This window comes from Zea mays, chromosome 2, assembly GCF_902167145.1.
Source record: "Zea mays cultivar B73 chromosome 2, Zm-B73-REFERENCE-NAM-5.0, whole genome shotgun sequence".
NCBI classification, from domain to species: domain Eukaryota; kingdom Viridiplantae; phylum Streptophyta; class Magnoliopsida; order Poales; family Poaceae; genus Zea; species Zea mays.
This window is the reverse complement of record NC_050097.1, coordinates 215,808,837-215,880,282: the sequence shown is the minus strand read 5'-3', so window position 1 is coordinate 215,880,282 and position 71,446 is coordinate 215,808,837. Positions and strand designations below refer to the sequence as shown.

The following is a 71,446-nucleotide window of genomic DNA, read 5'->3' as shown; positions in this document are numbered from 1 at the left end:
CTGTTGTACGTTTGTGTTGGCTCCTCTCCCCTGATCATCACGAACCTTCCCAGCTCATCTTCCACCAACTCCATTTTGGTGATCATGGTGGTGTCGTTTTCCTCATGTGATATTTTGAGGGTGTCCTAGATTTGCTTTGCATTGTCCAAGCCGCTCACCTTGTTGTACTCGTCCCTGCACAAGGATGCTAGCAAAACAGTGGTAGCTTGTGCATTCTTATGAATTTGCTCATTGATAAACATAGGGTTATCGGTACTGTCGAAATGCATTCCATTATCAACTATCTCCCATATACTAGGATGGAGAGAAAATAAGTGACTACGCATTTTGTGACTCCAAAAAGTGTAGTCCTATCCATCAAAGTGTGGAGGTTTACTAAGAGGAATTGAACGCAAATGAGCATTGGAATTGAAAGGAATACGAGAAGAATCAAATGAATAATTTGAATTAACTGGTTTCTTTTTCTCGTCGTCGTCGTCTCTTGGTGAAGAAGAAGATTTGTTGCTGTCGTAGTAGACGATCTTCTTGATGCGCCTCTTCTTCTTCCCGTCCTTCTTCTTGTGACTCGAGCCAGAGTCAGTGGGCTTGTCATCTCTTGGCTCGTTGAAGATGGACTCATTCTCCTTATCGTTGACCACCATCCCCTTTCCCTTAGGATCCATCTCTTCGGATGATTAGTCCCTTACGTGAAGAGAACAACTCTGATACCAATTGAGAGCACCTAGAGGGGGGGGGGTGAATAGGTGATCCTGTAAAATTCAATACTAAATAGCCACAAGCTTGGTTATAAAGATGTTAGTGCAATAGAACCAAGTGGCTATAGAGCGAGCTCTTGCGAATCACAATAATCACAGAGAAAGACAACACAAGAGACACATTGGTTTATCCCGTGGTTCGACCAAGTATAACACTTGCCTACCTCCACATTGTGGCGTCCCAATGGACGAGGGTTACACTCAACCCCTTTCAAGTGATCCAATGATCAACTTGAATACCACAGTATTCTTCCTTATAGTTTTCTTCCCGTTTGCAAGGAATCTCCACAAGTTGGAGCCTCTCGTCCTTACAAGATTGATCTCAAAGAAAGCATGGAGTAAGGCTGGGAAGAGCAACGCACACTAGAATTAAATCCAGACCGCAAACACGCACACAAGTGAGAAGATGAGCACACAAAACACGCGTGGGGAGTTTACAACTCGAAAAGTGCTTCAATCTCAAGAACGATGAACGATTGCGTGAAAGTGAGGACTAGAAGTCTTGGAATGCTTAGAGTGTGCTTGAGTGACTCCTCCATGCGCCTAGGGGTCCCTTTTATAGCCCCAAGGCAGCTAGGAGCCGTTGGAGGCCAACAAGGAAGGCCAAAGTTGCCTTCTGTCGGGTGGTGCACCGGACAGTCCAGTGCACCACCGGATAGTCACTGTAGCATGTCCGGTGCGGATACCCTTCCTTATTTGGCGCAGATGACCGTTGCAGCGCCGTGGCAGTTGGCGCACCGGACACTGTCCGGTGCACACCGGACAGTCCGGTGCACACCGGACAGTCCGGTGCCCCCTGCCAACCGTTGGCGCGGGCCACGCGTCGCCCGTGGATTACGCGACCGACCGTTGTGCTGGCGGCTGTTGGCTCACCGGACAGTCCGGTGAATTATAGTCGTACGCCGCCAAACTTTCCGAGAGTGGCCTGTTCACCGGAGGTTGGCCTGGCGCACCGGACACTGTCCGGTGCACCACCGGACAGTCCGGTGTGCCAGACCGAGCTGGACTTTGGCTGTACTCAGCCAAGTCTTTTGCAATTCTTTCTTTTCCTGTTTCTAGCACTTAGACACAATATGTTAGTACTCAAAACAATGTACTAAGTCTAGAAACGTACCTTGTCATATGATTTACACTTTTTGCTTGTTTGGCACATAACAACTTAAAGATTATGTGTTGGCACTTAATCACCAAAACATTATAGAAATGGCCTAAAGGCACATTTCCCTTTCAGTAATGACTGTCTGTAACCTCCCCTCGTGGGAATATTCTGGGGATAAGTCAGGTACTCGAGGGCATAAATGTCTTTGACAAGGGACGGGCGACCACTCGAGTGCCTATAAATACACCCGTACATTGCCCACACAGGGGTAGATTAACAAAGCTCTTGCCATCCCACGACAAACTTTGCAAATACTCTTTCCGCTTTCCCGTTTGATCTACTTGCCCGGTAGAGCAAGAAGGCAATCAACACCAAGGGCAACTTGAACACGATACTGTTATGCAGTGGAATCCTTGTTCGTTGTTCAAATTCACCATTTCCCTTCTGAAAGGGAAATGGGGTCACACCTTTTCCCAAATGATTTTGGTGGTTGAATTGCTCAACACAAATAATTGGACTAACTAGTTTGCTCTAGATCATACATTCTACAAGTGCCAAAGGTTTAACACAAACCAATAAAAAGAACAAGTTAGGCTTCAAAACAAAGGAGCAAAAAGGAAACCGAAGTGTTCCCTGGTCTGGCGCACCGGACTATCCGGTGCACCACCGGACTATCCGGTGCACCACCGGACAATGTCCAGTGCACCAGGGTGAATCAACTCCAACTCCACAGCTTCGAGTTTCCCAGGCACAGCTCCGCTATAATTCACCGGACTGCCCGATGTGCCACCGGACTGTCCAGTGCATCAACGGAGCAATGACTATCTGCGCGCAACGGTCGACTCTGACGGATAAACAGTGCAGCACAGTACCACGACAGAAGTCAGAGCAGCAGGTCAGAGGGGCACCGAACTGTCCGGTGTGACATCGGACTGTCCGGTGCTACATGAGGACAAAGCCTCCAACGGTCGACTAGCTCCAAGCCCTAACAACAAGATGACGTGGCGGCACACCGGACTGTCCGGTGCGCCCATCGCCAGCACCCTTCTCCAATGGCTACAATTTGGTTGGTGGCTATAAATACCACCCCAACCGGCCACTTCAAATAGAGGAGCCCAAGCAACTTTCCAAGTCATATAGTTGACATATCCAAGCCCTCCCAACCACCTCTATTCATTGATCCATCCTATACACAAGATTTAGACTACTACAATCCACACAAGTGCCACAAAAGAGAGAGCAAGCAAAAGAAGGTCTCTTGTGAGAGTTTAGCTCTAGTGCCTTGTGAGATTCATTGAGAGAAAGTGTGTGCTACATCTTGCGTTCATTTGTGCGTGGAGTTTTGACTCCCATTGAACTTCCTCCAAAGTTTTGGAGGCTTGTAAAGCTAGCAAGAGACACCTAAGTGTGTGGTGATCCTTGCGGGGTCTTAAGTGATCCTTGAGAAGAAGAAGAGCTCGCCGATCTTGGGGATTGGTTGAGAGAGGGAAAGGGTTGAAAGAGACCCGTCCTTAGTGGACTCCTCAACGGGGACTAGGCCTTCGAGGGCCGAACCTCGGTAAAACAAATCACTCGTGTCTCTTGTGTTTATTGCCTGTGATTTGTTTGTCTTCCCTCATTCTAAGTTCTCTTGCACTATTCTTTGCTAATATTATTTAGTATTGCTTCAAGTTAAATTCTCATCTAGTGAAGCAACGCCTTGCAAGAAAGAACTTGTGTTATTGCTCTTCTTATCTAAGCCCTCTTGCTTTATTCTCCATTGACCTATTAGTTGTATTGATTTATCAATTCCGCATTATTTGAAAGCAATGCTCTTTACAAGCAAAGGACTTAGCTTTTATACTCCGATAATTGTGTATCTTGTTCTATCCACTAATCAAGGGATCTAGTTGGGGTGTAAAGTTATAATTTTCAGGTTTCGCCTATCCACCCCCCCTCTAGGCGACTTACAATTGGTATCAGAGCTAGGCACTTCATATTGAGTCTAACAACTCGAAGTGATGGCTCAAAGAAGATCCCAAAAGAACAAGAAGACCAAAGAGAACAAGGAGGTAACTCTTGAGATATTACTTTCTGATTGTTCTAATTATGATTCATGGTCTACTAGGGTGATAAATGCTTTTAGAACCGTAGATCCACAATTAGAACAAATTATAGACAAGAGTATCATACCCTCTAGTTATAATAAAGAAAATGCTTCCGAGGAAGATCAAAGATGTATACGCTTAAATTATCTAGCTTATGACATCTTAAGTAATTCTCTTAGCAATGAAGATTATCATGCCTTCATATCGAATTATAATGAATCTATTCATGATGCGCATGATATTTGGACTATAATTAAAATCAAAGTTGATGAGTCCAAACATGATAGTTCATTTTGTGCTTCTACTTCCTTTGGTATTTGTGAAACTAACCCCTTGAAGGAAGAGGAAGAAAATGAACGATGGAGACCAAACGATGAATCCACCTCTCCAAAATGTTTGTCTTCCCATTTCGATTCCCACATATGTTGTGTGGCTAATGAAAATGATAGCGGAAGCACAAATGAGGATGAGGAGGATGAACAAAGCTTCATGCAACTCTACGCTCATCTAAGCCTAGAAGATAAGGCGGTCATGCTCAAACTTCTAAAAAGAGCGAGAGAGCAAAGCGAAGCTCGTCAAATGCTAGAAGATGTTCTCTCCATGAAAATGCTACATTTTGACGAGTTGACCAAAGAACATGAGGAGCTAAAGTGCTCTCATGTTGATTTGGTCCAAAGGTATGAAACATTTCAATTGAGCAAGATAACTCTTTACATTGTATCGCTCAATTAGTAAATAGGAATGCCTTGCTTAAGGACCAAATGGAAAAGCTAAAAATTGAAAATCTAGCTTTTCAAGAAAAATATGATATGCTTCTATGTTTTCATAAAAATCTTATGGATGAACATATCATGTTAAATATTGTTCATGAGGTTATAATAGAAAACTTAAAAACTCAACAACCTCACTCATGCACATGTATTCAAATTGAAACTATTTTACCATGTGCTAATGCTTGTTGTCCGTCAATAAGCAAATCTTCCCTTGAGCTAGAATTTGCAGGAACAAAAGAAGATACATATCAAAAGCTCAAAGAAGAAACGAGAGGCTAAAAATGAGCTTGACACAGCTAAAGGGGAAGTGCATTGCTCAACCTTCTCAAGATAACCGTGATCACATGGTGAAGAAGCTTGAGATGGGAACAACCGTAGCATGCACTAAATCCCTTGAAGAAAATGTCAAAGACTTGAGGATTGCCAAGAGGAAGGAACAAAAGAAGAGAATCAATACCTCCTCCAAAAGCCTCAACCATGCCTCCATAAAAGGTAACATCCAAGGTAATAATCAAGTCACACTTCACACTAAGAGAAGTAAGAAGTGTAGTTAATGCTTTGAAAAGGGGCACTCGATTAAGTCATGTCCCTATATTAAAAATGACTTGATTATTAACAAGGATGATAAACTTTGTTTTAAATGCTCAAAGAAGGGACACCTAATTAAGTCTTGTCCCTATTTGAAACAAAAAAGCATAGTGTTAGAAAAGAAAATATTAACTAACCATGTAGCAAGCAAGAAACAAGGAAAGAAGAAATCTTCAAAACTTAAAGATCGCCTTTGCTACATATGCCGAAAGAAGGGACATCAATGCAAGGATTGTCCCATTGGTAACAACCCCACTTCTAGCTTGTCAATTATTTCACATGTAACTAGGCAACCCAAAATTGCAACTTGTGCTAGAAAGGTAATGAGTTTACCAAGCGCTAACACAAAGGACTTTTGGGTTCCTAGATCTTTGTTGACTAACCTTGATGGACCCATCAAGCGATGGGTACCAAAATATGCTTGACAAGATTTGCAGGAAAAGGAGATGGTATGAAGCTTTAGGGTGCTTGAGAGAGTCAATTCAATTTTTATTAACTCAAGCTATCAGTCTTCAATAATCTATATATATCCAAGATTGACCCAAAGTTGTTTTGAATTATTATGTCTAAAACTCATATCATCTCGGGGAAGGTATTGATGTTGTAGGAAATAAAGGATTATCCTGTGCGAAAAATCAAGACCTACAACATGGAGGAAAGCCAAAGGATGGTAACATTCATGCTTTTAAGTGCAAGTATCTTAAGTTATCATTTCTTATGTGTCTTGTGTACTCACATAGAAAAGGAAAAGCTCTTCAAATGTTTTTAAATTATGTCACCATTTTTTGAAGAAATTCCTCTCATATGGTAGATTGCATATTCATCATTTCTATTCTATGGCAATCTACATGCTTTAATTTATTGTAAGCACCTCATGGCATGCCTTACATTAATTATCCTTTTATAGCCATGTTCTAGATATAGAGATGAAAGGGAATTAGGCTTACACCTAGTCCCTAATTACTTTTGGTGGTTGAATTGCCCAACACAAATAATTGAACTAACTAGTTTGCCCAAGTGTATAGTTTATACAGGTGTAAAAGGTTCACACTCAGCCAATAAAAAGATCAAGTTTTGGATTCAACAAAGGAGCAAAGAGGCAACCGAAGGCACCTCTGGTCTGGGGGCACCGGACTGTCCGGTGTACACCGGACAGTGTCCGGTGCACCACCGGACAGTGTCCGGTGCACCAGAGGACTCCAACTCGAACTCGCCACCTTCGAGAATTTCCAGAGGCGACTCCGCTATAATTCACCGGACTGTCCGGTGTACACCGGACAGTGTCCGGTGCTCCAAGGGAGAGCCGCCCCAGGAACTCGCCAGCCTCGGGAATTCACTTCAGCCGCTCCGCTATAATTCACCGGGCTGTCCGCTGTACACCGGACTGTCCGGTGTAACAGCGGAGCAACGGCTATTTCGGCGCCAACGGTTACCTGCGTCGCATTAAATGCGCGTGCAGCGCGCGCAGATGTCAGGCACGCCCATAGTGGCGCACCGGACATCCAACAGTACATGTCCGGTGTGCACCGGACATCCAGGCGGGCCTAGAAGTCAGAAGCTCCAACGGTCAGAATCCAACGGCATTGGTGACATGGCTGGGGCACCGGACATGTCCGGTGTACACCGGACTGTCCGGTGCGCCATCGAACAGACAACCTCCACCAACGGTCAAGTTTGGTGGTTGGGGCTATAAATACCCCAACCACCCCCACATTCATTGCATCCAAGTTTTCCACTTCTCAACCACTTACAAGAGCTAGGCATTCAATTCTAGACACACCAAAGAGATCAAATCCTCTCCAATTCCACATAAGGCTTTAGTGATTAGCGAGAGAGATTTGTCGTGTTCTTTTGAGCTCTTGCGCTTGGATTGTTTCTTTTCTTTCTCACTTGTTCTTGTGATCAACACTCAATTGTAATCAAGGCAAGAGGCACCAATTGTGTGGTGGCCCTTGCGGGGAAGTTTTGTTCCCGGCTTTGATTTGAGAAGAGAAGCTCACTCGGTCGGAGGGACCATTTGAGAGAGGGAAGGGTTGAAAGAGACCCGGCCTTTGTGGCCTCCTCAACGGGGAGTAGGTTTGAGAGAACCGAACCTCGGTAAAACAAATCCGCGTGTCTCACTTCATTATTCGCTTGCGATTTGTTTTGCGCCCTCTCTCTCGCGGACTTTATTATATTTCTAACGCTAACCCGGCTTGTAGTTGTGATTATTTTTGAGAATTTCAGTTTCGCCCTATTCACCCCCCTCTAGGCGACTTTCAATTGGTATCAGAGGCTGGTACTTCATTAGAGCCTAACCGCTCGAAGTGATGTCGGGAGATCACGCCAAGAGGGAAATGGAGACCGGCGACAAGCCCACTACAAGCCAAGGGAGCACCTCATCGGAAGAGTCCCGCACCAAAAGGAAGGAGAAGAAGAAGGACTCCTCCAAACGGAAGGAGAAAAGATCTTCTTCCTCACACCACAAAGAGAAGAAGGAAAAATCTTCTTCCCACAAGTCACATCGGAAAGGCGACAAGCACAAAAGGATGAGGAAGGTGGTCTACTACGAGACCGACACTTCATCAACATCGACCTCCGACTCCGATGCGTCGTCCGTAACTTCTAAGCGCCAAGAGCGCAAGAAGTTTAGTAAGATCCCCTTACACTACTCTCGTACATCTAAACATACTCCATTACTTTCCGTTCCATTAGGCAAACCGCCAACCTTTGATGGCGAAGATTATGCTAGGTGGAGTGATTTAATGAAATTTCATCTAACCTCACTCCACAAAAGTATATGGAATGTTGTTGAGTTTGGAGCACAGGTGCCATCCATAGGGGATGAAGATTATGATACGGACGAAGTGGCCCAAATCGAGCACTTCAACTCTCAAGCTACAACCATACTCCTCGCTTCTCTAAGCAAGGAGGAATACAACAAGGTGCAAGGGTTGAAGAATGCAAAGGAGATTTGGGACCTACTCAAGACCGCGCACGAAGGTGATGAACTAACAAAGATCACCAAGCGGGAAACGATCGAGGGGGAGCTCGGTCGCTTTCGACTTCGCCAAGGGGAAGAGCCACAAGACATGTACAACCGGCTCCAGACCTTGGTGAACCAAGTGCGCAACCTCGGGAGCAAGAAGTGGGATGACCACGAGGTGGTTAAGGTTATTCTTAGATCACTCATTTTCCTTAACCCCACTCAAGTTCAATTAATTCGTGGTAATCCTAGATATACTCAAATGACCCCCGAGGAAGTTATCGGGAATTTTGTGAGCTTTGAATGTATGATCAAGGGCTCCAAGAAGATCAACGAGCTTGATGAACCCTCCACGTCCGAAGCACAACCGGTGGCATTTAAGGCGACGGAGGAGAAGAAGGATGAGTCTACACCGAGTAGACAACCAATTGACGCCTCCAAGCTCGACAATGAGGAGATGGCTTTAATCATCAAAAGCTTTTGCCAAATCCTCAAGCAACGGAAGGGGAAGGATTACAAATCCCGTTCCAAGAAAGTTTGCTACAAGTGTGGTAAGCCCGGTCACTTTATCGCTAAATGTCCATTATCAAGTGACAGTGACAGGGATAACGACAAGAAGGGAAAGAGGAAAGAAAAGAAGAGGTACCACAAGAAGAGGGGCGGCGATGCCCACGTTTGCCGGGAGTGGGACTCCGACGAGAGCTCCACCGAGTCCTCCTCCGACGAGGACGCCGCCAACATCGCCGTCACCAAGGGACTCCTCTTCCCCAACGTCGGCCACAAGTGCCTCATGGCAAAGGACGGCAAAAAGAAGAAGGTTAAATCTAAATCCTCCACTAAATATGAATCCTCTAGTGATGATAATGCTAGTGATGAGGAGAATAATTTGCGTACCCTTTTTGCCGATCTTAACATGCAACAAAAGGAAAAATTAAATGAATTAATTAGTGCCATCCATGAGAAGGATGATCTCTTGGACTCCCAAGAGGACTTCCTAATCAAGGAAAATAAAAAGCATGTTAAGGTTAAAAATGCTTATGCTCAACAAGTTGAAAAATATGAAAAATTGTCTAGTGAGCTAAGCACTTGCCATGAGACTATAGACAACCTTAGAAATGAAAATGCTAGATTAATTGCTAAGGTTGATTCTCATGTTTGTGTTGCTTCAATTCCCAATCTTAGAAATGATAATGATGATTTGCTTGCTAAGATTAAGGAACTGAATGATTCTCTTGCTAGCCTTAGAGTAGAAAATGAAAATTTGATTGCTAAGGCTAAAGATTTTGATGTTTGCAATACTACTATTTCCAACCTTAGAACTAAGAATGATATGTTGCATGCTAAGGTTGTAGAATTAAAATCTTGCAAACCCTCTACATCTACCGTTGAGCACACTTCTATTTGTACTAGATGTAGAGATGTTGATATCAATGCTATTCATGGTCACATGGCTTTAATTAAACAACAAAATGATCATATAGCAATATTAGATGCTAAAATTGCCGAGCATAACTTAGAAAATGAAAAGTTTAAATTTACTAGAAGTATGCTCTATAATGGGAGACGCCCTGGCATCAAGGATGGCATTGGCTTCCAAAGGGGAGACAATGTCAAACTTAACGCCCCTCCTAAAAACTTGTCTAACTTTGTTAAGGGCAAGGCTCCCATGCCTCAGGATAACGAGGGTTACATTTTGTACCCTGCCGGTTATCCTGAGAGCAAAATTAAGAAAGTTCATTCTAGGAAGTCTCACTCTGGCCCTAACCATGCTTTTATGTATAAGGGTGAGACATCAAGCTCTAGGCAACCAACCCGTGCTAAGTTGCCTAGTAAGAAAACTCCTAATGCATCAAATGATCATGACATTTCATTTAAGACTTTTGATGCATCTTATGTGCTTACTAACAAATCTGGCAAAGTAGTTGCCAAGTTTGTTGGGGGCAAACACAAGGGCTCCAAGACTTGTGTTTGGGTACCCAAAGTTCTTGTTTCTAATGCCAAAGGACCCAAAACCGTTTGGGTACCTAAAGTCAAGAACTAAAATTGTTTTGTAGGTTTATGCATCTGGGGGCTCAAGTTGGATACTCGACAGCGGGTGCACAAACCACATGACAGGGGAGAAGAAGATGTTCTCCTCATATGAGAAAAATCAAGATCCCCAACGAGCTATCACATTCGGGGATGGAAATCAAGGTTTGGTCAAAGGATTGGGTAAAATTGCTATATCACCTGACCATACTATTTCCAATGTTTTTCTTGTAGATTCTTTAGATTACAATTTGCTTTCCGTATCCCAATTATGTCAAATGGGCTACAACTGTCTATTTACTGATGTAGGTGTTACTGTCTTTAGAAGAAGTGATGATTCAATAGCATTTAAGGGAGTGTTAGAGGGTCAGCTATACTTGGTAGATTTTGATAGAGCTGAACTCGACACTTGCTTGGTTGCTAAGACTAACTTGGGTTGGCTCTGGCACCGCCGACTAGCCCATGTTGGAATGAAGAATCTTCATAAGCTTCTAAAGGGAGAACACATTTTAGGACTAACCAATGTTTATTTTGAGAAAAACAGGATTTGTAGCGCATGCCAAGCCAGGAAGCAAGTTGGCACTCATCATCCACACAAGAACATCATGACTAGTGACAGGCCACTGGAGCTCCTACACATGGACCTATTCGGCCCGATCGCTTACATAAGCATCGGCGGGAGTAAGTACTGTCTAGTTATTGTGGATGATTATTCTCGCTTCACTTGGGTGTTCTTTTTGCAGGAAAAATCCCATACCCAAGAGACCTTAAAGGGATTCTTGAGACGGGCTCAAAATGAGTTCGACTTAAGGATCAAGAAAATTCGAAGCGACAATGGGACGGAGTTCAAGAACTCACAAATAGAAGACTTTCTTGAGGAAGAAGGCATCAAGCATGAGTTTTCTTCTCCCTACACTCCACAACAAAATGGTGTAGTGGAGAGGAAGAATCGAACTCTATTAGACATGGCAAGAACCATGCTTGATGAGTACAAGACACCGGATCGGTTTTGGGCCGAGGCGGTCAACACCGCCTGCTACGCCATCAACCGGTTATATCTACACCGAATCCTCAAGAAGACATCCTATGAACTCCTAACCGGTAAAAAGCCCAATATTTCATATTTTAGAGTTTTTGGTAGCAAATGCTTCATTCTTGTTAAGAAAGGTAGAAAATCTAAATTTGCTCCTAAAACCGTAGAAGGCTTTTTACTAGGATATGACTCAAACACAAGGGCATATAGAGTCTTTAACAAGTCCTCAGGACTTGTTGAAGTTTCTTGTGACGTTGTGTTTGATGAGACTAATGGCTCTCAAATAGAGCAAGTTGATCTTGATGAGATAGGTGAAGAACAGGCTCCGTGCATAGCGCTAAAGAACATGTCCATTGGGGATGTGTGTCCTAAGGAATCCAAAGAGCCTCCAAATACACAAGATCAACCATCCTCCTCAACACAAGCATCTCCACCAACCCAAAATGAGGACGAGGCTCAAGTTGATAAAGGTAAAGATCAAAGAGATGAGCCACCTCAAGATGACGGCAATGATCAAGGGGGAGATGCAAATGATGAAGACAAGGAGGATGAACAACTCAGGCCGCCACACCCAAGAGTCCACCAAGCAATACAACGAGATCACCCCGTCGACACCATCCTCTGCGACATTCATAAGGGGGTAACTACTAGATCTCGTGTTGCACATTTTTGTGAACATTACTCGTTTGTTTCCTCTATTGAGCCACACAGGGTAGAGGAAGCACTACAAGATTCGGATTGGGTGATGGCGATGCAAGAGGAGCTCAACAACTTCACTAGGAATGAGGTATGGCATTTAGTTCCACGTCCTAACCAAAATGTTGTAGGAACCAAATGGGTCTTCCGCAACAAACAAGACGAGCATGGTGTGGTGACAAGGAACAAAGCTCGACTCGTGGCCAAGGGGTATTCACAAGTCGAAGGTTTGGATTTCAGTGAAACCTATGCACCTGTAGCTAGGCTTGAGTCAATTCGCATATTATTAGCCTATGCTACTTACCATGGCTTCAAGCTTTATCAAATGGACGTGAAGAGTGCCTTCCTCAATGGACCAATTAAGGAGGAGGTCTATGTTGAGCAACCTCCCGGCTTTGAAGATAGTGAGTACCCTAACCATGTCTATAGGCTCTCTAAGGCGCTTTATGGGCTCAAGCAAGCCCCAAGAGCATGGTATGAATGCCTTAGAGATTTCCTTATTGCAAATGGCTTCAAAGTCGGAAAGGCCGATCCTACTTTATTCACTAAAACTCTTGACAATGATTTGTTTGTATGCCAAATTTATGTTGATGATATCATATTTGGGTCTACTAACGAATCTACATGTGAAGAATTTAGTAGGATCATGACTCAAAAATTCAAGATGTCTATGATGGGGGAGTTGAAGTATTTTCTAGGATTCCAAGTCAAGCAACTCCAAGAAGGCACCTTCATTAGTCAAACGAAGTATACTCAAGACATTCTAACCAAGTTTGGAATGAAGGATGCCAAGCCCATCAAGACACCCATGGGAACTAATGGGCATCTCGACCTCGACACGGGAGGTAAATCCGTCGATCAAAAGGTATACCGGTCGATGATAGGGTCACTACTCTATTTATGTGCATCTCGACCGGACATTATGCTTTCCGTTTGCATGTGTGCAAGGTTCCAATCCGACCCTAAGGAATCTCACCTTACGGTCGTAAAACGAATCTTGAGATATTTGGCTTATACTCCTAAGTTTGGCCTTTGGTACCCTCGGGGATCCACATTTGATTTGATTGGTTATTCGGATGCCGATTGGGCAGGTTGTAAGATTAATAGAAAAAGCACATCGGGGACTTGCCAGTTCTTGGGAAGATCCTTGGTGTCATGGGCTTCAAAGAAGCAAAATTCGGTCGCTCTCTCAACCGCCGAAGCCGAGTACATTGTCGCAGGTCATTGTTGCGCGCAATTGCTTTGGATGAGGCAAACCCTGCGGGACTACGGTTACAAATTAACCAAAGTCCCTTTGCTATGTGATAATGAGAGTGCAATCAAAATGGCCGACAATCCCGTCGAGCATAGCCGCACTAAGCACATAGCCATTCGGTATCATTTTCTTAGGGATCACCAACAAAAGGGGGATATCGAGATTTCATATATTAACACTAAAGATCAATTAGCCGATATTTTTACCAAGCCACTTGATGAACAATCTTTTACCAGACTTAGGCATGAGCTCAATATTCTTGATTCTAGGAATTTCTTTTGCTAATTTGCACACATAGCACACAAGTATACCTTTGATCATATCTCTTTTATATATGCTATGACTAATGTGTTTTCAAGTGTATTTCAAACCAAGTCATAGGTATATTGAAAGGGAATTGGAGTCTTTGGCGAAGACAAAGGCTTCCACTCCACTCTACTACTCATTCTTCGACGTCACTCTAAGCATCTCTCCAACTTTGGTATAATCTTCACTCATTTGTTTTATGACCAAAGGAGGAGAAAGTACTTCGTCGGGCTCTAATGATTCCGGTTTTGGCGATTCATGCCAAAGGGGGAGAAAATATGAGCCCAAAGCAAAAGGACCGCACCACCACCAAATTCAAAAACCTAGTTTTTCAAAAAGTATTTTCATTTGGTATCCTATTGTATTCTAAAGGGGGAGAAAGCAGTTTTCAAAAAATGATATATCAAAACCCTCTTGAACACTAAGAGGAGGATCTCATTTAGGGGGAGTTTTGTTTAAGTCAAAGGAAAAGCATTTGAAACAGGGGGAGAAAATTTCAAATCTTGAAAATGCTTCTCAAAATCTTATTCATTTGCCTTTGACTATTTGCAAAAGAACTTTGAAAAGGATTTACAAAAGAGTTTGCAAAAACAAAACATGTGGTGCAAGCGTGGTCCAAAATGTTAAATAAGAAAGAAACAATCCATGCATATCTTGTAAGTATTGGCTCAATTCCAAGCAACCTTTGCACTTACATTATGCAAACTAGTTCAATTATGCACTTCTATATTTGCTTTGGTTTGTGTTGGCATCAATCACCAAAAAGGGGGAGATTGAAAGGGAATTATGCTTACACCTAGTCCCTAATTACTTTTGGTGGTTGAATTGCCCAACACAAATAATTGAACTAACTAGTTTGCCCAAGTGTATAGTTTATACAGGTGTAAAAGGTTCACACTCAGCCAATAAAAAGATCAAGTTTTGGATTCAACAAAGGAGCAAAGAGGCAACCGAAGGCACCTCTGGTCTGGGGGCACCGGACTGTCCGGTGTACACCGGACAGTGTCCGGTGCACCAGAGGACTCCAACTCGAACTCGCCACCTTCGGGAATTTCCAGAAGCGACTCCGCTATAATTCACCGGACTGTCCGGTGTACACCGGACAGTGTCCGGTGCTCCAAGGGAGAGCCGCCCCAGGAACTCGCCAGCCTCGGGAATTCACTTCAGCCGCTCCGCTATAATTCACCGGACTGTCCGGTGTAACAGCGGAGCAACGGCTATTTCGGCGCCAACGGCTACCTGTGTCGCATTAAATGCGCGTGCAGCGCGCGCAGATGTCAGGCACGCCCATACTGGCGCACCGGACATCCAACAGTACATGTCCGGTGTGCACCGGACATCCAGGCGGGCCCAGAAGTCAGAAGCTCCAACGGTCAGAATCCAACGGCATTGGTGACATGTCCGGTGCGCCATCGAACAGACAACCTCCACCAACGGTCAAGTTTGGTGGTTGGGGCTATAAATACCCCAACCACCCCCACATTCATTGCATCCAAGTTTTCCACTTCTCAACCACTTACAAGAGCTAGGCATTCAATTCTAGACACACCAAAGAGATCAAATCCTCTCCAATTCCACATAAGGCTTTAGTGATTAGCGAGAGAGATTTGTCGTGTTCTTTTGAGCTCTTGTGCTTGGATTGTTTCTTTTCTTTCTCACTTGTTCTTGTGATCAACACTCAATTGTAATCAAGGCAAGAGGCACCAATTGTGTGGTGGCCCTTGCGGGGAAGTTTTGTTCCCGGCTTTGATTTGAGAAGAGAAGCTCACTCGGTCGGAGGGACCGTTTGAGAGAGGGAAGGGTTGAAAGAGACCCGGCCTTTGTGGCCTCCTCAACGGGGAGTAGGTTTGAGAGAACCGAACCTCGGTAAAACAAATCCGCGTGTCTCACTTCATTATTCGCTTGCGATTTGTTTTGCGCCCTCTCTCTCGCGGACTCTATTATATTTCTAACGCTAACCCGGCTTGTAGTTGTGATTATTTTTGAGAATTTCAGTTTCGCCCTATTCACCCCCCCCCCCCTCTAGGCGACTTTCAAGAGAGATATTCCAAGTTCTTAAAAGAATAAGGTGTCATGTAAGAAATCTAAATCCTTAGGACACTTATAAAGGGAATCTCTATTTATATCTAGAATCATGAGACTAATGTTTATGTCTAAATAACCTAAGTAGTCTCACATTTAGAGAATAAGTTTCTCTTTGGAGATGCGCAATCTAACATGAAAAGAAAAGTCAATCCAATGATTTATGTTGTTTTGCCTCTTGCTTAAGTTGGATATGACTCTTCTATATTTATCGCTCTCCATGTTATGAATTAGATTTATTCCCATAATCTTAAAGAATTATCTATGCTTGTTTTGTAAGCAAAATTAAGCATACATCATGGAATAACCTAGTTCATATTATAAAGTTTCCATGCTTTAGTAATCTAGTTTCCATTCCTTATCAAAATGATTACACTAAGGGAAACTAGTGCTTGTGTTACTAATGACATATCTCTTGAGCTTACTTATGGAAATCTACAAGAGAGTAAGTTCAAGCCGCAAGCCTCAAGGGTTACTCTTCACCCAAAGGAAGAAAGGTAAAATCAAAGGTATGGGAACTCATCTTCTTAATCAAATATAGTTCCCATCAATGGTTATTTACTCTAAATTCTACCTATGTGAAAAATAGATTCTTTATTGGACTTAAGTCAGCCAGATGTGCATTCAATCTCATTCTCATAAAATGCACTTGTCCGTTAGAATCTAATTCATGCCTTTGCTATATCTGTTCTCATATTGATATGCTTTTAAGTCATGATAATAAATTAAATATGAAGAAGTAAAATTCCTATGATTGGTCAAGATGAATAATGCTTCTCCCTATTTGTCTTTAAAAGTGAGTACATTTATCCAATTCATTCAATTTCTTGATGCATATCTTTAAGGGGAGCCTATTTTTATATCTTGATTATATTGAGACTAACACTTTATCCTAGAAATCTCATATAATCTCATGTATGAGAACAAATTTCTCATGAAGTATGCTACTACATATCAATCCATCTTGGTAAAGTAATGTCACCTTTATCAAGGATTGTAGCTTTCATTGTTAAAGTAGCATATTTACTGGATTCTCCCGTTTTAAGCTTGTTTAATGATCTAATGCCTATGTTGTTCTTTTGATCGCATCTGTTGTTTGTTTGATCATTGAATAACTTCAATTAACACTTATGTTTCTTAATGCCTCATATAATTTCAATCAATATCTCTCTTGATATGCACTAAGTTAAAAGGAGAATTCATGATATATTTATGCAATTTGTGATCTACTTGATATATAATAACAATGACTTAAAAAGGATTACTAGTTGTAGAACCCTCTCTTGTGCAAAATATTTCCATACACTATCTTGAATATAGGTCTTAAATAACTAAGACTAAGGACAAAGCACAATGAAGAGAGCGTCTCTATGTGAAGGTACAAAAGGGTAAAACTACTTCCTCTCATTTACACATGTACCTAAATATTCTAGACATTCCTTGCATACCTCTCAAAAAATTTCATTCTTGCATTAATGCACTTTTGTTGCAACTAGGTGAAGTGATTTTATTGTCAAAGAGCTTAAAGCTTAACCTTGTAACGAGGATAAGCTACCTTTGTTTCAAAGGTGGAGGGTCCTTAAGTCTCTTTGAAATTCTTAAGGGTAAAATGCTTAAAATGATTCCAACATGCTTTCATAAGTGCATAGTCTGTCATGAGCATCACACTGTTATTATGACACATTGCACTTGACAGTTTCTATGATATAGATATGTTCTCATTAACCTAATTATGTGCACTTGGCATTTAAGGCCAAAATCTGTATTCCTCTCAAGGTACATATTTAGGGGGAGCAATCTATATTATATAGAACCATTTACGCTTAATTGACATATCCTTTTTAACTATGTCTCTTTCCTTTGGTACATTTGCATATTTCCTATCTTTATTATGCCAAGGCTAAGACTAATATGTTTGCATGAGTATCTTGTGTATTAAGTCTTAGATTGAAAGGGAAACAGAGTATTCGACAAAGACATCGCTTCCACTCTACACCATCGGTATTATCTATCCTTGCCGATATTCCGCCATCTCTCAACTTTGGTATAATCCTCCACTCATATATTGTTTGCCAAAGGGGTTAAAAGGGGCTTATATTTCTCTCACAAGTATCTGTTTTTGGTGATTCATGCCAAAGGGGGAGAAAGTATTAGTGAAAGGGAATTAGGCTTACACCTATTTCCTAATTGATTTTGGTGGTTGAATTGCCCAACACAAATAATTGGACTAACTAGTTTGCTCTAGTCTCTAAGTTATACAGGTGCCAAAGTTCCACACTAAGCCAATAAAAGACCAAGAAATGGGTTCAAACAAAGAGAGCAAGGGACAACCGAAGGCTACCCTGGTCTGGCGCACCGGACTGTCCGGTGTGCCACCGGACAGTGTCCGGTGCACCAGGGGACTCCAAGCCAAACTCTTCACCTTCGGGAATTCTCAGAGGCGCTTCGCTATAATTCACCGGACTGTCCAGTGCACCACCAGACAGTGTCCAGTGCTCCAGGGGAGAGCGACTCTGAACTCGCCAGCTTCAGGAATCCGCTCCGCTATAATTCACCGGACATGTCCGGTGCACACCGGACGGTCCGGTGAGCCAGCGGAGCAACGGCTACTTCGCGCACAACGGTCGACTGCAACGCATTAAATGCGCGCCAGCGCGCGCAGAGGAGCAGAGCACGCGCGGGTGGCACACCGGACAGTCTACAGGACCTGTCCGGTGCACCACCGGACAGCCAGGCGGGCCCACAAGTCAGAGCTCCAACGGTCGGAACCCAACGGCCAGGTGACGTGGCTGGCGCACCGGACAGTGTCCGATGCGCCATGCGACAGCAGCCTCCACCAAACGGCTAGTTTGGTGGTTGGGGTTATAAATACCCCCAACCACCCCACATTCAAGTCATCCAAGTTTTCCACCTTCCAACTATTTACAAGAGCTCTAGCACTCAATTCTAGACACACCCAAGTGATCAAATCCTCTCTCAATTCCACAAAAGCTTTAGTGTTAAGTGAGAGAGATTTGTTGTGTTCTTTTGAGCTCTTGCGCTTGGATTGCTTTCTTTCTCATTCTTTCTTGAGATAAAACTCACTTGTAATTGAGGCAAGAGACACCAATCGTGTGGTGGTCCTTGTGGGAACTTTGTGTTCCAATTGATTGAGAAGAAAAGCTCACTCAGTCCGAGGGACCGTTTGAGAGAGGGAAAGGGTTGAAAGAGACCCGGTCTTTGTGACCACCTCAACGGGGAGTAGGTTTGCAAGAACCGAACCTCGGTAAAACAAATCCACGTGTCACACTCTTTATTCGCTTGCTATTTGTTTTGCACCCTCTCTCTCGGACTCGTTTTATATTTCTAACACTAACCTGACTTGTAGTTGTGACTAAGTTTGTAAATTTCAGATTCGCCCTATTCACCCCCCTCTAGGCGACTTTCAATTGGTACCAGAGCCCGGTGCTTCATTAGAGCCTAACCGCTCGAAGTGATGTCGGGAGATCACGCCAAGAAGGAGATGGAGACCGGCGACAAGCCCACTACAAGCCACGGGAAAGCTTCATCAGAAGAGTCCCGCAACAAGGGGAAGGGGAAAGAGAAGAAACCATCTTCCCACAAGTCGCATCGAAGTGGAGACAAGAAAAAGAAGATGAGGAAGGTGGTCTACTACGAGATCGATACTTCGTCACCTTCCACCTCCGGCTCCGACGTGCCGTCCATTACTTCTAAGCGCCATGAGCGCAAGAAGTTTAGTAAGATCCCCCTACGCTATCCTCGCATTCCTAAACATACGCCTTTACTTTCCGTCCCATTAGGCAAACCACCAACGTTTGATGGTGAAGATTATGCTAGGTGGAGTGATTTGATGCGATTTCATCTAACCTCACTCCACAAAAGTATATGGGATGTCGTTGAGTTTGGTGTACAGGTACCATCCGTAGGGGATGAAGATTATGATGAGGACGAAGTGGCCCAAATCGAGCACTTCAACTCCCAAGCCACAACTATACTCCTCGCCTCTCTAAGTAGAGAGGAGTACAACAAGGTGCAAGGATTAAAGAGCGCCAAGGAAGTTTGGGACGTGCTCAAGACCGCGCACGAGGGAGATGAGCTAACCAAGATCACCAAGCGGGAGACGATCGAGGGGGAGTTCGGTCGCTTCCGTCTTTGCCAAGGGGAGGAGCCACAAGACATGTACAACCGGCTCAAAACCTTGGTGAATCAAGTGTGCAACCTCGGGAGCAAAAAATGGGATGACCACGAAATGGTTAAGGTTATTCTAAGATCACTTGTTTTCCTTAACCCTACTCAAGTCCAATTAATTCGTGGCAATCCTAGATATACACTGATGACTCCCGAGGAAGTAATCGGGAATTTTGTGAGCTTTGAGTTTATGATCAAAGGCTCAAAGAAGATCAACGAGCTTGACGGTCCCTCCACGTCCGAAGCACAACCGGTCGCATTTAAGGCGACAGAGGAGAAGAAGGAGGAGTCTACATTGAGTAGAACACCCATCGACGCCTCCAAGCTCGACAACGAGGAAATGGCGCTCGTCATCAAGAGCTTCCGCCAAATCCTCAAGCAAAGGAGGGGGAAGGATTACAAGCCCCGCTCCAAGAAAGTATGCTACAAATATGGTAAGCCCGGTCACTTTATAGCAAAATGTCCTATTTCTAGTGACAGTGACAGGGGCGACGACAAGAAGGGGAGAAGAAAGGAGAAGAAGAAATACTACAAGAAGAAGGGTGGCGACGCTCATGTATGCCGCGAGTGGGACTCGGACGAGAGCTCCTCCGATTCCTCCTCCGACGAGGACGCCGCCAACATCGCCATCAACAAGGGCCTTCTCTTCCCCAACATCGGCCACAAGTGCCTCATGGCAAAGGACGGCAAAAAGAAGAAGGTAAAATCAAGATCCTCCACTAAATATGAAACCTCTATTGATGAGGATAATGCTAGCAATGAGGAGGATAGCTTGTGCATTCCTTTTGCCAACCTAAACATGCAACAAAAAGAAAAATTAAATGAATTGATTAGTGCTATTCATGAGAAGGATGATCTCTTGGAGACCCAAGAGGACTTTCTTATTAAAGAAAACAAAAAGCATGTTAAGGTTAAAAATGCTTACGCTCTAGAAGTAGAAAAATGTGAAAAACTATCTAGTGAGCTAAGCACTTGCCATGAGACTATAGACAACCTTAGAAATGAGAATGCTAATTTGTTAGCTAAGGTTGATTCAAATGTTTGTAATGTTTCAATTCCCAATCTTAGAAATGATAATGATGATTTGCTTGCTAAGATTGAAGAATTAAACATTTCTCTTGCTAGCCTTAGGTCTGAGAATGACAAATTGCTTGCTAAGGCTAAAGAACTAGATGTTTGCAATGTTACAATTTCCGATCTTAGAGATAAAAATGATATATTACGTGCTAAGATTGTTGAACTTAATTCTTGCAAACCCTCTACATCCACCATGAGCATGTCACTATTTGCACTAGATGTAGAGATGTTGATATTGATGCTATTCATGATCATATGGTATTAATTAAGCAAAAAATGATCATATAGCAAAATTAGATGCTAAAATTGTCGAGCATGAACTTGAAAATGAAAATTTTAAATTTGCTCATAGTATGCTTTATAGTGGGAGACGCCCTGGCATCAAGGATGGCATTGGCTTCCAAAAGGGGGACAATGTCAAACTTAATGCCCCTCCTAAAAGATTATCTAACTTTGTCAAGGGCAAGGCTCCCATGCCTCAGGATAACGAGGGTTACATTTTGTACCCTGCCGGTTATCCTGAAAGCAAAATTAGGAGAATTCATTCTAGGAAGTCTCACTCTGGCCCTAATCACGCTTTTATGTATAAGGGTGAGACATCTAGCTCTAGGCAACAAACTCGTGCTAAGTTGCCTAAAAAGAAAACTCCTAGTGCATCAAATGACCATAATATTTCATTTAAGACTTTTGATGCCTCATATGTTTTAACTAACAAATCCGGCAAGGTAGTTGCCAAGTATGTTGGGGGCAAGCACAAGGGGTCAAAGACTTGTGTTTGGGTACCCAAAGTTCTTGTGTCTAATGCCAAAGGACCCAAAACCATTTGGGTACCTAAAGTCAAGAACTAAAATTGTTTTGTAGGTTTATGCATCCGGGGGATCAAGTTGGGTAATCGACAGCGGGTGCACAAACCACATGACAGGGGAGAAGAAGATGTTCTCCTCCTACGAGAAAAACCAAGATCCCCAACGAGCTATCACATTCGGGGATGGAAATCAAGGTTTGGTCAAAGGATTGGGTAAAATTGCTATATCTCCTGACCATTCTATTTCCAATGTTTTTCTTGTAGATTCATTAGATTACAATTTGCTTTCTGTTTCTCAATTATGCAAAATGGGCTACAATTGTCTTTTTACTGATGTAGGTGTCACTGTCTTTAGAAGAAGTGATGATTCAATAACATTTAAGGGAGTGTTAGAGGGTCAACTATACTTAGTGAATTTTGATAGAGCTGAACTCGACACTTGCTTAATTGCTAAGACTAACATGGGTTGGCTCTGGCACCGCCGACTAGCCCATGTTGGGATGAAGAATCTTCATAAGCTTCTAAAGGGAGAGCACATTTTAGGATTAACAAATGTTCATTTTGAGAAAGACAGGATTTGTAGCGCATGCCAAGCAGGGAAGCAAGTTGGTGCTCATCATCCACACAAGGACATCATGACGACTGACAGGCCACTGGAGCTCCTACACATGGATCTATTCGGCCCGATAGCTTACATAAGCATCGGCGGGAGTAAGTACTGTCTAGTTATTGTCGATGATTATTCTCGCTTCACTTGGGTATTCTTTTTACAGGAAAAATCTCATACCCAAGATACTTTAAAGGGATTCTTGAGACGGGCTCAAAACGAGTTCGGCTTAAGGATCAAGAAAATTAGAAGCAACAAAGGGACGGAGTTCAAGAACTCACAAATCGAAGGCTTCCTTGAGGTGGAGGGCATCAAGCATGAGTTTTCTTCTCCCTACACCCCACAACAAAATGGTGTAGTGGAGAGGAAGAATAGAACTCTATTGGACATGGCAAGAACCATGCTTGATGAGTACAAGACTTCGGATTGGTTTTGGGCCGAGGCGGTCAACACCGCCTGCTACGCCATCAACCGGTTATATCTACACCGCATCCTCAAGAAGACATCTTATGAACTCCTAACCGGTAAAAAGCCCAATATTTCATATTTTAGAGTCTTTGGTAGCAAATGCTTTATACTTGTTAAAAGAGGTAGAAAATCTAAATTTGCTCCTAAGGCTGTAGACGACTTTTTACTAGGATATGATTCAAACACAAGGGCATATAGAGTCTTTAACAAGTCCTCTGGACAAGTTGAAGTTTCTTGTGACGTTGTGTTTGATGAGACTAACGGCTCTCAAGTAGAGCAAGTTGATCTTGATGAGATAGGTGATGAAGAGGCTCCGTGCATCGTGCTAAGGAACATGTCCATTGGGAATGTATGTCCTAAGGAATCCAAAGAGCCTCCAAATGCACAAGATCAACCATCCTCCTCCACGCAAGCATCTCCACCAACTCAAAATAAAGATGATACTCAAGTTGATGAAGGAGAAGATCAAGCAAATGAGCCACCTCAAGATGACGACAATGATCAAGGGGGAGATGCAAATGATCAAGACAAGGAGGATGAAGAATCAAGGCCTCCACACCCAAGAGTCCACCAATCAATCCAACGAGATCACCCCATCGACACCATCCTCGGCGACATTCATAAGGGGGTAACCACTAGATCTCGTGTTGCACATTTTTGTGAGCATTACTCTTTTGTTTCCTCTATTGAGCCACACAGGGTAGAGGAAGCATTTCAAGATTCGGATTGGGTGGTGGCGATGCAAGAGGAGCTCAACAACTTCACTAGGAATGAGGTATGACATTTGGTTCCACGTCCTAATCAAAATGTTGTAGGAACCAAGTGGGTGTTCCGCAACAAGCAAGATGAGCATGGTGTGGTGACAAGGAACAAAGCCCGACTTGTGGCCAAAGGATACTCCCAAGTCGAAGGTTTGGATTTCGGTGAAACCTATGCACCCGTAGCTAGGCTTGAGTCAATTCGTATATTATTGGCCTATGCTACTTACCATGGCTTCAAGCTTTATCAAATGGACGTGAAGAGTGCCTTCCTCAATGGACCGATCAAGGAAGAGGTCTATGTTGAGCAACCTTCCGGCTTTGAAGATAGTGAGTACCCTAACCATGTTTATAAACTCTCTAAGGCGCTTTATGGGCTCAAGCAAGCCCCAAGAGCATGGTATGAATGCCTAAGAGATTTTCTTATCACTAATGGCTTCAAAGTCGGAAAGGCCGATCCTACTTTATTTACTAAAACTCTTGACAATGATTTGTTTGTATGCCAAATTTATGTTGATGATATTTTATTTGGGTCTACTAACGAATCTACATGTGAGGAATTTAGTAGGATCATGACACAAAAATTCGAGATGTCAATGATGGGGGAGTTGAAGTACTTCTTGGGATTTCAAGTGAAGCAACTCCAAGAGGGCACCTTCCTAAGCCAAACGAAGTATACTCAAGATATTCTAAGCAAGTTTGGGATGAAGGATGTCAAACCCATCAAGACACCCATGGGAACCAATGGGCATCTCGACCTCGACACAGAAGGTAAGTCCGTGGATCAAAAGGTATACCGGTCGATGATAGGTTCTTTACTCTATTTATGTGCATCTCGACCGGATATTATGCTTTCCGTATGCATGTGTGCAAGATTTCAAGCCGACCCTAAGGAAGCTCACCTTACGGCCGTAAAACGAATCTTGAGATATTTAGTTTATACACCTAAGTTTGGGCTCTGGTATCCTAGGGGATCCACTTTTGATTTAATTGGTTATTCGGATGCCGATTGGGCGGGGTGTAAAATAAATAGAAAGAGCACATCAGGGACTTGCCAGTTATTGGGAAGATCCTTGGTGTCTTGGGCTTTAAAGAAGCAAAATTACGTAGCTCTTTCTACCGCTGAAGCCGAGTACATTGCCGCATGCCATTGTTGCGCGCAACTACTTTGGATGAGGCAAACCCTTAGGGACTACGGTTACAAATTAACCAAAGTTCCTCTTCTATGTGATAATGAGAGTGCAATCCGCATGGCAGATAATCCCATTGAACATAGCCGCACTAAACACATAGCCATTCAGTATCACTTCTTAAGGGATCACCAACAAAAGGGAGATATCGAGATTGCTTACATTAACACTAAAGATCAATTAGCCGATATCTTTACCAAGCCACTAGACGAACAAACCTTTAACAAACTTAGGCATGAGCTAAATATTCTTGATTCTAGGAATTTCTTTTGATAACTTGCACATATAGCTCATAAGTATACTTTTGATCATGTCTCTTTTATATATGCTATGACTAATGTGTTTTCAAGTGAATTTCAAACCAAGTCATAGGTGTATTAAAAAGGGAATTGGAGTCTTCGGCGAAGACAAAGGCTTCCACTCCACTCCATAACTCATCCTTCACCGTCGCTCCGAGCATCTCTCCGGCTTTGGTATAATCTTCACTCATATGTTGTATTTGCCAAAGGGGAGAAAGTAGTTACAATAAGGGCTTATATTTCATTCTAAGTATCCGTTTTTGGTGATTCATGCCAAAGGGGGGAAAGTATTAGCCCAAAGCAAAAGGACCGCACCATCACCTAATTTTAAAAACTAATGATTTTCAATTGGTAAATTTCAAATTGGTATCCTTTTGTGTTCAAAAGGGGGAGAAAGTAGTATTTTCAAAATTGATATATTAAAACCCTCTTGAACACTAAGAGGAGGATTTCATTAAGGGGGAGTTTTGTTTAGTCAAAGGAAAAGCATTTGAAATAAGGGGAGAAAATTTCAAATCTTGAAAAAGCTTCGCAAAATCTTATTCATTTACCTTTGACTATTTGCAAAAGAACTTTGAAAAGGATTTACAAAATAATTTGCAAAAACAAAACATGTGGTGCAAGCGTGGTCCAAAATGTCAAAAATTAAAGAAACAATCCATGCGTATCTTATAAGTATTTATATTGGCTCAATTCCAAGTAACCTTTGCACTTACATTATGCAAACTAGTTCAATTATGCACTTCTATACTTGCTTTGGTTTGTGTTGGCATCAATCACCAAAAAGGGGGAGATTGAAAGGGAATTATGCTTACACCTATTTCCTAATTGATTTTGGTGGTTGAATTGCCCAACACAAATAATTGGACTAACTAGTTTGCTCTAGTCTCTAAGTTATACAGGTGCCAAAGGTTCACACTGAGCCAATAAAAGACCAAGAAATGGGTTCAAACAAAGAGAGCAAGGGACAACCGAAGGCTGCCCTGGTCTGGCGCACCGGACTGCACCGGACAGTGTCCGGCGCACCAGGGGACTCCAAGCCAAACTCTTCACCTTCGGGAATCCTCAGAGGCGCTTCGCTATAATTCACCGGACTGTCCGGTGCTCTAGGGGAGAGCGACTCTGAACTCGCCAGCTTCGGGAATCCGCTCCGCTATAATTCACCGGACATGTCCGGTGCACACCGGACGGTCCGGTGAGCCAGCGGAGCAACGACTACTTCGCGCGCAACGGTCAACTGCAACGCATTAAATGCGCGCCAGCGCGCAGAGGAGCAGAGCACGCGCGAGTGGCACACCGGACAGTCTACAGGACCTGTCCGGTGCACCACCGGACAGCCAGGCGGGCCCATAAGTCAGAGCTCCAACGGTCGGAACCCAACGACCAGGTGACGTGGCTGGCGCACCGGACAGTGTCCGGTGCACCATGCGACAACACCCCCCACCAAAACGACTAGTTTGGTGGTTGGGGTTATAAATACCCCCAACCACCCCACATTCAAATCATCCAAGTTTTCCACCTTCCAACTACTTACAAGAGCTCTAGCATTCAATTCTAGACACACCCAAGTGATCAAATTCTCTCCCAATTCCACAAAAGCTTTAGTGTTAAGTGAGAGAGATTTGTTGTGTTCTTTTGAGCTCTTGCGCTTGGATTGCTTTCTTTCTCATTCTTTCTTGAGATCAAACTCACTTGTAATTGAGGCAAGAGACACCAATCGTGTGGTGGTCCTTGTGGGAACTTTGTGTTCCAATTGATTGAGAAGAAAAGCTCACTCGGTCCGAGGGACCATTTGAGAGAGGGAAAGGGTTGAAAGAGACCCGGTCTTTGTGACCACCTCAACGGGGAGTAGGTTTGCAAGAACCGAACCTCGGTAAAACAAATCCACGTGTCACACTCTTTATTCGCTTGCGATTTGTTTTGCACCCTCTCTCTCGGACTCGTTTTATATTTCTAACGCTAACCTGGCTTGTAGTTGTGATTAAGTTTGTAAATTTCAGATTCGCCCTATTCACCCCCCTCTAGGTGACTTTCAATTAGCCCAAAGCAAAAGAACCGCACCACCACCAATTTCAAAAAATGTGTTCTTTCAATTTGTATTAAAGAAGTTTTTCAAATTGGTATCTTATTTTTGATATAATTTCAAATTTGTATGACCTCTTCAAAATCAATATCTAAAACCCTCTTGAACACTAAGAGGAGAATTTCATTGAGGTGGAGTTTTGTTTTAGTCAAAGGAAAAGCATTTGAAACAGGGGGAGAAAATTTCAAATCTTGAAAATGCTTCTCAAAATCTTATTTATATACCTTTGACTATTTGCAAAAGACTTTGAAAAAGAATTTCCAAAAGGTTTGCAAAAACAAAACAAGTGGTGCAAGCGTGGTCCAAAATGTTAAAATGAAGAAAGCAATCCATGCATATCCTATGAATGTATAAATTGGTTTAATTCCAAGTAACCTTTGCACTTACCTTATGCAAACTAGTTCAATTCTGCACTTATATATTTGCTTTGGTTTGTGTTGGCATCAATCTCCAAAAAGGGGGAGATTAAAAGGGAAATGGGGTCACACCTTTTCCCAAATGATTTTGGTGGTTGAATTGCCCAACACAAATAATTGGACTAACTAGTTTGCTCTAGATCATACATTCTACAGGTGCCAAAGGTTCAACACAAACCAATAAAAAGAACAAGTTAGGCTTCAAAAGAAAGGAGCAAAAAGGAAACCGAAGTGTTCCCTGGTCTGGCGCACCGGACTGTCCGGTGCACCACCGGACAGTGTCCGGTGCACCAGGGTGAATCAACTCCAACTCCACAGCTTCGGGTTTCCCAGGCACAGCTCCGCTATAATTCACCGGACTGTCCGGTGTGCCACCGGACTGTCCGGTGCACCAGCGGAGCAATGACTATCTACACGCAACGGTCGACTCTGATGGATAAACAGTGCAGCACAGTACCACGGCAGAAGTCAGAGCAGCAGGTCAGAGGGGCACCAGACTATTCGGTGTGACACCGGACTGTCCGGTGCCACATGAGGACAAAGCCTCCAATGGTCGACCAGCTCCAAGCCCTAACGACAAGATGACGTGGCGGCGCACCGGACACTGTCCGGTGGCGCACCGGACTGTCCGGTGCGCCCATCGCCAGCACCCTTCTCCAACGACTACAATTTGGTTGGTGGCTATAAATACCACCCCAACCGGCTACTTCAAATAGAGGAGCCCAATCAACATTCCAAGTCATATAGTTGACATATCCAAGCCCTCCCAACCACCTCTATTCATTGATCCATCCTATACACAAGATTTAGACTACTACAATCCACACAAGTGCCACAAAAGAGAGAGCAAGCAAAAGAAAGTCTCTTGTGAGAGTTTAGCTCTAGTGCCTTGTGAGATTCATTGAGAGAAAGTGTGTGCTACTGTCGGTGTTTTGGGTCCGACCGCACACCCGGGGTTGCCCTCAAGGTGTTTTAGGAGTAGGACGGTGTCGACAACTGTAGCAAAATGGTTCGTGCCGATCGCACGAAGGACAGTGGACAAGGTTTACAGGTTCGGGCCGCTTAGAGATGCGTAACACCCTACGTCCTGGTGAGAATGCTTGGTGTATGTGGTTATAAGAGAGCTCTCTGGATTGAGAATGCAGAGAGTTGACGTGGGCGGCTAAGTAAAGGGTCGATCGTTCTGAAGGGGTGCCCCCTAGGCCTTATATACTCGACCGTGGGGCAGTACACGTGGATAAGATAACAACAAATAGCTAAAAGATAGTGAACCTCTTGAGATTATCCCTACGTAACCCTTGCCGACTTATCCTCGCACGGCTTCGTTGCATGGAGGCTCCAGCGCGGGAAAGTCGGATCTCTGTTGCGGTCGTTCGCTCGACGCTGCGGGTCGTCCGGGTTTGCACCAATCCGGCCTCATGTTGTTCTGCTTTGTTGGTTGTTTCTCCCCAGGCCCACGAAAGAATGACCTCATGATTTATTGGGCCCTTGGGCCTTTCGTGAGGTCCTTTACTCTTTTAGTGGACCCGGGGGATATCTATCCCCCACAGCTACATCTTGCGTTCATTTGTGCGTGGAGTTTTGACTCCCATTGAACTCCCTCCAAAGTTTTGGAGGCTTGTAAAGCTAGCAAGAGACACCTAAGTGTGTGGTGATCCTTGCGGGGTCTTAAGTGATCCTTGAGAAGAAGAAGAGCTCGCCGATCTTGGGGATCGGTTGAGAGAGGGAAAGGGTTGAAAGAGACCCATCCTTAGTGGACTCCTCGATGGGGACTAGGCCTTCGAGGGCCGAACCTCGGTAAAACAAATCACCCGTGTCTCTTGTGTTTATTGCTTGTGATTTGTTTGTCTTCCCTCATTCTAAGTTCTCTTGCACTATTCTTTGCTAATATTATTTAGTATTGCTTCATGTTAAATTCTCATCTAGTGAAGCAACGCCTTGCAAGAAAGAACTTGTGTTATTGCTCTTCTTATCTAAGCCCTCTTGCTTTATTCTCGATTGACCTATTAGTTGTATTGATTTATCAATTTCGTATTATTTGAAAGCAATACTCTTTACAAGCAAAGGACTTAGTTTTTATACTCTGATAATTGTGTATCTTGTTCTATCCACTAATCAAGGGATCTAGTTGGGGTGTAAAGTTATAATTTTTAGGTTTCGCCTATCCACCCCCTCTAGGCGACTTACACCTTCCATTCACCTATGAGACTACACCAAAAAGCAAACATATTAGTCTCAAAGGGTCAAGTTGTAGCATATCCTCCCTCTAAACAAATGCATCATTTGCATAATGACTTGTGAGGTCCGGGGATGCTGTGTTACAACTTGGACACCAAAAAACATAATTAAACTTAACATGACATGATCAATATATATATATATCAATCCAAATTCCGCGAATCTACGATATTTAGCTCACTACGCAACTTACAAATCATTTTCTCATCTAAAGACTTAGTAAAGATATCGATTAGCTGGTAATCGGTGCTAATATGACAAACATCGATATCTCCCTTTTGATGGTGATCTATCAGAAAGTGATATCAGATGTCTATGTGCTTAGTGCGGTCATGTTCAACGGGATTATCTGACAAGCGGATTGCACTCTCATTATCACATAGGAGTGAGACTTTGCTCAGATTGTAGCCAAAGCTAAAGTCTCGGAGGGTTTGCCTCATCCAAAGTAGTTGCACGCAACACTGGCCTGTGGCAACATACTCGGCTTCGACGGTGGTTAGGGAAACATATGTTTGTTTCTTTGAACTCCAAGACACCAAAGACCTTCTCAGAAACTGACAAGTCCCTGATGTGCTCTTTCTATCAACCTTGCACCCGTCACAGTCGGAGTCTGAATATCCAATCAAGTTAAATATAGACCCTTGGGATACCAGAGCCTGATGTAAAGCGTATGAACTAAATATTGAAGAATACACTTCACAATCACAAAGTGATATTTTTTGAGATCGGATTGAAATCTAGCACATATACAAACAAAAAGCATAATATACAGTCTACTTGCACAAAGATAAAATAAGGATCCTATCATAGACTGGCTTTGGAGAAAAAAACTATGGTTTAAATTTGTATTTGCACATAATTTTAGTTCTTTTACAATTTAAATATAGAAAATAGAGAGAGGTGAATGAAATATAAGCAGTAAAAACTCGAACTTTATTATAGGTCGTAGTAGATAGTAGAGCAGAGAAGTGAAGGGAAAGGGGAACGGCCCAGCCCAACACACGTGGTTAGCGAAACTGGGTAACAACCGGCCCTGGACTCCAATCCAAACCAACCCGATTCCCCCAGTCGCCGGTCAAGCCCATCTGCAGATCCCGCCCCAATCGAGTGATCGACCAACGCCGTCCCTTATCGTCGAGTTTCGACCTCTCGGTTAGGGATGAAAACGGACGGAAACGGACGGAAAAACCCCTCTCCTGTTTCCGTATCCGCATTTTATCATCGGAAATGGGATCGGGTCCGGAATAGTCGGGAACGGAAACGGGAGCGGGATAAACGGAATTGCGAAAACGAACGGAAACGGAAATACTAACGGAAACTCATAATTTAATACAAATAGAAATGTTATTGATGTTTGACTAGTGATTGATTGGCAGAACAATAATATAAAACAAATAGATATAGAGAGACAACATTCTATTGTTGTTTGGTTGCTAAATGTGTACATTTAACTACATCCGATGTTATTTAAGACTTTAGATCACTTGTTATTTGAAAAGAGTCGGTGGTTAAAATGGCCAATTGTGCTATAATTTGTCACCTAAATACATGAGGATTTAGTTTATATACTAATGCATATTAGGCTCGTCCCATATTTGTCAAATACGGAATAAATACGGGTTCAATCCGGAAAAAAACGGGATCCCGCAAAAACGGACGGAATAAGCCCTCTCCCGTTTCCGTCCCGTTTCCATAAATACAGAAACGGTCGGGTCAAATATAGAAAACGGTACGGGTCGGGACGGGATTTTTTCCGTCCGTTTTCAACCCTACTCTCGGTACCGGCTAAACCCTAGCGGCGTCACGTGTGCGACGGCCACCGGTGGGCGGTGGAGGGTTAGGCGCGCAACCGGCGAAGGGATTCAGCGGTCCCCTTCCCCCGTCCGAGGCGCGGCGGCGCCCTGCAGGTACCTCAACCTCTTCTCTCCATCCATCTCTGCCCTGTGCACTCCTCGCGTGAGGCAGCATGTCCGCAGCTGCTCTGTCTCCCGTCCTCTCGTTCTCACGCAGTAGAAGATGTCTCTCTCCCTCTTCTCTGACGTCGCTGGCATGCCCTTCTCCTTCCCTGCCTGTGTTATGTTTTTGCCTCTCACTCTATTTTACAGTTTAGACCCAATCCCTGATGATTTCCATTAAATTTTGCTGTGCCGAGTTGTCTTTTCTTCCTGCAAAGTTTGAGTCTTTGGTTGCAAATCTCCTATTTTCTTGCTCAACGTATTGACACACACCTTCCCGCATATTTTCGTGAAAAGGACCAGTTCTGAACTGGTATACTATTTGTATACTGGGTACTCAGACTGCTGATGAGGTGATTTGTGAATGTTTAATCGTTGAGGATTAAATAGGTTGTGATAGTTTTTTTTTGCCATTTTCTGGATGGATGATATGTTTCAAAACATGTACTATAAAAATTAGAAATCCAGTGACTAGGGTGATTGTGAGGCTGATTTCGTGTGATCAATAAAAGGTGGGTTGACTGATCACAAAATTGCCTGTTTCTGATTTGCTTTGTTATTGGATAATAATATCGTTTAACTCAACCGAACCCAAAATCAATACTGGATCAGTCAAATCTGGCTGTTTTGAACAATCAGCCTGGCAGCACTAAAAAAACTTAGGCGCAAAACATTCTGAATTTCAAATGTACTACATCATAAAGGACAAAAAACATAGTCAGCATCTACTAGCAAATATTATTTTTTTTGTTTTTAGCATTAGCAGTGGATGAAAAATTAGCTGGCCAGTGAAACACAGTTTTCTTGGGCCATGTTTGTTTCTGGTTCACATGGGGATTTTTTCGATTCTTGATCATGCTAGTTCAAAGTTCTGAAGTGGCGGCCAGAAGAATAAAAAAGAATCGAAGTGTTATGGTCGCTAGATCGGTGAAGGATTGGAGATGGGTATCGATGGGTAGGAATGTCGGCCGGGGGCCTCTGCCCACGGTCGAGCAAGAGGAGGGTTTCTCCCCTCTAATTCTTGCCTACTTCATTTCTCGTCCATTGATTACATAAATAGGCTGGCTGGCCGCCTTTGTCTAGCTAGAGATCCTTATCTGCTTAAAACTCTCCTAAAAACACTCAACAAACTAACTGATAACCTTCCTAGATAATCTCAACTAATCTCCTAAATAATCTCAACTAATCTTCTAATCTTATCTCTAACTATCCTTATCTAATCCCCCTTTGAGGGCCCATGGCTGTTGCTGCCGCAGCCCCTTCGTGGGCCTCCTTAGGCCCTGACACGAAGCTTTTGGTGGATTCTCATTTTTTCAGTGGGAATTCAATTATAAGTGGAAAAAACAGGGCCTTGGTGTGAAGGGGTTTTATAGATTATACATGCTAGTTTGTAAGGTTGGTCTTATTTTCATTCAATGTCAAACTGAAAAATTCAGGAAACACACCAGTGTATTTGTGTGAATTCTATCTTTGTTGATTGCATTTACATCACTTAGAGAGTTATCACTTTTTATCCAGTGAATTAACAAAGAACTATGTTTTCCTCCAACAAGAAGGTAAACAGGGTTCATTGTTCTGCTCTGGTTAGCTTTATAGGTTTAACATTGTTTTGTATTTGATATTTTTGCTTGCTGTGTCTTGGAAACAACCTGTACTTGTTCTCTTTCATTTCCTGTTCTTCAACTGACAGTGTATTATTCTGTGTACCAGATTATTATTGGTTTTGTTGCAAAATGGATACAGAAGCGACTTTAAACAAGTCTGGTGGTTCTGAATCTGTAATGTCATTACTGGAACAGCTTGCTGAAGTATTTGGAAACTTGAAATCCCACACCGAAGCATTTCTGCAATTGCAGAATGGTATGCAATGGGAAGATATCAAAGGGCATTTCCTCAGCCTTGATAAGTCGTATGGAAGCAAGTTTGATGAATTGGTAGAGAAGCAGAAGGCATTAGAAGAAAAGAAAGCTGAAGCTTGTAGGTTGATTGCAGAGAAAGAGGCTGATATTTCTATAAAAGAGCGTGCCTCCCTGAATCAGCTTCAGGAGCTAAGGGATGCTGCTGTCTCTTCTCTAGCAGAGGTTCGGCAAAAATATAAGGTGGAGCTTGCTGAGATACTCGATACCAGTGAAAGCAAATACAAAAAGGTAAGCACCTCAATCAATGACAGCAATGCATCTCTTGCTTCAGAGGAGAATACCCTTGCTACTGGGTCAGGCGAGGCATCTGAAGCTTCACCTGTTGAGACTAAGCCGCGTTCTGTATTGAAGCAACTGTGCGAGCAGATGGACACCAAAGGCCTTTTAAAATTTCTTTCAGTAAATTGTAGAAAACTTGCTACTGCTAGCCTTCGTGCTGAACTTTCTGTTGCACTAAAATGTGCAACTGACCCTGCCCGCTTAGTACTTAATTCTCTGGAGGGTTTCTTCCCACCAGAACAAACAAATTCACCTGGGAGTGAACATAACGGCCTTCAGGTCCAGCGCAAGAGCTGCATTGTTTTAATGGATGCTATAGCACCTGCACTAGGGACGAAGGAGCCTGGTGGCAACGACCCTTGGAGCTCTGAAATTAAAGAGCAAGCCAAGGCAATTGCCGAAGAGTGGAAGAGTAAGTTAGCTGAGGTTGACCTGGATGCTTCTAATGGTTATTCATTGGAGGCACAGGCTTTTCTGCAGCTTCTTACAACTTTTAATGTTGATTCGGTGCTTGACGAAGATGAACTATGCAAGATCGTAGTTGCTGTCTCTCGTCGCAAGCAGACTGCTGTGTCCTGTCGCTCTCTTGGTCTTAATGAAAAAATACCAGGTTGGTATCCACCCAGAATGCCACAAGGCATTCTATCCCTTCATTTGTCAGGCTGTTGCTGTTCATCGTAACTAAGCCTCCAAACCATCTAGGGAACTAAAACTTCCTTCCTTACTGTTCTGTTCAAGTGCCAAGCGTTGTCTGCATGAAATTAGTGTTTTAAGTGTTTCTATTAACATTTTATGTTTCTAGGTATCATTGAGGAGTTGGTTAAGAGGCACAGGCAAATTGATGCAGTTCATTTCATACAAGCTTTCGGGCTTTCAGAGACATTCCCCCCTGCACCACTGCTGAAGACCTATATTGAGGAGTTTAAGGATACAATTGAAAATAATGGGGATGCAACTGTGTCCCTGTTAAAGGTTTGTTTATTTTCTCATTTTTTGTGATTTTAACGAGACTGTCTAGTGTCATCATAGTTTGTTGGTTGATATTGCTTCACTGACAGAACTATTTCGTTCTCTAGTATACTGTAAAATAAAGCTTTATTTTTATGAAGTTATTTTTTATTTCATTTTTTGTTCTTAATGGGGTATGAAAATTTGAAGCAGAACTAATTTAAATTTTAACCTTTTTTGTGTATAATGTGTTTTTTATTCAGTATCTAACGTGGACTAGTTTTTTACGAAACAAAAATGGGAAAAGGTCCTATCTAAGGTATGAGTGTTAATTGGATATGAGTTCCTCAGCCTATCAACTTGTAGAAGGGAACAAAATCTGGTTAATACCATTATGGCAAGTGGAGCCAGACCAGGGGCGCACGCTGCACTGTAGCGTGTAAACATCTTATGAACAGCAAACAGTGTCCTGTGAGCAGTGGCAGATAGATTATATTGGTTTAGTTTCTTAGGAAGAAAGATATAAGTTAGATTGATTTGGTTAGGATAAGGAAAGAGATAAGTTAGGGTCTGTTTGGTTACTTTAGTCCAGGGACAAAAGTTCAGTCGAGGGACTAAAGTTTAGTCTCTACCCTGTTTGGTTAAAGAGACAAAAAGTATTCAGAACACAGTAAATGACTCATAAGAAGACTAAAATGCCCCTTAACATTCTTCCGCCATTAGTGCAGTTGAAATAAATGAGGGGCAAAAGGTGGAATTAATATGGTCTAGTCCCTTCAAGTCACCCCTTGGAGGACTAAAGCAGTTTAGTCCCAGTTTTAGTCCCCACTGTTTGGCTATTTAGGAACTAAATGAGACTAAAATGGTGGGACTAATCTTTAGTCCCTTAAACTAAACGGGGCCTTAGATTGATTTGGTAAGGACATTTCCTTATGGGTCAAGTAGGCCTCTCTATTTAAGGAGAGGAGATATATCAATCTAATCAAGCAAGAATTTAGAAGTTTGACAAGGCCCATGGCCAGCCCCCTTGCGCTCCCTCAACCTTAGCCAGTGTTATTAAAACTACAAACTACGTTTAAACGTCAAAACTCTAATTAGAGGTTGAAACCACGTTTTAGCGTTTTGGCGTTCTAAACTGTAAAACGCAGTGTTTTATGCATTTTAGACTATTAGCTACTTTTGAGCCCAGTCTATTAGTTACTTTTGGGGTTCAATCCAACTCTTGGGTGAAGTTTTGGTAAGCCAGTAACATCTCTGTTTTGGTATTTAACTTCATATTATTGTCTGAAATTATGATGTATTGGTATTTTTCCTATGTTGTTTAAAACTACGTTTAAACAAAGTTTAAACGTTTAAAAGTCAAAATTTCACCCATGAGCGTTCCAACGTTTTATCGTTTTAATAACCTTGACCTTAGCTTCCCCATAACATCTAGTATCGGAGATCTTAGGTTCCGACGCACAACAGATTGCCGTCCTCTCGCGGCTGTCCACCATGGAGAGCTATCAGATGTCCTCATCAGCTGATGCGAATTAAGTCCTTTTTTGTGCTCCGATTTCTAATTCTTTTTTGTTTGACTTCTATTGTTGTTATATTATAACTTTACATGTTTGTCTTATGACTCGAATCCAATTTTCAGGACGACCCAAAATCTAGGGAGCTACTCACTTTGAGGGCTGTGATAAAGTGTATCGAGGAGTACAAGCTTCAGAAGGAGTATTCACTTGGACCTCTCCAAAAGCGTGTTTCTGAGCTAAAGCCTAAGGGTGAGAAAAGGCCATCAACTGATGCTGGTGGGCGTACTTATGCAAAGAAGCCTCGAGGCCCTGGCATTTCATTTACCAGGAGACCTGGCGGTTCCATTGGTTCAGCTGCTCGCAGGCCTCCATTTCCGGGCTATAGCTGGCAGCGTGCTCCTGCGCCAATGCCTTCCCATGGTCCTGCACCAATGCCCTCCCGTGCCCCTCTTCCTGATGGATATGGAGCTGCTGACCGGTACCATTACACGCCACCAGCCCCAGCATATGATGCAGGCGCATTTTCTTCTTACGGTGAGCCGTTCAGCACCCCAAAACCATTCCAGTATGCCCCAGGGTCAGTGGCAGCATCGTACAACTCGAGTCCCTATAAAATCGCGTATGGTGGCCCGGGAGCGCCAGCTGCAAGCGCATATGCAGGTTATTCCGGTGGGGCCCAAGCACCAGCTGCAAGCGCCTATACAGGTTATTCCGGCGGGTCCGGTCCGGCAGCTTCTAGCAGCTATGCAAACTATCTGGGATCCGTCTATTGCCCTCCCCAGCAACCATAGATTCGCTTCATCTCTCTCAGAAATGTTGTGCTGGTTATAAGGTGTGTTGTGCTGGTGATAAGGTGTAACTTTACTCTCTTTTCTTTTTGACTCATCCACAGCACTGGGTTTTGGGTTTTGGAGGTGTAACTGATGTAGTCCAGTTTCTTTGGAAGCTGTGTGAGGCGCCGGTCAAAATATGAGTGTTCTCATGTGCACTCGTATTTACCTTTAGCTGTGCTTATTCCTTAGGATGTTTATATCTTTCTGTCAACAAGTCTGTCTTATGTAGGAAAGTCTGTCCCATGTACTCCAGGAACATGTAACTTTTTTACTTGCTAATGTTGTGATTGAGCTGGAAAAGCCAAAAAGTGTCAAACTTGCGAAGCTTGCGCATCTGACGATCTTAAGCAAATAATATTCTCTACTTTCAGTTGACATGGCTTGTACAGTTGTACTTGCAGGTCTGGCATAACTTGTGTTCATAAATTTTGCTGAAACAGTGATGTAGCCTTGGAGAGGCCATCAAGGCGGCTCCGGCTCTACCTTTCCGTGCTGTCAGTGTCAGTTCGTGAGATCGCGATCGTCTTGTTCTTGTCAACGCCCGTCCCTCGGCCTCTCCAGTCTCCACTCCTGTGCAGCGACTGGGAATAAAACAAGACGAGACCCACTGACCCAGCTTACCCGCCCTATTCAGTGACAGTCATAAGCGGCAGTGTAGTTGTGTCTGAATTAAAGGGATTAAATCTATTTCTATTTAATTTTAACAACATCATTTTTTTGAAGAAATTTTATTTTTCTAAGAAAATTTTAGTTTAATTTCTTTAAAAAATAGAAATAAAGTTGTTAAATTGGCCCTAAAGAGATTTAATCCATTTCATTCCCCTTTGATACAGACGCAAGCGGACGAGGCCTAATCAGGTCGACGTGAGGCGATCCGCAACGGCAACCGTAAGCAAAATGGTGCTACATCCGACGTGCCGGACGGGGTGCGACGCGCCGTGAATTACCGAATTACCCCTCTATCCGCCTCCCCCCTGGCCCCCTCTTCTAACAAGTCGTCGCCTCGGCCCGGCTTCGCCCCCCTCGGCGCGACGACCTCTCCCCCAGGAGAGCCTACCCCCTCCCTCATTCCCCGCGCGACGAGGCCGCTTAATGGCGGGTCGCGGCCGGCCTCGGCCGGGCTCGCACCAGGCTCTCGTCGTCGCCGCCGTCATCCTACTCCTGGCCGCCGCGTCCGGGGCCGGCGCTGGATCCCCCGATCGGCCCGCGCCGGGGCCGCCGCTGTTCCTCCCGCTCACGCGCTCGTACCCCAACGCCAGCCGGCTCGCCGCCTCGCTGCGGCGCGGCCTCGGCGACGGGGTCCACCCCAACGCGCGCATGCGCCTCCACGACGATCTCCTCACCAACGGGTCGGTAAAATTCGTTCCTATATATGCTGTTGTTTCCCCCCCATTTTTTTGTTTTTGTTTTCTCTGTTGGATCTGAGGCGTGAGGCTGGCGCGTGTCGTCGTGTTGGTTCAGGTACTACACGACGAGGCTGTACATCGGGACGCCCCCGCAGGAGTTCGCGCTGATCGTTGACTCCGGGAGCACCGTCACCTACGTGCCCTGCTCCTCCTGCGAGCAGTGTGGCAACCACCAGGTGGGACTGTACTCTTTTGCTTCTCCGCTCATTTACCAGCTAGGCACTTGTGAGATGATTTTGTTGATTTGGATGATAGCACGCATGCTATAGCCTATGTGAACCAACCCAAGTTGCGTAGCTGGACTAATGAACTTAGCTAATTTATGGCATGTAAATTACATGGGTTCCTGAAACTGCTTGGTATATATGAACTCTTACTTTTCAGAAGATTCAAATTTTCATTTGCAGGTAGATTAGGGAGTTCCAGTTTAGTCATGGGTTGTTGATAAATTTTCTTAGTGTCGACCGACGACATGGCTTCGACCTGTGGGCCACAATTTATTTGCTTTTCTAAATGGTCATAGTCTATTGTCCACACTTCTCTATGTGTACCATGGCAATCTTGGCCACAACCCATGACATTGGATTGTCAACCATTAACCTTGTTTTTGTCGTCGCCAATTGTTAGGGCCTGTTTGGAAGCACCTAGTTTTCAAGAAACTGGTTTATGAAAACTGGAGTGGTTCCAAACATACTAGTTTATGCGCCAGTTTATAGAAACCGGATTCTCAGTTTCTTAAAACCAAGAAGCTGGCATCCCCTAGTTAAAACCAGTTTTTGTGCATTTAATTACGCCACGCCCTTGTCGATTTCACGGAATTTACATCTATTGCCACCGCTTTTTGAAATAGAGGAAGGGTAGGCTAGTCATTGTGTATCCAAAAAATTAGAAACTGGTTTCTAAACACCATCACCCAGTTTTTTTTTATATAAACTGGTTTCTAAAAACCGGAGATAGAAACCAATTTCTTAAAAACTGTGGTGCTTCCAAACAAGCCCTTAGCCAACAACATAACTTTCTCGCAATGTTAGTGTGTCCCACGTATACTGCCATCAAATTACAGGTGTTTGGTTTGGTTGTACTTGTGTAACCTTTTTCGTCCGTTAACACTGCTTCTCTACTCAAGGTTTAGTATTGCTTCACCATACCGAAATTTGGTACTCGCTCCGGTCATAAAAACATGTTTTTGAGGACATGATTTGCTCAAACCTTAAAAACTACAAGCACCAATAACTACTAACTTATTTAGTTTGGAGATCTGCAAGTTAGCTGTGTAGTTTTGTATTCAAAATACTTGCACATTCTCTTCAGTTTGAAGGATTTTAAGAATGCATACCAGAAGAAATTAGTGGCCAAAGGTACACATTGAAGACTACCAAAGTCAAATATGCAAAGTATTTTTGATCGGAGGGAGTAGATGCTACTGTTTAGTCATTATCCATTTCAAAAATAAATCTCTGTACAATGAAAAATATACTGAGACCTTTTTTTTCTCGAACGCTCAGGAGAACTGCGACCCATTATATATTAAGCAGAGAAAAAAAAGGTCTAAAGTACATGTCCGGATTCTTTGCATTGTCTTTTGAATGATTATCCATGAGGTAGTTTTGTATTTTAAAGTACTTTGCGAGCATTCCATTAGTGTGTGATATCATATTATATCAAGTATCATATATTGCTGAAAGCGAATTTAAAACAAAAACTAAAGACAAAACATTCATTGGTCAGGGCTTTATGATCTTATGTCATGACATCACCACACATCATCATATTTTAAATGTAAAAAAATTCAGAAGGTAATATATCTTAACATTTGAACAAATTGAGGTGCCCTGCATTGATATTGCTAGCGCACAATTTAGTTTTGATGAACTGAAGGCCCTTCTTAGATGCTAGATTATTGAGTGAAATTCACCATGCGCACCTAAACGTTTCCCATATTCCCATCTTGGTCCGTGAACTAAAGTGATCATTTGGTTTCTTCAACAATTTAGGTGGTTTATTCGAAGTGATTGAACCTGAATTCATACTTCGAATGAACAACGTGAAAAGTTGAAGGACCCATATGAGAATACGGGAAAAGTTTAGGGACCATGGTGCATTTCACTCTATATTATTCTTTTGCAGCTTTCTCAAATGATCTTCATGCAACTTTGCAAATGCATTTATGGCTCGGGATCCATCTCAATGTCATCATTGTTTTGCCACCATCGTTACTTAGGCCCCATTTGGCACAGCTCCACCATTGGCTCCTGGAGCTGTTTGGAGCCGTTTGTGCCAAACGGGGTAAAACAAAACAGCTTCACCCATGGAGCCCCTTAAAACATGCTGAGACAAAGGAGGTGTGGGATGGCTTTACCCGGCTCCACCTCGCTCTAGTGGCCCTGTGTGTGATCTCCACATGTGGAGCTGTTTCGCCAATCAGTTCACGAAAAACAGCTCCAGCTCCATTGCTAGAGCTGCTCATGGGACCGAAGCAAAAAAAAAGGCTTCACTAGTGAAGTGGAGCTGTGCCAAACATTGTCTTAGTGGATCTTGGTGTTGTTTCTTCATTGAATGGATCACTCACCTCATTGATGAGGCATGCGAGTACTGTATTTGAAATGATCTTATATTTTACACTGTAATGTCCAAAGGGTTGAAGATCATATGAGTACCTTGATGTATATAATAATTTGAAATAGAAAATGTGTGTGACTGTGTTAATCATGCCATCAATACGAAACAATATTTTATTTGTCTTGGAGATTGCTGTTATTGCTGGTCTCTGCTTGTGTGCAGATATTCAGTTGCCTAGAAATTAATTCATTTGCAGTAAGATAATCTGAAATTTGGTTGATGTAGGATCCACGATTTCAACCTGACCTCTCCAGTTCATATTCACCAGTAAAATGCAACGTTGATTGTACTTGTGACAGTGACAAAAAACAGTGCACTTATGAAAGGCAGTATGCTGAAATGAGCTCCAGCAGTGGGGTGCTTGGTGAGGACATAGTGTCTTTTGGCAGAGAGAGTGAACTTAAGCCACAGCATGCTATTTTTGGCTGTGAAAATTCTGAAACTGGAGATTTGTTCAGTCAGCATGCTGATGGTATAATGGGGCTGGGTCGTGGTCAACTTAGCATAATGGATCAGCTTGTTGAAAAGGGTGTCATAAGTGATTCGTTCTCATTGTGCTATGGTGGCATGGATATTGGTGGCGGTGCTATGGTACTCGGTGGAATGCTTGCTCCTCCAGACATGATTTTTTCAAACTCGGACCCTCTCCGCAGGTAATGTATAGTTTTCTATATGATAACCGATCCATGTTCTTTTTGTGGGACATGTTTCTATTAGCTAATCTTAGATTAACAACAGCCCATATTACAACATTGAGTTAAAAGAAATACATGTTGCTGGAAAGGCACTGCGGGTGGAATCAAGGATCTTCAACAGCAAACATGGGACTGTTTTGGATAGTGGGACCACATATGCTTATTTGCCAGAGCAAGCTTTTGTGGCTTTTAAAGAAGCTGTAAGCTATTTACACGTCCATTCCTTTCCTGTTGGATCTTTGTTCTTTTGCAGTTACTTTTCCTTCATGTGAAATCTATTTGCTTGGGATTCTATTTTTGCAATTTACCATGTAAAAAAGGTAGGGCGTATCTAGCTTCAGAAGGTATTATATTAATAGTTTTTATGGACCAAAACTGCACTAGTTCCATCTTTTTAACTTTTTTCCTTGCATAAAAGAATGTAAACATCTTAATGACTACTAGATAAGTGTACACTTCCCTAGATAGAACCCAACTTCTAGTTTGCACCATCTGCTTTTTTGCCTTGACACCTTTTCGTGTCCATTAGCTAATAACTGCATCTCTCCTTTTTCTCTACTCCCATGGCTGTAGCTTGACAAATGAACTTCTTGATTACAAGGACACCGTTGACTGGTGCACCTACACATAGTTTTTGTTTTGTTTGGTTTTGCATGTCATATACCCTAATAATAATATATTCTGATGCCCTTTTTGTATATATTTACTTTTCTCTCTTTATTTTCCCTTTTCATTGGTGGCTCTTGTTGGGTTTCAACTCTAGCCTACCCCAAGTCCCAACTTGCTTGGGACAAAAAGGCTTTGTTGTTGGTTTTTGCATGAGCTGAATGTCTTTGTCTTGGTCCTACTTTAACTATTTTTAGAAACACTACATACACATGGTAGTCCTTTGAACTTGCCCTGTGTCATCTAGAAGTTCTTCAGTCTTGAAATGCAGATATGGGGAGTTCAACTTGTTACTTGTGTCCAATTGAGATCCATATATGATATATCTCTTAATTGTTCCCTTGAAGTTTCAAATCTCCATAACTATCGGAACTTGTTACTTGTGTCCAATTGAGATCCATATATCTCTTAATTGTTCCCTTGCGAAAGGGCCTCTAGCCGAATTGGTTAGATGGTCTGAGTAGCACTCCTCAGGTCCTGGGTTTGACTCCCCGTGGGAGCGAATTTCAGGCCGTGGTTAAAAACATCTTGGGCAAAGTTTGAGGACCACCGGTGTACCTTTACTCTTAAAAAATGAACGAATGGTGGTTATGCTCCTGAAGAAATGTGTTTACTGATTTTATGTCTCAATTGATAGGTGACAAGCAAAGTACATTCTCTTAAGAAAATTCGTGGCCCTGATCCAAGTTATAAGGATATCTGCTTTGCAGGTGCTGGAAGGTGACTTCCGCACCATGATTAAAATTTGTTTCTCATTCTCGTTGTTCTTATAATATGCTCCATGATGCTTGTGAAGAAGTTAAATATCTATGGTCTCACTTCCAGGAACGTCTCAAAGCTGCATGAGGTATTTCCAGATGTTGACATGGTATTTGGAAATGGACAGAAGCTCTCACTCACACCTGAAAATTATTTATTCCGGGTAGGAGCATATCTATTTATCTATTTAAGCAATTGAGATAACGTTTGTTTAATTTGTCTATTGGTGATGTTTTCTCATGCTATGTACTTGTGTCTTTCCTACATTCTGAAATGAAGCACTCCAAAGTTGACGGGGCTTATTGCTTGGGTGTATTCCAAAATGGTAAAGATCCAACAACACTATTAGGAGGTTAGATACTCAACTTTCAGAGGACATGTAGCAAGTGTTATCATTTCTTTCCACTTCTTGCTGCCGCCATTTGCTTTACATCTATTACAATTTGCTGGGCTATTGGTCATCTTGAGTGTATATCTATTCTACAGCTCTTTACTATCATTCCTCAACACATGCTGGGCTATTTTTTTATGTCTACATAAAGTGCACAAGCTTACAGGCTTGTTCTTTAGAATTTGCAACCGATATTAGATTGCATCCATCTATGCAGCACTTTCGGATCTTGTCTCACATATTAAGTGTTATTACTTATTAGCATAAGCTGAGTGAAAATTATGATATCCAGTGTTACTCTGACCTGTCTATACACTTCACATAATTCAGTTTCTGAAAACTTTATTAGCTCATTGGCCTCGAAGAAACATTTAGCATGTTGCGTCCTTATATATGATCTAATATGTATTTTGTCAGCTTGATTTTTCTCAACTTTATGAAGTGAATAACTAATTAAAATTATAAATCTGAGCACTGCATTTAATTGTCAGTATTTGCTTATTTCTTCAGAGCAGCATCTCTTGGCCTTACTCATTCAATCCAATAGTTTACAGCACACTTACAAAAGCACGATTGTAGCACAAAACCTGACTGACATAGATTCACAAGCTTAGTCTTCGTTACGAAATGCATAAACACCTTTTTTTTGTTAAAGGAAGCAAGCAAGCTAGTATTGTTTGTTTATTTTTTCTTTATTTCACAAAACTTGGCAGATTTAGTTTTCTATATATTTTTGTTTTGTTTATGTATTCATAAGAACTTGAGCCTACAGAAGTATCTTTCTCGATAATGGTAGTCGTGGTTGAAAACTAAAACAAAAACCCTCTCTTCCATAACGGTGAAGAAAAGTGCTAGCTTGTTGTTACTATGTGCTATGAGGGTACAATTTCTTTTGGTTGTTATGAGGTCTGTTTATTTAAATATGTTTCCTTGGCTGTCACAGTTGTCTGAAGAGAAAAAAAATATCTCTGTATGCCACTGCAATTTTTTCCAGTACCATATTTACTATCGCAAATGTCTTGATTCTTTTGTCACTTGGATGCAATTGCTTACACTTCCATGCCATCGTCAATGCAATAGAAGGGTTAAAAAAATGCATGTCCTAATCTCTTTTATGCTACTGACGATGGACTGTAAGGGTAAGAAATTACATCGGAGTGGCATCGAATAGATTAGGACATTTGCGATGGCAAATAAGGTACTAGGCAAAATTGCAGTGGCATACAAAGATTGCCCCTTGTCGGAATGATAGGTCCTTGATTCATTCAAATTTCAAAGGTTTTAGTAAAGCAGTCTGTGCATATTACATGATCATGACAGCATTTCATTAACTTTCTGCCTTGATCATAGTAGTATGCAGAAGCAGCTCCCAATTGATTGGGTCATAGGGGCGATGATTTAATTCTCGGGCTTATGCATTTGGAAACTTTGCGATTTTGAGTAGGTAAAATAATGACCTTAATGGCAGGTATCATTGTTCGTAATACACTTGTGACCTATGACCGTCACAATGAAAAGATTGGGTTCTGGAAAACTAACTGTTCAGAGTTGTGGGAGAGGTTACATATCGGTGACACTCCTTCACCAGCCCCTTCAAGTGATACAAGTTCAGAACATGATATGTCGCCTGCTCCTGCCCCTAGTAATTTGCCAGGTTTGTTTTTTAATTTTTCTCTGTTAATTTCACATGTATTATATGATAAATGATGAAACATGGATATTAAATATTTTCAGTTCTAATTATTAGGTAAGGTAAGCATCATTTTCTTTATATCTGCTTTGTCAGCAACTCTTTTGGTGCTTATATGAATATGAAGCTTGATAGGGCTTAAGCTTTTATATAAAGCGAGGCAGACAATGAGTCTGCTTCTCTGAAAGGTCCTTCAAGCAGTAGCAGCAACAACAACAAAGCCTTTTAGTCCCAAACAAGTTGGATACATAGGTTGAAGGTCCTTCAAGCAAAGTTAAAAAAAGGTCTTTCAAGCCGCAATTTGACCCATGTTTTACTCAATTTTGTTTACCTACTTAGATCTTTGAGTTTGAGGGCACACTCACCATTCTTTCTTGCCTGTACAATAATCATGTTCATATTTCACATGCCTAGTATTTTTGTTAATAACCAGTAAGATTACTGTAAGCTAAAGCAAGAATTAAATATTTTCGTAATTGGTGTTAATTTTCTTTTTGCAATGACAGGGCACTTTGTTTTTAGGAACAATTGGATCTATACCATTAAAAGATCCAAACTTTAGATATATACCATGGACCCCACATGTCATTGACTCATGTGGACCCACATGTAAGTGAGATAGTAATGGTATGGATCCAAAGTGGTGATCTTTTAATGGTATGGATCCAAATTTCCCTTGTTTTTATGTAGTTGAAATAAATATTATTGTTCTGGATAGGAGCAATGGACTGTCCCAATGCCCGGTTTACAGTACTGATATACATGATTATTGTACTTGTTGATCTGCTTGCAGAGTTTGATGTTGGTCTCATCACCGTTGATATGTCTATAAATGTTACTTACCCAAATTTGAAACCTCATCTCCATGAGCTGGCCGAGCTGATAGCTAAAGAGCTGGAGATTGACTCACGTCAGGTATAAGGATTAAAAGTATGCAACAACTTGGTGGTGCTAGTTATGCGAGCGATTCTTTTCAGTCACGAGTGAAGAAGATTTGTTTGTATTATATTTTCATTTACTTGAGCCTGCACTAAGACTGTCTTCGGTGGATCGTGTAAAATAGTGGACGTAGCGCTGTAGATGACACTATTTGACACTGAGTGAAGTTTGAAATAGGGGATGAGATTGGGGATCTGCTGGAGATGGCCTTATATCTTACTCTGAGCGGTTTTGATGTTTCTTCATGGTGATTTGGCTGAAGTTTCTATTTATTTTGACAGGTTAGAGTTATGAATATTACGAGCCAAGGAAATTCTACTCTGATTAGATGGGGTATTTTCCCAGCAGAATCCGATAATGCTATGTCCAACGCAACAGCAATGGTAGCATATATACTCTTGAACCTACTGTGTAACTATTTCAGAATCAGTTTGCTCACCTGTTAATTTATTCTATTGATTTATGGCAGGGTATCATATATCGGTTAACTCAGCATCATGTTCAGTTGCCTGAAAATCTTGGCAGTTATCAGTTGCTTGAGTGGAATGTGCAGCCTTTGCCGAGAAGGTGAGGAAATGCTTATGATAAGATGCACTGTTCATTCATATAATGTGTGATAGTGTCCACATTTTCTTTTCTGGGGCTTATCTTCATCCAGGCAATGTTTTTTCCTCTTTTTGGCGTTGCGTGTAGCTTCACCCATATCTATAACTGGCTAGGACAATACCTTTACACATATGCTTTCAAAAGATAAAAATGGTTACGAGGAAACACACCATAGTGTGTTTTATTTTCTCGTGTTCTGTTATATTTACATCCCTCTACCTCCAGCACCAAAAGAAAAGTTAATAACTTCAGTAACCATCAATCTCATTTGCTTGAATGGGTTTCAAGTGCTTCTAGTGAACTTAGCTTCCTTTTTTTTGTGTGTGCAGGTCATGGTTTCAAGAACATGTAGTCTCTATGCTGCTTGGGATTTTACTAGTAATTTTGGTCACTTTGTCAGCCTTTTTAGTAGTACTTGTTTGGAGAAAGAAATTTAGTGGTCAAGCAGCCTACAGACCTGTTGATTCAGTGGTCCCCGAGCAAGAACTCCAGCCACTATAATCCAAATTAAAGCTGTTTGACGGAACAACATATAGATGATTCTTTGGTAGAGATACCCTTGTGCGGGGGGGTTACGCATCACAGCGGCACGCATCTGCTGCTGGAGTAAGCCCTTCTTTGTATGTAACACAAGCTACAAGTTTACAGAAGAAGCACTGTATGATTACATGACTTCTCCATTCAAAACTTAGAGGTGTTCATAAACTGTCTAGTGATTCAGATCAAGAGCTCCTCTCTTGTGCTTACAGTAGAAGAAGGTTTTGTTCATGTAATGTAGATTAAGTAGGGGGTAGAGAAGAAACTAGGCACAGCCGCGGAACGAAATGGTGTAATATTTATTTTAGTGCCGAGGGTATTTGTCTTCAAAGCTTTTCAGGGCATGCTTGATTCTCTTGCCTACTATTTTTATTATTATTAAGGACGTTCTTGCTCATCCCTGTTCTCTTCGGCGGCTAGTGTTGAAGAGCCATCACATCCCAAAAGACAAGCACACAGATACAGTGCATTGGTTATTATTCTAGGTTATAGCACGTCCGAGGAGAAACACAGCACACAAGCACGGAAGGAACCGTCGCGACATTCCGACGCTCGGCGCGCTAAACTAGCAGTACAAGACTAGAAGCTGTGCAGGATCGCGAGCGAAATCCTGGGTCATCCTCCCTCCCTTAGAGCGGTAGGGCCTAGGGGCACTTGGGGCGCTGGTTCTTGGGGGACTTCATGTCCCTGTAGCAGGGGCACTCGTCCTTGCTGGCGTACGGCCCCGACGGCACGCAGCCCTGGCACTTGCCGCAGCACATCATGCACAGGCCCATGCACCGCCCGGCCTTCTTCAGCGAGCACCGGCTGCGGCACTTGCCGTCGCACACGCCGTCCGGCACCGCGCCGCCGTCTGCAATGCACACACAGGGTGTAGTCAAGTATTTACAGAAAGGAGAGAGGATCTCGCCCTGCAATGGTTCGGTAAGATTGGGAGGCGAAAAGTTACCTGCTGCCTCGGCGAGATGCTTGAACGAGGAGGCGGCAGCAACCAGGACGAGGAGCAGGAGAGCCACGGGGATCGCCTTCATCTTCAGAAGCTCTTGCTGTTCGCCTGTTCCTCCGAGCCGAGGAACCACTGGCTGGCTGGGCTGCCGAGGTGAAACTCCAATCGTGAGTGAAGTGGCGACGTTGCTGTAGCGCCTTCAGAGTTGAGGCGCTTTCGGTGTGAGTGTGAGTCACCATTAAAGTGCCGCAGCCGCAGGAATCTATCTGCAGCGACGGACGGCCCATGCACTGCGCAGTGGGTCCAGCGGAAGAAACAGGTCACGGACGTGAGCTGTCTCTGTCGGCATGTGCAGTGCAGCACCAGGGGGGCCTACTCCTACCTCATGTGCCGTTGCAACACCTTTTATTTCTTTTCTGTCCTCTACGGTCAGGGACCAGACCCAGCCAAAAAGTATCGGCAACAGGTACATATCTCTTTACCAATCTACAATCTAAGGGCTTGTTTGGGAGCAAGTGGAATGAAGGGTATTGATAGGACTATAATCCCTTGCTATCTAAAATTGAATAGTGGAGGATTATATGCCCTCCAATCTACTCTATTACCTTTACTCCCAAACAAACCCTAAAGTAAGGCAGGTAGCAATAAATGTTGCTGGATGTCCTATTCTAAATATACGATAATCCGTATAGAATTTACAGATAATCCGTCTAAATTGACGGAAAGGAGCGCAGCAGGGCGCCTGGGCTCAATCTATAGACCTGGCCCGATGGCATCGGGTTTTCAAGTCATGATGATGGTGCGATCTGCTGTTCTGGGCTACGGTGTCCAACTTTATATAGGCCGTCATCTAGGAATAGGATGCACAGGAAACTAACAATGGGCCTATCAGAGCTGCCATCCTGGGCCGGCTGCAACCCTGGCACACAAACGGTGCGCACCGCGTTTCGTAAAGTGTGAGCAACATGTTGTTCAGCCCATCTACAACTAGCAACCATTACACTGTTATTTTAGATTAGAATTTGGCCGAGAAATCTCTGCACAGTTTTCAATATGAACAAGGCTCACCACACGAGCAAACTGTTGCAAGCTTGCTGGTGCTTCTTGAGGCCTTCGCTTAACACTTTTTTCTTGGCGAGTTTAATCCGTCGTTTATAACCAATAATCATAAAGGATGATTTAGTGATCAGAAAATTGGAGATGATCCATAGAGAAAAAAATCCTTTAATATTTAATTTTAAATTGGAAGAAAATCTCTTCTGTACAATTAACTGGTCACCAAACCAGCCTGAAGAAATCGTCCGCAGCTACCTCCACCTTCATGGCTCACGACCTCACATGGCATGCGTCACCGACGATGGAGCACACGAGCAAACAAACAAACGATGCTACGGTATCGGCTACTCCCATCTCCTTTGCTGACTGGAACTAGAGCAAGACGACAACACCTGTTCGAACCGATTTCGGATTATTAAAAACCATTTTGTTGTCTCTAATTTTTAAACTTTAGATTCTGAAAAAAAACTAATAAATAAGTTTAGATCTTCATTTTTTAAATTCTCGTGTTATGTACTGCTGATTGGGTCACCAAAAAACTGAAAAAAAATAAGTATAATACGTTGTTGGTTTTTTTAAATATAATAAACAATAATCGGCGATGACAGAACGACCCCTCGTAGACAGCCTAACATGTTTACTACTACTACATCCCGCCTAGAGCCAGATTCTTACCAACAGATGCCGTTCGGTACCAACAGTATAAGAGAGGTATTGATGCCGCGCCCGACCGACGCCCCGCCAACGCCAAGCCGCAGGACAAAACGGCGCGGCGGCAGCCAACAGCGCAGCAGGTCAAAGCCTATCGCGCCCACGTCAGACGTCATCGTCGCGGCATCACACACACCACGAGAGGCCGGCCAGGGGACGGACCTGGGCCTGTCCGAGCACGTGGACGTGCCTGTCGCCGCGCCGGTACTCCTGTGCCGAGGGCCGACGAGGCCGCTTGCTTGCCCCGGAACCGCGTCGGCCGCGGCCCCTCGGCACGTGGTCCGTGTTACAAAATATTGTGTACAAAGTGATCAATCCCTATCTGACAGTTTTCTCCCAAGGGACACACGCCTTGGGAGACAGTGCATCCATTGTATATAAGAGATCCTATCTGCAATAAAGTAGAGAACTATCATTTGTCTCTCTCTGAACTCTCTTTGCCACTGAGTAGATTACAACACGTTATCAGCACGACTCGCTAGGACAGAGAGAAATTTTCTGTTGGAGGGAGGAAGAGTTTTGGCGAGAAACCACCGTTGCAAGAAAGTGTTCCGTGAACTGGTGCACACCGGCCGGAGTGACCGTGAGCGACCACTCAGCAGTGTCGAACTGCTCATCGCCGACAAGCGTGCAGACAAGGCCTATGGCGCCCGTATCAGACACCAGTATGCTTCCAGCGGTATGGTAACTGCAATCATCAGCCATGGAAAGGTACTACGTACGGTCCAATTCTCTTAACACAAGACAAAGTTAGAACTAGTCTGTTGCATCTACATGTAATGTGACAAGATGAATAAGTAAGATCACTGGGTGGCGTTGGCGGATCCGCGACGAGGCTGCAAGCCGGCGCCGCCAGTGCCAGACAGGGCTTGCGTCCGTCAGGGCCGTGCCCACGCAGTGGACGCCGGCAGCCCGCGTTGCTGCCGGGACTGCGTGACGCTGTGCCGCTGGGCAGCACTTGCGCTCGCGCTTCCAAACCGCGGTCTGCGCAAGGCTGCTGGGCCCGTGCGCCAGGACCACCGGCCTGGCCGCCGAGACCACGCCGTGGCCGAGGCCGGGTCCGCCACAGCCGAGCCGCCGGGGGCCTGCTCGCGCTCGCTGCCAGGGCCACTACGCAGGCGCCTCCTGGGGCCGTGCCCATGCACGCCAGGAACCACGCGCCCGCCGGCCGGTGCCGGGGGGCCGGGGCCCGCCGCGCCCGAGCCGCCGTGTGTAGCCGCGCCGGGCGGCCGTACCGCCGCTGGGGGTGCCGCGCGCCCGCCTCGAGGGGCTGCGCCCGCCCTGGTGAGCCGCGCGCTGGTGCAGCCCGCACGCGCACGCCGGGGAGCTGCTCCCGCGCCGACGAGGCCAGGGGCTGCCGCACCTGTGCCCAAGGGCCGCCACCGCCTGGGATGAGGACGCGATGGTTAGGGTTTCCTAAACCTAACCGCCAGCCATTTATGACCTCACCTAAATGGGCCTCATGGGCCACCTTGGTTTGACTGGATAGATTGGGCCTACAATTTTATGAATTTCAGATTTTATTTCTGCAATTTCAGACATATGACTCTGTATTTGTTCATAATTACTGTCTAGATCAGTATTAGTGCGTCTAAATTTGAATATTTAGGCTACTGCTGATATATGTAATTGTACATACGTCTCTATTTTTTACGAAAATACAGACTACGCTTGCTTGAATCATGAGCTTTTCCAGGCATTAGGGGGAGATTTCAAGTACCAAAAATGAATGCTAGGAAATTATAATGAATGCAGTAAGCATTCAGGCTCAGGATCACGTACTAAAACTGAACCTTTGGGTTCGAATGATTTGCAAGAAGTTGCAAATTAACTGCCATGTGCATTTACTATGAGGTGTCACTCAAATTAATCCTATGTGGAAGTGCCAGAAAGAGTGGTTAAATGGAACACCACTAAACTCCCTATTGCAACGTTGTTGTAAATAAGAGGGGGAGAAGTATGGTCACAAATTGGGATTAAGATGCTTGCAAGCAGCTGAAGGCTATGCCTTCTGAGATAGTAAATGCAGACCAACTATTCGTTGGTAACCAACCTAGTGTTGGTAGACACCTAGAGGATATGGATTATCCTGTGAATGGAAGACATTCACAACCTAGCTCAGTGCGCACTGATGAGGCTAGGTTATCGGAATCCCTTGATTCTCGTTTTGAGATTTCACGAGGAATCATAAGGGTACATAAAAATGACTTTATGTCAACTAGAGAATTGTGTTATTTAAAAGCTACAAGTGTCGACACATACATCTCAGCAATTGTATATGCACTCCAAGTAATCCAAAAGACTATGGCCATAGCAGAGCACGAGTATGCTCAAATTGGATCTTGTTGAGTGATACAATGTTGCAGAGATAGCCTTGCTCACCGGAAAGAAGTGTTAACTTATTTTCACTTCAAGGTATCTTACTGTGGATACAAGTTTGTTTTTCATGGACTTGGAAACAATGAGGTGGTGAGAAAGCATGGCTAATGGTCCTCATGCAAAATGATATTGCATTTTTGGGAAAAGCATAGGGTGATGGAGTCCTAAGCATTGGCTGCACTAAATTCTTTATAGAGTTTAGTAGCCCAGAGACCGTGCTTTAGGCCGCATTTGAAATGCCTATCACTATGAGGTCTACATCTTTCGAGATGATTACCTATACGTGCTACCCAAAAAGATCACGGACCAAGCAGGCGTCGCGGGCTATGGAGCCAGGCTAGACGATACAGTCATAGTGACTGCTAAAAGAATTCTTTTAATTAAGTTCTACTTAATTAAACGATGAATTCTTGCAAAATATGATACATATCTTGAACTTGGGATTATTCAACACATGATGGAAATCTAGGCTTTGGCTGCAATAAGTTCTTGGAATTTATTTGCCCTGAGACCAAGCTTTTAGACAGCAAAATGTTATTTGCCCATCAGTAAGAGGTCTACATCATATGGTTATGATGATTACCTATGTGTTCTCCCAAGTAGATATGTTGGAGATGTGATGTTGGTTATTCACCTTTATGGTGATTTCCATTTTGTTTTTGAAATTTTGGTCAAGCACAGGGTAGTGGAGTCCTAAGCATTGGTTGCGGTATGTTCCTTGAATATATCAGCCCAGAGACCATGCTTTCAAGCAGCAAAAGTTTTGCCCACTACTGGGAGATCTACTCCATTGTTTCATTACATGGAGATTATCTACGTTGTGTACACCAATTTTCAAAAATCTTTGGTACACTTTATGTGATACCTGGTATTCTCCAACATATAAAGATATGGTATATTTTGCGGCAGAGTTGCAACAACAAATGAAAATGGTTAAGCCATTTGGAGGATAATTATTTAATAGAGTTTGATGAACTCGCCTAATGGGCTTAATTATCCTTAATGTTCATTGGACATGTTCATTTCATTTTTGCATGATATGGGAATTCACCTCATCATTTTGGAGGAAATGAGATGCCCTCTTTCTCTTACGTTCTTATGAAAAGAACTTATGTGCTTTTGCGGCTTGATATGCAAGCGCAAAATGAATATCAAAGAAAATCATAAGACTTGTGGACTTATGAGTATGTGTCTACATTATGTTGTAGACTAACACTTTGTATTCATATATTTTGCTTGAAAGCAAATATATAAGCACATTAAAAAGGGAAGAGCAATGAGTATGACAAACTCTTTTGTCATTACACTATACGTGGTATAGTATTGTATGCCTAAGCATCTAATCTTGTATATGAAATACCAATAGATGCATACTACTCATGAAAGCTAAGATATGAAGTGTACTTCAATCTTCCATCTGACATGATAACAGTGGTTAGTTGTGTAATTCATGATTTGGACTAATCATGTAACAACACTTCTTTTTCTAAGAGAAGACCACTTTGTTAGATGATTTGCTTTTGAGTACTATTTAAATGATGCATGAGATTTGGTATAATCTCATAATTGATAGGTTCAACTCATGCGATGTGAGTTGAACACACTCATGTGATTTGAGTGTAAAAACTCATATAAATTTGAGTTAAACAAACTCATCGATTGGAGTTAATCACTCATGTGATTTGAGTTGAACAAACTCATCGATTAGAGTTGAACCAACTCATCAAGGGAGTTGAAGACTCATTGATTTGAGTTGTGCAAACTTGTACAGGGATTCTTCCAATTGAGGAAGAAACATGCAATGTGGAGAATTGAGCCACAAACTCTATAAGTGGGGAAACAAAATATTCTCATATTCCTTTAGAAAGAGGAAAGAATATTTTGACAATCGCTTCGCGCGATATCATGATATGTTATTATCATATCCCCTTTGGTATTGGAAGTATCAAGGATGTGTTGATATATCCTAATTTATCTTACCAAATTATAGAGATATCCATACAATTACTATCATGTGGAAACACAAGGTGATAGTGATGGATATTGCATATGTTTCTCAGAAACATTTCTTATGGACTGTATTCTACATGCATCCTCCCATACAAAGTGTTGCATATGTTATAACTTTTCATGTGATGATACTTACCATGTTGGGTAAGACTGAATTGGTAATTCCATTATTGGGATGAAATGAAAAGTTATGGACAATTCTGTTGGTCATGTTTTTCCCATAAGATGGATACTTGATGAGTATCATTGGGAATGAGATTTTAAGTCCCTCTTATCTTAAAATCTGATCTGAATTGGTTAAGTTCTTTGAATTGTTTCAAAGGAACGAGTGTGGTCCATTACATAGATGGTATGGACATTGAAGGCTTTATATGGTTATTTGGTGCATCTATATGATGACCTGAAGTGTGTCCTTTGGACAACACATGACCATTAAGTAATAATGTCTCAAGCTTGAGCACATTAGCATCCACACTACTGAATTTACCAAATATGCTTACAATAATGATTGTTTGTCTTGGTATTCAGAATGATATCCATAAAGGATATGATGAATCTATGATAGATTCGAAAATTTCAGATCATTAATGACCATCAGTAATGAATTGTCATTTCCAACTGGTTATGGTTGGAGTCAGGAAGCTTTTGCACGCTCCTGACTTGTGATTAACTGCACGTACTGCATGTACAAGTTCCCCTATGGTTTTTAGTACGTGGGAATCCGTGAAAGATTTCCCATGCGTACATTGGGTATGTTCCCAATCTCACCACCGCAGCGTACATGTATGGGCACACAGAAAACTGGGGATCTATGTGAGAATTCATTCTCCGTCGATCATTAAGTTTTATAATCTCTTCATGAGAATCTATTTATGGCCCGTACGCTTGCTTGAATCATGAGCTTTTCCAGGCATTAGGGGGAGATTTCAAGTACCAAAAATGAATGCTAGGAAATTATAATGAATGCAGTAAGCATTCAGGCTCAGGATCACGTACTAAAACTGAACCTTTGGGTTCGAATGATTTGCAAGAAGTTGCAAATTAACTGCCATGTGCATTTACTATGAGGTGTCACTCAAATTAATCCTATGTGGAAGTGCCAGAAAGAGTGGTTAAATGGAACACCACTAAACTCCCTATTGCAACGTTGTTGTAAATAAGAGGGGGAGAAGTATGGTCACAAATTGGGATTAAGATGCTTGCAAGCAGCTGAAGGCTATGCCTTCTGAGATAGTAAATGCAGACCAACTATTCGTTGGTAACCAACCTAGTGTTGGTAGACACCTAGAGGATATGGATTATCCTGTGAATGGAAGACATTCACAACCTAGCTCAGTGCGCACTGATGAGGCTAGGTTATCGGAATCCCTTGATTCTCGTTTTGAGATTTCACGAGGAATCATAAGGGTACATAAAAATGACTTTATGTCAACTAGAGAATTGTGTTATTTAAAAGCTACAAGTGTCGACACATACATCTCAGCAATTGTATATGCACTCCAAGTAATCCAAAAGACTATGGCCATAGCAGAGCACGAGTATGCTCAAATTGGATCTTGTTGAGTGATACAATGTTGCAGAGATAGCCTTGCTCACCGGAAAGAAGTGTTAACTTATTTTCACTTCAAGGTATCTTACTGTGGATACAAGTTTGTTTTTCATGGACTTGGAAACAATGAGGTGGTGAGAAAGCATGGCTAGTAGCAACTGGGTTTATACGCAAACCCAAGCATTATTTTAATGCTATAAATTCTCCTCTACTGTGAGTAGTTAAATTCCGATACAATAATATGGGCAGTAAATCATCTATCTGTGCAGTTGATAGATGTAGTGACAACATGTGCATATGTGGTCACTGGATTATGGTATTTATGGAGTTTTGAAGGATTCCAAATACATAATCACCAATCACAAATTTGCAATGCTTGGAAAGTCTTTGTGACTTAGAGCATCCTGGTCAAATATGGTACATTTGACCTAGTGAATCCTTCCTTCTGAAAGGATACACAAAGAATTGTATGTTCAGTGTAAATATGTGCAGCATATTTTAAACATACATTACTTATCGGCGGAGTTCAAGATAGAGGATATGAATTGAAAGAGATTTTCAATTCAAAGTAAACTATCTTGAGTATCTTGGATACAAAATTGTCTATATCCAACATATATTGAAGAAATTCAATATGAGAGAATCATTGTTATTTGATTCTTTCTGATCATGAGATGTGCTATTGTATCTTGCAAGAGCATCCGGCCGGATATTGCTTTGCAATGATTTGCTAGCTAACAACACATGAGATCGAGTTATGTTCTCTATGAGTACTCATGATCTGGTTACAGTTGGATATACTGATCTTGGATATCTATAAAGATCCCCAGGTACAAGATCAATGACATACTTATGGTAAGTTGGACCTACTGTTTGATAAATGTTGATCAACAGAGATTAATGGTCACTTACACTAATCATTCTATAGTACACTTCGTGGAATTGTACAGAATGATATACTACATACTGAGGGTATGTGGTGGTCATGATTTTATATCACTGGCCTTATTATCTATGAAGATAATATTACTTTGTGTTGTTTAGATGAAAAACAAGTTACGAACTAAGTCTCTACCTTACTACACATTTTAAATGTGTTTGAGAACAGGTATGGGATGACTTAGTAATTTACAAAGATCAGGGGAGTTCCTCTTGATCGGAAGGACTTGTATGCACATCATGTTGTACTCTTTTCTTTGTATGAGTTTTCACCTATTTGGGTTTCTCATTCAAAGTTTTTAACGAGGCAACATCAACACAAGGCCTATGTCGTATCATCTATTTTCCTACAGAGGTTTTCGAGGATGATACATTATGACATCAACAATAGAGTATGACTACTCTCCTTATTTTCCTATTGGATTTTTAAGGAGACTCGGCTAATGTGTTGATTTCTCAGATTTTCTAATTAGATTATCTTGGAGAAATATTAGCCTGAGTTATATGTCTCATCATTTATTTTCCCCATGGGGGTTTTTGAGATGATGGCTATAGACATATTATTGTTCTTTGGGCTAGAGGTCCATTGGAGAACAATGTCGTACCATGGTTCAATTGAACCACCGACAATTATCTATAAAGATAATTAAGCTTATGTTGTTCAGATGGAAACAGGTTATATCAGGAGCAACATTAATAAGCATATTGCTCCTAAATTGTATTATCCATCTTGCAAACAAAGTCTTGTGATAATCTTGATGATATATTCACAAAATCTCTACCATACTCAACGTTTTCAGAAATGTGTTGAGGTGATTGGTATGAGAAGACTTAAGTGCTTGCAAGAATCAGGGGGGTAATTCTTCCGTGATATTTGACCTGTTTTGTACCACCATATTACACTCTTTTTTTTGTATGAGTTTTGCCTTATTGAGGTTTTCTCATCCAAAGTTTTTAACGAGGTAATATCAACTAAGCTATATGCTTCATCATTGACTTTTCCCCACAGGGGTTTTTATGCATGATGATTACAAGCATATTTACTTTTGGAGTTCAATATGAGTTTTACTCATAATCCAAAAGACATTGTGTACTCCTTATTTTTCCCACAGGGTTTTTGAGGAGATGGTATAATGAAAGACAAATTGCAGATGATCAAATGGACTTGGATTGATCAAGGGGGAGTGTTACAAAATATTGTGTACAAAGTGATCAACCCCTATCTGACAGTTTTCTCCCAAGGGACACACCCCTTGGGAGACAGTGCATCCATTGTATATAAGAGATCCTATCTGCAATAAAGTAGAGAACTATCATTTGTCTCTCTCTGAACTCTCTTTGCCACTGAGTAGATTACAACAGTCCGCGCGACGCTTTTGCCATCGTCGCGCGCCGATGCGGGGTGCGGGGGGCAGGGCACTGCTGTGCCTGTGCCTGTGCTGTGCTGCCCGTTGGTTGGCGCCAGTGCGCTGCGCGGTTTGCCGCCATCTCTCCAGTTCGGACCGTGCCTCTACCGCCCGCCCCACTCGCGTTCCTGGGTTTCGGGGTCCGTGCAGCTGGGGGACGAAACCGAACGGGTCTGTGTGTGTAGCAAGCAGGGTATGTATGAGGAATATTGGATGGTATGGTAGCTACTGTTGCCCAATAATCAAAGTTCAAAGCTTTTAGCAAGTAGGATCTGTACTACTTGCGTCAGGAATATTTAATTTAGCACACATCTCCAGTTGTAGATTGAACGCGTCTTTGTGTTCAGGGAGAGTTGCCAGGCATCGTGTCCTACTATTGTGCTTCGCGGGCCTAAAAATGGGGAGAGCTACCACTACCAGTAGATGATATGCATTTAGACATACCAAATTCTGGAAACCCACGGCGCTGACAGGAAATCACAGAAACAGTTAAATACATCGGAAAAAAGAAAAACTTCGATCGCGCAGTATAGCTGTCGAAATCCGCCGTGTGGCAGTTTCCAACCGTGCCACTCCTTTCTACTGCTAGTACCAAACGCGAACCCTTTCCCTTTTGCGAACCGTGTAGTAATAAAAAAACAAAAGCCAGAGCATCATCATCATCATCATCGGATCGAAATGCGCGACCTTTTTCTTTTTGAAAAAAAAAACTTCGGCAGCTTCCGTCCGTCGGCCAAGTTCGTGAACGTGAAGCAGGAGCACAGTGTAGTGGATGAGTTTATCGAGCAATCAGGCACGGAGGCTCGTCGTGGTCGTGGGTGCTGTTCGTCTCTCTCTTCCCGACGTCCCACCCCCGACCCTTTTGATCTTTTCCTTTGACTGGCCACCTGCGCTCTCACGTCAAACGGTTTCCCCCCTCCTCTCCTCTCCTCTCCTCTCTCCTCCCTCCGCTTTATCTTTTCCTCGGCCCTGCCTGGCGCCTGCTTTCACCGTTTCCGCCCGTCGCCTTCCACCTCTCGCATTCCCTCCCTCCCGCCCTCCCTCTCACTACAGCTCAAGCGCAGCGCGGCACGGCACCCTACGTCCCCGACTCCCTCCTTCTTCCACTCCACTACTCGCCGCGCTCCCCATGCCCTCCCCGTGACGCCGAAACCAAATCCTTTTTGCTCTTCCATATTACTAGTCCTCCTCTCCTTGGTCGCGGCGGCGGTGTAGGTCGGCGGCATTGCGAGATATGGAGAAGGAGAGGAAGCAGGGGTTCTTCGCCGCGCTCAAGGAGGAGGTCGTACGGGGGCTGTCGCCGGCAAGGACCAGAGGGAAGTCCCCGGCGCCGCGGAGCGCGTCGCCCGCGAGGATGCTGATCCCGCGCCGGCGGAAGGCGCCCGCGGCTCCGCCGCCGCCGCCGCCGCCGCCGGAGAAGGTGCTGCAGCAGTACCTGGGGGAGCAGCTCGTCGCGCGCTCCGGCAGCCTGTTGCGCCCCGGTGGGGAGGCTCTGGCGCCGCTCATCGAGGGGCCCGACGCCGAGCGCCTCGCCGCCGGCGACCCCGACGAGGAGGACTCCGGCCACCGCGAGGGGTTCGGGCACTGGGTCCGCGGCCACCTGACGCGCGCGCCATCCATGGCCGCCGCAGGTGGTCCCGACGGCTCGTTCCGGCGGTCCGACCTCCGCCTGCTCCTCGGCGTCATGGGCGCGCCGCTCGCGCCTATCCCGTCCAAGCCGGCCGAGCCGCTGCCCCTCCTCTCCATCAAGGGAACCACCATTGTACGTCCGTCCACTTGTTGCCCAGCCTAGCATTTGGTTTCGTCTGTCTGGTGTTGCTTCGCTTCTACGAGATGCTGCGGTCTGCCCGTGCATCCGGGACCCTTGGCTTGGCTGACCGCACTGACATGATGCAGGAGTCGTCGTCGGCGCAGTACATCCTGCACCAGTACACGGCGGCGTCCGGTGGCTACAAGCTGCTGCAGTCGGTGCGGAACGCGTACGCCATGGGCAAGGTGCGGATGGTGGCGTCCGAGTTCGAGACGGCGACGCGCGTCGTGAAGAACCGCGGGCCCAGCGGACGCGGCGCCGCCGCCGTGGAGCAGGGCGGCTTCGTGCTGTGGCAAATGGCCCGCGACATGTGGTACGTCGAGCTCGCCGTCGGCGGCAGCAAGGTCCACGCCGGCTCCAATGGCCGCCTCGTCTGGCGCCACACCCCCTGGCTCGGCGCCCACGCCGCCAAAGGGCCCGTCCGCCCCCTCCGCCGCGTCCTCCAGGTCCCAGCAGTTCTTTTTTTTCCACATCCTGTTTGATCTCTCTCTCCGCTTGTCCTAGCAAATCACCTTACGATACGATCTCCTCCCCGTTTCCTTTCCGGCTGGCAATGGCAATGGCAACGGCAATGCAGGGCCTGGATCCGCTGACCACGGCGGGGCTGTTCGCGGAGGCGCGGTGCGTGGGCGAGAAGAAGGTGAACGGCGAGGAGTGCTTCATCCTGAAGCTGGCCGCCGACCCGCGGACGCTGAAGCTGCGCAGCGAGGGCCCGGCGGAGATCATCCGGCACGTGCTGTTCGGCTACTTCAGCCAGCGCACGGGCCTGATGGTGCACATCGAGGACTCGCACCTGACCCGCATCCAGCCGCACGCCGGCGGGGACGCCGTGTACTGGGAGACCACCACCAGCTCCGCCCTGGAGGACTACCGCGCCGTGGAGGGCGTCATGGTCGCGCACTCGGGGCGCTCGGCGGTGACCCTGTTCCGGTTCGGCGAGGCCGCCATGAGCCACACCAAGACGCGGATGGAGGAGGCATGGAGCATCGAGGAGGTGGCGTTCAACGTCCCCGGCCTGTCCGCGGACTGCTTCATCCCGCCGGCCGACATCCAGTCCGGTCCAGTCGGCGAGGCCTGCGAGCTGCCGTCGTCCCAGTCGCGCGCCAAGGCCGTCGCCGTGCACCCTTCGCGCGTGGCCGCCGTGGATCGCGCCACTGCCGCCGCCGCCTGCCGTGGCCGGAAGACCACGTGGAGAGTGGAAGTGTGAGGAGTGAGTGGCATGCGTCAGTTATTAGCACTTTTAGCAGCGGCAGAGTCTAATCTGTCCATACTAGAGTTTAATTTTGGCCAGTCCAGTCATGAATCAAACAATCGAATTGAATCGGATCCACTAACCTGTTGCGTCTAGTAGATATCTGTAAATAGAACCGTGACTGATCCTGGGCCTGGATGAATCTTTTTATCCCTCTGACCGCAGAAATTCTAGCACAATCTTCCCCTCTCTAACCTCTAACCTTGCAGCAGGCCATTTGAAATGAACGGAAAGCATGCTTTCAAGATAACCAAAACCAAAGAGTAGAAAGCACCCGGAACGGCCAAGCATTGGATGCCTGGGAGGCGGTGGATCGCCGATGAGCCTGTACGTTCCTGCATGTGGCTGGCGGTCTCCGTCCATTCCTGCTCCTGCTCGCTATCCAGGCGCACCAGCACTCCAGCAGCAGTGTCACTCACTCACTCGCATCGCATCAGATTCATGGCATGGCATGACGTGATGGAGCTGGCGTCGCAGGTGGCTGGTGGCAACAGGCAAGGCAACTGCATCCACCGTGCCTGCCTGCCGCGGTTTTTTTTATTATTTCCATCTTTGTTAGATGTTTGTGTTTTTTAACATCGATTTAGTTAAAACTGATTCATTGAGAATTGTATTTTTTTTAGATAGATGGCGCAGAACTTCAGTTTCTCTTCCCCTTGTGGTTCCTCCCTCCAGCCAGTAGACGGCAGAGTGGTGAGTGGCCGAGCGAAGACGACGGAAAGCAGGCACTGAAACTACAGAAAGTCAGCTGCTGTGGTGCTGCGACCCGCGGCCGGTCCGTCGCTTGGCGCAGGCAAATTATTGCGGCCTCGGGAGGCGAGCGCGCTGCTCTGCTCTGCCCTGCCCCGCCCCGATTGGTGACTCGCATGCTGCTGCTGCCCTGTCTCACGGTCGGGGTCTGACCGTCTGGGTGTGGCCTCGCGCCCTCGTGGTCGTGGGCGGGTGGATTTCGCCAGGTTTTCACCTCGCTTTTGGTGTTTGCTACGCCACCTGCTCGTAGTCGTAGTCGCGTAGGCAATGAGTAAGGGCGGCTGCGCCTGCCATGGGGGACATGGTGCTCGATCTTTTATGGCCTTGGCACATTTATTGAAATAAACTGGTGGAGAATACCAATAGTACCACATTAGAAGTCCAAGAGTCTTTTGACTTGACTTATATGGTAGGATTTATTCCACTTAACTTGAGAAGTCGAGAAATGGACAAGAGCGTGCCACACGCGCGCGCGTCGCCGCCAGCCGAGCCGGGCGAGGCAGGCAGGCAGGCAAGATTTTTTAGCACTCACTAACCGCGTTAACCTTTCAGTTGCCTGTCTCTTCGTCAGCCGAGTGACCCTTCTCCTTCAGCTGACCGACTCATGGCGTGACTCGGCGAGAGCTGGCCGACTCATGGCATGACTCGGCGACATTTCTCCTTCAGCTTCCCTCTTCGAGAGGTCTTTCAGAATCACAGTCCAGCCGCCGAGTGAGGGTATTTTCATCTCGTGACTGCGCGCACAGAGAAGCGAGAGGGCAGGTGCCTCCGAAGCCGGTGTCGTTCGAGACCTTGCACGGGGGATCGTCAATTAGGTTTTTGGGGAGCGTCTACGCGACTGCCCAAAACATCTCCAACATGACAAAAGAAGCTGGCCAAGGATCTGGATCATCAGAACGCATGGGAGGGTATGATCAGTTTATTTACTTACTGTTTTGTGTTCTGGAGATTATATATGTTTCATATATTCATCTATGCTATTTCATATATAGGAATGATTTTATCTTATATGTTCTGTCTTATTATAATATGATAGATCTGTCTGTTTTAATTTTACAGTCATGCTGTTTATATTTCTATCTGTTTATTTTCAATTGTTCAGTCAGTTTACATGTTTATCGTATTTATATGATTTATATAATTCATATGCTTTATGTTCTCATGATCCATATTGTTATGGATATATTTGATGACGTGATTAATTATCTTTTATATGTCATCATCATAATATTAATTTATGAATTAAAATGATACGGAAAATGCCTATATTTCTAACATTCCAAAAACCTAATGTTAGGCATTTTTCTGTTAGAGGTTTTGCTGCTGTGCTAAAGCCTGATCCTTTTGATGGTAAAAACTTCTTGATATGGAAAGCTAAAATGGAATTGTGGCTAACTGCAATGTCTTGTTTTCATGCCGCTGAGGGCAAGCCTGCCAACTTACCTCCTGAGGATGAGGCTAAGTTTAAGACTGAAGACAACCTCTTTCGAGGAGCAGTAATTAGCGCACTGGATACAAAATTCCAGAAAAGCTATATCATCCTTCCCACAGGGAAAGAGCTGTGGGATGCACTTGTCGGAAAGTTTGGAGTAACTGACGCTGGTAGCGAGCTGTACCTCATGGAGCAGTTGTATGACTACAAGATGGTTGAGAACCGATCTGTAGTGGAACAGGCTCATGAGTTTCAGGCACTAGCTAAGGAACTCGATCTTTTTCCTTGTCCTTTGCCTGACAAGTTTGTGGCTGGCGGTATAATCGCCAAGTTGCCACCATCTTGGAAGGACTTTGCTACCTCTCTCAAACATAAGAGACAAGAGTTCAATGTGGAAGAGCTCATTGGTACTCTTGATGTTGAGGAAAGGGCTAGAACAAAAGACAGTGGAAAAGGTGTTGAGACCTCTACTGCTAATGTGGTGCAGAAGAGAAACTTCCGCAAGTTTAACAAGAAGAAAAACCAGAACAAACAAGAGAATGCAAATAAACCTATTCATACAGCACAGTTTAAAAAGAAGAACAACAATAACAAGGGAAAGGGAGGATGCTTTGTCTGTGGCAGTGATCAACATTGGACAAGAGAGTGCCCTGATCGCAAGTTCACTCAAGACAAGAAATCAGCTAATGTTGTAACCACTGAAACTGGAGATGGAACATCTGGGTATGGTAATTCTTTACCATTTGTTCTTTCAGTCTGTAATTCACCTGAGTGGTGGATGGACAGTGGTGCAAACATTCATGTGTGTGCTGATGCCTCTATGTTCACTTCCTATCAGGTCGGGAGGTCTGGCGCCTTGTTAATGGGAAATGGGTCGCGTGCTCATGTTCTTGGTGTTGGTACGGTCATTCTGAAGTTTACTTTGGGAAAGACGGTGCCATTGAAGAGCGTGCAGCATGTGCCCTCTATCAAGAAGAATCTTGTTAGTGCTTCGATGCTATGTCGAGATGGATATAAAGTTGTTCTTGAGTCTAATAAATGTGTTGTGTCGAAACATGGTACTTTTGTTGGTAAAGGATATGACTGCGGAGGCTTGTTCCGCTTATCACTGCATGATGTGTGTAATAAACTGGTGAATTCTGTTCATTTTTCTGATGAGTCAGATTTATGACATTCACGTTTTTGTCATGCAAGCTTTGGCTGTCTTATGCGGTTAGCAAATATAAATTTAATTTCTAAATTTAACTTGGTCAAAAAGTCTAAGTGCCACGTGTGTGTTGAATCAAAACAACCCCGCAAGCCTCACAAGGCTGCTGAGGCGAGGAGTTTGGCACCTCTAGAACTTGTTCATTCTGATCTGTGCGAGATGAATGGAATTTTGACCAAAGGTGGTAAAAGATACTTTCTCACTTTTATAGATGACTCCACTAGATTTTGTTATGTGTATCTCTTAAAAACAAAAGATGAAGCGTTCAATTATTTTAAGGCCTATAAAGCTGAAGTTGAGAACCAACTTGAGAGGAAAATAAAACGGTTAAGGTCTGATCGAGGTGGAGAATATTTCTCTAATGTGTTCGATGAGTTCTGCGTGGAACATGGTATTATTCATGAGAGGACACCGCCATTCTCACCACAATCCAATGGGATTGCTGAAAGGAAAAATCGCACTCTAACAGATTTGGTGAATGCCATGTTGAGTACAGCGGGATTATCCAAGGCATGGTGGGGTGAGGCGATTTTGACAGCATGTCATGTCCTGAATAGAGTTCCAACAAAGAACAAAGAAATCACTCCATTTGAGGAATGGGAAAAGAGAAGATTAAATCTCTCATATTTGCGCACTTGGGGTTGCTTGGCTAAAGTGAATGTGTCAATCAACAAAAAGCGTAAACTTGGGCCTAAAACTGTTGTATTCCTTGGGTACTCTTTTCACAACATTGGGTATAGGTTCTTAATTATAAAATCTGATGTGCCTAATATGTATGTTGATACTATCATGGAATCAAGAGACGCAACATTTTTTGAGAATGAGTTTCCCATGAAGAATACACCTAGTGATACAAGTCATGAGACTATAATTCCCCATGAGCACGAACTGTCGATTCCTATAGATCATGCTGAGGATTCTCACGTGCACATCCCTGAGGAGGATGACACTATGGTCACTCGAAAGAGCAAGAGACAGAGGGTTACAAAATCCTTTGGTAATGACTTTATAGTGTACCTTGTGGAAGACACACCAACTACCATTAGTGAGGCATATTCCTCTCCTGATGCTGACTTATGGAAGCAAGCAGTAAGGAGTGAGATGGAATCTATTATGTCTAATGGAACTTGGGAGGTCGTTGACCGTCCTTATGGTTGTCAACCTATAGGTTGCAAATGGATCTTCAAGAAAAAGCTTAGGCCTGATAGTACAATCGAGAGGTACAAGGCAAGGCTTGTGGCCAAAGGATATACCCAAAAGGAGGGTGAAGATTTCTTTGATACCTACTCACCAGTAGCTCGATTGACTACAATTCGCACATTAATAGCCGTGGCAGCCTCTTATGGTCTTATCATTCATCAGATGGATGTTAAGACAACTTCCCTAAATGGAGAGTTGGATGAGGAGATCTATATGGATCAGCCAGAAGGGTTCATTGCGGATGGTCAAGAGAACAAGGTGTGCAGGTTGATAAAATCATTGTATGGCCTAAAACAAGCACCTAAGCAATGACATGAAAAGTTTGATAATACTCTTACAACAGCTGGATTTGTTGTAAATGAATTTGACACGTGTGTATACTATCGGTATGGTGGGGGTGAGTCTGTTATGATGTGCCTTTATGTTGATGACATCTTGATCTTTGGATCAAATCTCAATGTGATTGAGGAAGTTAAAAATCTTCTATCGAGCAATTTCGAAATGAAAGATTTGGGAGAAGCTGATGTCATTCTAAACATCAAGCTTGTTAGACAAGCTGATGGTGGGGTAACTTTGTTACAATCCCATTATGTGGAAAAGGTATTGAGTCGCTTTGGTTTTAGTGACTGTGATCCTGCTCCAACACCTTATGACCCCAGTGTGCTATTAAGAAAGAATCGGAGAATAGCAAGGGATCAATTGACATACTCCTAGATCATTGGCTCGCTCATGTACCTTGCAAGTGCAACAAGGCCAAACATCTCTTATGCTGTGAGTAAGCTAAGTCGGTTTGTGTCGAAACCAGGAGATGATCACTGGCGTGCTCTTGAGAGAGTGTTGCGGTATTTGAAAAGTACTATGACATACGGTATTCATTATACCGGAAACCCAAAAGTGCTGGAAGGCTATTGTGATGCCAACTGGATTTCTGATGCTGATGAGCTTTATGCCACAAGCGGATATGTGTTTCTGTTTGGAGGTGGCGCTGTTTCCTGGAAGTCTTGCAAGCAGACTATCTTAACGAAGTCTATAATGGAAGCAGAACTCGCAGCATTAGACACTGCTGGGGCTGAGGCCGAGTGGCTTCGTGATTTCCTATTGGACTTACCGGTAGTTGAAAAACCGATACCGGCTATTTCCATGAACTGTGACAACCAAACAGTGATTACAAAGGTTAACAGTTCTAGGAATAACATGAAGTATACAAGGCATGTTAAGAGGAGATTGAAATCTGTCAGAAAGTTGAAAAACTCTGGAGTTATAACTGTGGATTATGTCCACACATCGAATAATCTGGCAGATAAATTCACTAAGGGTCTATCACGCAATGTGATAGAAAGTGCATCAAGGGAAATGGGTATGAGACCCATGTGAGATCTACTCTAGTGGTAACCTGCTCTATGTGATCGGAGATCCCGTGAAGTAGAGTGGAGAAACAAGCTAGGAGTAGATTGTGAGGAAAGATCCCTTCCTTAACTCATTTCTGATGCACATCTTTCCTATCTGTAAGGCAGGATGGTTTTTACCTTAATGTATTCCAATAGTCTTACAAAGGTGAGATGTTGTCCTACAGAACATCTTTTGAGGAATACACCTATATGAGTTAGACTGCTCGTCACAGTCTATGGGACTTGGGTAATCCCTAAATACTCATGAAAGGCACTGAAGTGTGACTTATATGCTTCTAAACAGCGGGAATACCCTTTTGCAACCTAGTATAAGCAAAGGATTTGAGTGAATCTTATTTCGCACAAAACTGTCAATTTAAGGCATAGTCCATTGTTCAGTTGTGAATGAGTGAAACTCTTATTCTAGATGGATATTCAACTTAACAGTCTCCATCGAAACACTGGTATATCAAAGGATTGTGATTCTGATACTTCATCATTACAAACCCTAGAGTTTGGTGGGGATTGTTGGATCTTTTATGGGCTTGGCCCATTTATTGAATAAACTCTATGGTGTGTAATGGTGGAGAATACCAATAGTACCACATTGGAAGTCCAAGGGTCTTTTGGCTTGACTTATATGGTGAGATTTATTCCACTTAACTTGAGAAGTCAAGAAATGGACAAGGGCGTGTCACACGCGCGCGCGCGCCGCCGCCGCCGGCGCCGGCCGGGCGTGGCGAGGCGAGGCAGGCAGGCAGGCAGGCAGGCAGGCAGGCGAGCGGGCGTGGTGTGGTTGTGTTAATTTTTAGCACTCACTAACCGCGTTAACCTTTCAGTTGCCTGTCTTTTCGTCAGCCGAGTGACCCTTCTCCTTCAGCTGACCGACTCATGGCGTGACTCGGCGAGAGCTGGCCGACTCATGGCATGACTCGGCGAGAGCTGACCGACTCTTGGCGTGACTCGGCGACCTTTCTCCTTCAGCTTCCCTCTGCGAGAGGTTAAATAGAGGAGCACCCCTGTCACTCGGTACACGCGAGAAAACACTTTCAGAATCACAGTCCAGCCGCCGAGTGAGGGTATTTCCATCTCGTGACTCTGCGCGCACAGAGAAGCGAGAGGGCAGGTGCCTCCGAAGCCGGTGCCGTTCGAGACCTTGCACGGGGGATCGACAATTAGGTTTTTGGGGAGCGTCTACGCGACTGCCCAAAACATCTCCAACATGACAAAAGAAGCTGGCCAAGGATCTGGATCATCAGAACGCATGGGAGGGTATGATCAGTTTATTTACTTATTGTTTTGTGTTCTGGAGATTATATATGTTTCATATATTCATTTATGATGTTTCATATGTAGGAATGATTTTATCTTATCTGTTCTGTCTTATTATAATATGATAGATCTGTCTGTTTTAATTTTACAGTAATGATGTTTATGTTTCTATCTGTTTATTTTCTATTGTTCAGTCAGTTTACATGTTTATCGTATTTATATGATTTATATAATTCATATGCTTTATGTTCTCATGATCCATACTGTTATGGATATATTTGATGACATGATTAATTATCTTTTATATGTCATCATCATAATATTAATTTATGGAATTAAAATGATACAGAAAATGTCTATATTTCTAACACATGGGGTGGCTAGTTTGATTCGAGACCATCAGACCATGCGGAATTTGGCAATGCTTTTATGTTCCCGGAACAAAACAGATCCGGCACTGTGGCAGGCTACACAGAAATACTAATTTTTTTATATAAAAAAAAACTCGTCCGTTTGGAAGGTTGCCAAAAATAAATACACTTCTTGACTTGAATTGAACACTCAATATCACTAGAACAATTACGTAGTGGAGTATATACATCACCTAAAACAATGCCAAAGCACCATGGGTCGCCGGACTGAGCAAACGTGAGTCTCATGGGTCAAGTGGAAGTAGACAATGCCAAAGCACCATTCTGATGCCGCGGGAGTTGACTTGGGCTGCGTTTTTTTAATTGGAACCGAGCGAGTCCATTCTAGTTTATGAGAAACGTTTGGTTGAAGAGCCAATTAAAAAGGAGCGACTCCATTCCCGTTTAGGCTTTGTTCGTTTGTGCCGGATTGGTGGGTTGGAACGATTCCTAACCGGATTGCTTCTCTAATTTATATAAACTTTGATTAGCTGAAATGATTCCGGGTGCAATCCGATGGAAACGAACAAGGCCTTATGGGAATAGATTCATTTTATTTTGTGTTTGGTAATCACAACAAAACCGTTCCATTTTTTTTGTTTGGTTGAAGAGCTGAATAAAGTGGGGTCGTTCCGTTTACTATTTAGTTAGAGAACTATATAAGTGTGCTGGGGAGAACAGTAAGGAAAACGCTCGTGTCCGGTCGTTTCGCTGGAGCGAGAATATTCTGAATATTTGCCATATATACTTCAAAGTCACCAACTCTTCTTTCGTCAGAAACAAAAAAAAAGGAATATAGTCGCCCACTTCTTTTTCGTTAGAAACAAAAAAATATATAACCGCTCCATTCCTCGTTCGTCAACCAAATATACTCTTGTGTGTCACTGGGGAAGTAAGGTTTGACGAGCCCACGAGGCCACATGTATGGCTAGTTTATGTATGTTTACCGGCAGGCGGCAGCGATACCAAGAAGTGTTGTTCCGAGCTGCAGTCCTTGATTATGTGCACCTTGCGGAGTGTTTGCTGGCACTGTGGCAATACGGGCGTTGTATTAGTTTTATGGAGAACATCTTTGAACTAAATTGTAGTACGCTCTTTCCAACAACGAGAACCACTAATCATAAAAAATACTACTTTCTTTCTCCGGAGAATTCGAATATTTTTTTTAAAAAAAATCCTAGCAACACTTGGTGGACCTTCCTTGCCTGCACCACCAGCAGCTCATCGATTGGTCACCATTTCCAGGTAGGACTGGATATGGAGCAAGCTCATCCGAGTTCGAGTTAACTCGTTAAGCTAACGAGCTGATTCGATTCGGCTCGTTAATCTAACGAGTAATAGACTCGGTTTAGCTAATTTACAAGCTTGAGCTGCGAGCTAGAGCAAAAAAAATGTATATAATAATCAATTACTAGGTAATTTTAAAATAATTTAACAATAGAAAATAGTAATTATACTCACAGTTTCGCAGACCACATCAATATAACACCAAATTGACACAACTCATCAATTCACAATTTACACACATGTTCATCAGTTTAACGCACAATTATATTCGCATAGACCAATTTAACACTTAGACATAGTTCATCAATCATTAGTTTAAGTCATAGGCTATAGACACCACACATACATATAACATGTTAATCAATTATTACGTAAATGATATGAATATAGTTTCGTTTTGCTGAAATGTGGTAGCTCGTTTAGCTCGCGAGCTGGTTCATTAACTAACCGAGTTGGCTCTTTAACAAACTGAGCTAGGATATCAGCTCAGCTCATAAAAAAATTTAAACGAATCGATCAGAGACGAGCTGACCACGGACCGAACTAGGCGACGAGCTACAAGCATTTCGTCTAGCCCTATTTTCAGGGCAATCATAGCAGCACCAACTAATGTCCCTTGTATTCAATTGCACAGCCCCATCCCTTTCATCAGTCCCCTTATGCGCTGCCTTACCGCCAATCGATGGCCTTGCCCAAATCAGTCCTGCACAGCTTGTGTTTAGTTTCCCTAACTAAAGCTTAATCCATGCCACATCAAACTTTTGAATATCAATTAGAAATATAAAATATTTATTTAATTAAGTTTAATAAATTCGTCTTATCTTTTAGTTTTTATACATATAATTAGTTTTATAATTAAACTATATTTAATATCCGTAGTTTTATTC

At 43.5% G+C, this 71,446-nt stretch overlaps 4 protein-coding genes across 4 annotated transcripts; 3 read left to right on the top strand and 1 right to left on the bottom strand.

Annotated features, from left to right (window-relative positions):
* Positions 1–31,598: 31,598 nt before the first annotated feature.
* Positions 31,599–37,543, top strand: LOC100191985 (uncharacterized). Its single transcript, NM_001137409.1, has 4 exons — positions 31,599–31,703; positions 33,462–34,559; positions 34,752–34,921; positions 36,537–37,543. The coding sequence occupies exons 2-4, from the start codon at positions 33,485–33,487 to the stop codon at positions 37,203–37,205; spliced, it is 1,914 nt and encodes a 637-aa protein (NP_001130881.1). The 5' UTR covers positions 31,599–31,703; positions 33,462–33,484; the 3' UTR covers positions 37,206–37,543.
* A 750-nt stretch (positions 37,544–38,293) lies between these two features.
* Positions 38,294–47,684, top strand: LOC100382594 (Eukaryotic aspartyl protease family protein). The gene is made up of 12 exons (NM_001175324.1): positions 38,294–38,596; positions 38,709–38,829; positions 41,498–41,925; positions 42,011–42,167; positions 43,271–43,353; positions 43,459–43,555; positions 43,672–43,744; positions 45,252–45,437; positions 46,267–46,388; positions 46,694–46,795; positions 46,882–46,979; positions 47,348–47,684. Exons 1-12 carry the CDS (start codon positions 38,340–38,342, stop codon positions 47,517–47,519), a joined length of 1,896 nt encoding a protein of 631 aa, NP_001168795.1. The 5' UTR covers positions 38,294–38,339; the 3' UTR covers positions 47,520–47,684.
* A 314-nt stretch (positions 47,685–47,998) lies between these two features.
* On the bottom strand, positions 47,999–48,730 carry LOC100281029 (GIR1). The gene is made up of 2 exons (NM_001157059.1): positions 48,505–48,730; positions 47,999–48,408 (listed from the first exon to the last, which is right to left on the bottom strand). The coding sequence occupies exons 1-2, from the start codon at positions 48,584–48,586 to the stop codon at positions 48,200–48,202; spliced, it is 291 nt and encodes a 96-aa protein (NP_001150531.1). The 5' UTR covers positions 48,587–48,730; the 3' UTR covers positions 47,999–48,199.
* A 10,827-nt stretch (positions 48,731–59,557) lies between these two features.
* LOC100383524 (uncharacterized) lies at positions 59,558–61,690 on the top strand. Its single transcript, NM_001176172.1, has 3 exons — positions 59,558–60,313; positions 60,448–60,807; positions 60,939–61,690. The coding sequence occupies exons 1-3, from the start codon at positions 59,786–59,788 to the stop codon at positions 61,566–61,568; spliced, it is 1,518 nt and encodes a 505-aa protein (NP_001169643.1). The 5' UTR covers positions 59,558–59,785; the 3' UTR covers positions 61,569–61,690.
* Positions 61,691–71,446: the final 9,756 nt, after the last annotated feature.

Coding starts and splice junctions, on each gene's coding strand:
- LOC100191985 (NM_001137409.1), top strand. CDS start 33,485: ATGGATACAGAAGCGACTTTAAACAAGTCTGGTGGTTCTGAATCTGTA. Junction 34,560..34,751: donor TCTTAATGAAAAAATACCAG/GTTGGTATCCAC, acceptor TTATGTTTCTAG/GTATCATTGAGGAGTTGGTT. Junction 34,922..36,536: donor CAACTGTGTCCCTGTTAAAG/GTTTGTTTATTT, acceptor TCCAATTTTCAG/GACGACCCAAAATCTAGGGA.
- LOC100382594 (NM_001175324.1), top strand. CDS start 38,340: ATGGCGGGTCGCGGCCGGCCTCGGCCGGGCTCGCACCAGGCTCTCGTC. Junction 46,796..46,881: donor TGTCCAACGCAACAGCAATG/GTAGCATATATA, acceptor GATTTATGGCAG/GGTATCATATATCGGTTAAC. Junction 46,980..47,347: donor GTGCAGCCTTTGCCGAGAAG/GTGAGGAAATGC, acceptor TTGTGTGTGCAG/GTCATGGTTTCAAGAACATG.
- LOC100281029 (NM_001157059.1), bottom strand. CDS start 48,586: ATGAAGGCGATCCCCGTGGCTCTCCTGCTCCTCGTCCTGGTTGCTGCC. Junction 48,409..48,504: donor GCATCTCGCCGAGGCAGCAG/GTAACTTTTCGC, acceptor TGTGCATTGCAG/ACGGCGGCGCGGTGCCGGAC.
- LOC100383524 (NM_001176172.1), top strand. CDS start 59,786: ATGGAGAAGGAGAGGAAGCAGGGGTTCTTCGCCGCGCTCAAGGAGGAG. Junction 60,314..60,447: donor CCATCAAGGGAACCACCATT/GTACGTCCGTCC, acceptor GACATGATGCAG/GAGTCGTCGTCGGCGCAGTA. Junction 60,808..60,938: donor CCCTCCGCCGCGTCCTCCAG/GTCCCAGCAGTT, acceptor ACGGCAATGCAG/GGCCTGGATCCGCTGACCAC.